Here is a 64,142-nt window from a genome sequence, read left to right on the forward strand (position 1 = left end):
AGATTTTCTTTTTGACAACCAGCTCAAAAGTGCTTATTAATTAATTCAGGATATAGTTGAGAGAGAGGGCACATTAACAGGCCATTAGATGACCTGTTTTTGTGTACAAAATGCTAGGAGGTCGAGGTATCTAGTACGTGTCCCTCGTTATGGTTGTGGCTTATTTTTGTCACCCGGTTACGGGCATCAAAAGGTGGAGTTGCAGAATCACTGCAGGTTAGCCCTACCGCACTTGACTGGCTCGAACTACTGTACGGATCCGTATTCAATATGATTGGTAGTTCATTGCGGAGGACCGGACAACAACTGAGGAGGTCATGTGGAGGACAAGTTTACGGTCTATCAGCACTTCGGAGTTTCTCTTTCATGCCGATCAAACCCTTACCGAAGAACGACAGTAAACGCAGCATGGCAGGTTACACCGTGCAGTATCTTTCTTCCGGATGGGAATTCAAATGCGAAACGGATCAGAAATGGCTCTCGGTCTCTCAGATTCCCAGCCACGTTCACACCGAGCTCATGCATCACGGCCTAATCTCGGACCCCTTTTTAAACAGTAACGAACTGGAAAGTCGATGGGTAGCCGAACGGACGTGGTACTACCGGACGACCTTCAAGACGCCGAGCGAGGTACGAACTCAGGGAATTCAGATCGACCTTGTCTTTGAAGGGTTGGATACTTTTGCCCAGGTGACGCTCAACGGCAAAGACATCTTGAAGTCAGACAACATGTTCGTTGAGCACCGCATCAGCATCACGGACATTCTGGCCGACGACATCACAGAGAACAATTTGGAGATCGAGTTTGAGCCTGCACGCCGCCGTGGGCTGGACCTTGTCAAAGCGCACTCGGAACACGACTTCATTGTGCATCAGACCGAGGTCAGCAGGGGCCCGGTGCGGAAGGCACAGTATCATTGGGGCTGGGACTGGGGTCCAATCCTCTTGACATGCGGGCCGTGGAAGCCTGTGAGATTGGAGACCTACGTTAGCAGGATCGAAGACATCCGCGTGGACTACGAGGTTCATACTGACGATGACGGGTTCGCGACCATGCTGGAAGCTATCGTCCATGCCCGAGTCATAGGACCCGCGGCAGAGATTGAGGTCGAGCTCGCCGTTCCAGGATCACCATACGGAGCAAAACCAGTTGTGCTTCTGAGGGACCGAAAAACGAACCCCGATGGTGTCTCGCCGTGGCGATACTCATCGGACCGGGTGAAATGGGGGAATCCACAGCTGTGGTGGCCGCGCGGGTACGGCACGCAGACGTTCTGTGACTTGCAGCTGCGAAGCATTGCTGGCGATGGATCAACGGTTTTGGTGGAAGAGTATCAGAAGATTGGGTTCCGCAAGGTCGAGCTGATTCAGGAGAACGACCAGTATGGTCAGTCTTTCTACTTCCGCGTCAACGGAGAGGACATCTTTGCCGGCGGTTCCTGCTGGATCCCAGCCGACAGTTTCTTCCCCCGAGTCACCCCTGACCGCTACCGGCAGTGGATCGAGATTCTCGCCGAGGGCAACCAAAACATGATCCGGGTTTGGGGCGGCGGCGTCTACGAAGAAGATGCCTTCTACACAGCCTGCGACGAACTCGGCATCCTCGTCTGGCAGGATTTCATGTTCGCCTGCGCCTCGTATCCCACCTACCCCGAGTTCCTCGCCTCGGTCGAGGTCGAAGCCCGCCAGAACATCCGCCGCCTCCGCCACCATCCCTCGGTCGTCCTCTGGTGCGGTAACAATGAAGACTACCAGCTCATCGAGCGCTACGACCTCGAGTACAACTTCGCCTCGGACAAGAACCCGCAGTCGTGGCTCAATTCCACCTTCCCCGCCCGCTACATCTACGAGCATTTGCTGCCGACGATCCTCCGCGAGGAGTCCCCTTCCACTCATACAATCTACCACCCTGGCAGCCCCTGGGGCAACGGCAGCAGCACGACGCTCAACGTCGACCCCACGGTCGGCGACATCCACCAGTGGGACCTGTGGAACGGCGAGGCCAAGCCCTGGCAGCTTCTCCCGCAGATGGGCGGGCGGTTCGTCAGCGAGTTCGGTATGGTCGCCTATCCGCACGTCGACACCATCCAGCGCTTTGTCACGGACCCGGCCGAGCGGTACGCCGGCAGCAGGACGCTGGACTTCCACAACAAGGCTGTCATGCACGAGCGCCGGCTGCTCGCGTACATCGGGGAGAATTTTCGGGTGGAGTGGGCGCGAAACCTGACCGCGTTTGCGCACCTGACGCAGGTGCTGCAGGCGGACGCCCTCGGCGCGGGCTACAAGTCGTGGCGGAGGCAGTGGGGCCGGCGGAAGGGAGGAGAGAGGAGATGTGGCGGGGTCTTGGTATGGCAGCTGAATGACTGCTGGCCGGCCGTGTCGTGGGCCGTGGTAGACTACTACCTGGTCAAGAAGCCGGCGTACTACGCCATCCAGCGGGCCATGGCGCCGCTCGCGGTCGGCGTGGCACGCACGTTCCACGACTGGACGGCGAGGCCGGCCGACGAGCTCTGGCGGCGGAACACGGGGCATGTTGACCCGAGACGGGCGCTGACTGACGTTCGGTTTGATGTCTGGGTGGTCAGTTCGAGGGCCGAGGCGGTCAGGGGGGATGTGATGGTGAGGTTCGTATCGGTCAAGACGGGGGAGGAGGTCGGCGAGAGGATGCAGGAGGAGGTTCTTGTCCCGCCAAATGGCTGCGTCGAGGTCTTAACGGGGCGCAAGTTTGACTGGGATAAAGTTTCGGTGGCTCAACCTGAGCCGTTTGTTATCCACGCAACTCTGTGGGTGGATGGTGTGCTAGCGAGCAGCGACACGTCATGGCCGGATCCCATCAAATATCTTGACTTGTCGTCAGACAGGGGGCTAGTCGTGAAACATGTTGACCAGGGGCTTGTCGAAGTCTCAGCCGCCAAGCCGGTGAAGGGGTTTGTGTTTGCTGAGCGACAAGGGCTCAATCTGAGTGACAACGGCTTTGATCTCGTCCCTGGAGACAAGCCGAAGCTGGTTTGGGTGGAGGGCGGTCGTGGTGATACCATAGAGCTTACGTGGAGATTTGTTGGTTGTCCTTGACTGCGCTCGAGTGGTGTTGCTAAACCAAAGGATGAAGGGATTATTTTCTTTGAGATGGAAGGCTTGTACAGTCCAGCCTTGGTTTGTCGATAGCGTCGGGTGGCACAAGGCAAGCATGCACCAGACATGAAATAGAGAAATTGGAATCATTGAAAATAAGATAAGACGACAAGCATAGTAACGTTAGATGAAGATTAGAAGTACGAGTCGACGGAAGAGGAAGAAAGAGACAAGAATAGAGAGGAAGAGGAAGTCAAAAAGAAAGGAAATCTAAGAAGGTTGGCCCAAATGAAAGGAGGAGTGAAGATACCTAGGTTCCGTGCTAACAAACAAACAGGGTTGAACTTTAGTTATTAATACCGCAGTTGGACAATAAACAACAAGATTCAACCAGTTCCCCTTCACGCTTCTCTCCACATGCCAGAAGGACAAAGCGGCGAACAAGTCACTAATTGACTCGGACTGATGTTCACTTAAGCTTCCTAGCCATGACTCGGTTCAATAGTCCCGAAGGCGAGTGAAAGGCTTGTTGTGCACGGCTTTGTCCATTTCATCAGAAGCAGGTCAACTTTGAAGGTGGCTTTGTTTCAACACAATGCCCGGGACGCAGAAGTGGCTGTATGCTTGTTTGTTAGCGCGACACTACATACATAATACGGTATTTATATTTCTTCGTTAACTTCCACTGTCTCATCATACGTCTTCCATCTTCGTTTTCACCTTTCTCTTTGTATTGTCTTCTCTGCCCTTTTCTTTTACTTTCAATCAGTCGCTATCTTTCTGGTCTTTCTTCTTATCTTCCTTCTTCCAGGCCGCTTCCTTCAATTCCATTTTTCCATTTAACGTACTTTATAAGTGAGTGTGCAATATGAGTGAGTGCGCAATATAAGTGACTGTGCAATGCTAATAAATTTTGGTAGAACAGCGGCTGTGCAAAACTGTTAGAAAATCGTTAGTGTACTTCAGGTTCTTAACCTAAGCTGCCACCTAATCGCAACTACGTTTCTACGCGATGGTGGGCGACTCCGGCTCACAGTCAGCCGGATCAGTCAACTCGGAGCCCGGAGGCTCAGAAGTCAGCGACGGGCTTAGTGACTTCGAGGTTCTGGGCGTTGCAGAACTGGTAAAACACCACGTCGACCATGAAGCGCTCTGCCCTGTGTGCAGGAAGCGGAATCAAGAAGCTGTTTTTCCAACTGGTGGGCGATTCGGGACACCACTTTTCCACTCGAACGCTGGCCCACGTGAAGGAATGGTCGACCTCGTGCAACTTCTGCCGGCTGACACTGATGGCCTTGAACCTTGAACCTGGCACTCCTGTCTGCCCTGGCGATGTAGAAATGCTGGTACGAAGCGATTATCCGGTGCGTTCTGGCAGCCTGACAACAGTGAAAAGGACCAAAGGTGTCAGATACTTCTGGTGGGATTACAATTGGGACGAACAGCACAACATTCTCTCCGATATTCACGGGAAAACGAGATCTACTTTTACCTCCGCCCGAAGGCCCGCGGCTTCCGACCCGAATACATAGAGCAGCGAGTCAACATGACGCACAACATCCAGCTCTGCTTCGAGTCTACAGAACCCTTCGCCTGGCATTCAGACCGTTCCCCTAAGCTCCAGCTTCTCAACGGTCGCCATATGAGCGAGCAGATCGATGCCGAAATGCTGATCAAGTGGCTGCGCATCCGACTCGGCCATCCTCCCAACAAGTGGAGTTGATGACTACGTCAGAGTTGGGCTAATTGATGTCGAAGAAGGACGGCTGATCACAACTACGGCGTGTGGGTATGCCGCCTTGAGTTATGTTTGGGGAGGGCCCCAGGTCATAACTCTCACGAAGCCGACCGAAGAACAGCTTGAGAAACCAGGCGCCATCGCCCCTGAACACCCACAACTCGGCAGAACCATCACGGACGGTCTGAGGCTATGCAAACTGATCGACTACCGTTATCTCTGGGTGGATGCCCTTTGTATCCGCCAGGACGACGAAGAGGACTTGGCACTGCAAGTTGCTCAGATGAACCGAATATACCAGTTTGCTGCTCTCACCATTGTCCAGGCCCCGGCAGATCCAGAAGCGTCGGTCCGAACCCCGGTCCGAGGACTTCTCCCTGGATTGAGGGAGATCCGTCAAGAGCAAGTGGTTGTTCAGCATGAGAAGTTCTTCTGACACACCGACCGCCATTTGCAGGTACAATCCAGCATTCGAAGTGGAACACGCCCGGTTGGACCTTGCAGGAGCGGCTACGTTCGCGCAGGCTCTAGTACTTTCACCGATCACCAGGTCTTCATGGCAAGCGCGGCGGGACATTTCTTCTTCGAATATACGGTTTCGAGCACGACAAGGACGATATTCATGATTACTCCCGCGTCTCCATACCCACGCAATCATTCGACTGGGACTACGATCCACCAGCGATGGAGTTACTCCCAACTCCAGCCGATGGATTTCTCTACCTTGTCTCGCACTATTCCGAGCGCCTGCTTTCTGGTGCAAACGATGCATTGACTGCCCTCTCGGCCTTGATAACAGCTTTTTCCGACAAACTTGGACTCGCCGAGTACGGCATCCCCAGCCGAATTTTCGATTATGCATTTGGCTGGTACCCCGCAGGCTCCCCCATGTGCCGCCGTACGGGGTTCCCCAGTAGGTCATGGGCCGGCTGGGAAGGCAACATTCGCTTCCACCACGATTTCCACCCAAAGAGGTGCCGTAGAGTCGTGGTCATGGTTGGTCACAGTTCGGAACCGTACTTGATGGAACAAATGACCGCTTCCAGAAGCTCCGGGAAGCTCAGGACATCCAAGTTGGGCCTCTGGTATGTAAAAGCCGTGCTGTCCAAACCCCTTCATGGAAAGTCCTGGGAGCCGCATTGCTCCGAGACTGAGGCGTCACTCCCGACGAGCATTACTCCCGACGAGTCTTACTCCCTGATGTACGTTGACACCGTTGGACAGGCCCTGCCAGAAGCGCAGGTTCAGGACTACTACCACAACCTGTTAGGACACGACCGGCGGGTTCCAAGCAATCCGCCTCATGGGCGCTTTTATCTCCACTTTCTGACAAATTGCCATTCGTTTCGGATTGGAACGTCTGAGCAGGATACCCCCGATCCATCAGGGAGAGAGAAAGCAGGCGATGGAAAGGTCGACGAAAGACATGCCGGCACATTCTTCAAACACACGGGTGCCGAAGGGACCAAAATCCTCCAGTCAATCTCGGCTGTGAATGAGTGGCGGTTTAGGCAGCCTGACGAGCTCAGTGTCGACTCCATTGCTGTTCGTACCACTGTGACCTGGAGAAGGAAACATTCGTTCCCCCCCAACGACGTCGACAACCCTGAACATACCGAGGAAAAAGAGGACCAGCCTGAGAAATCCGATGAATCTGATTTTCGAGATTTTTTGGGGAAGAAGAGTCGCAAGTGCGCGGAGGTGAAGACAAATGCTCTTCTGAACTTTGTTCCGGTTACATGGGGTTATGCTCGAGCCTGCGAGTGCTGCGACACCAAACAAAAGATTGCGCGCCGGCTTGGTCATGTTTCAGTGGTAACGATGCCGTGGGATTGTTGTATCGAGGACTGGATTTCCTTGAAGCCCCTAGAGACTTCCGTTGTGCTTGGCTAGGAACATGAACCTTAGGTACTGTAGCTACACGTTGGTGACTTTGATAACACGCATGTCATGCAGCGCAATATCAAACGCCACACGCGAACCCCGGCCGGCCTGGCCAGTGTACATTTCCTTCCAGGCATACGGTCCCGCACCGCCCAGACCCGGCACGTCCTTGAACTCAACGCTATACCTGCCGCCAGCAGTGCCCGCACAAAGTCCAATCACAACGCCATCGGTCAGCGGGCCAACCCAGTACGGGTAAATCTTGCCGCTCACCGGCGCCGGCGCCCCCGGCGGACGGAACGTCGTCGCCGCCTTGCCCAAAGCGTCCTGGTTGATGCTGATGATGCCCTTGTTCCGGATGATGTCGAGCGTCGCGTTGGAGATGGTGGCGAGGTTGAGGCCCAGCACTAGCGGCGACTTGGCGATGGCCCAAAGACCGAAGTGCAGTCTCTCTTGGTTGGTGTTGAGCTTGGGCGAGCCGAGATACAGCATGTCGAGGTCGTTGAAGCCCCCGGGTCCGCTGTACTGCGAGATGGCGGCCGCGGCGCTGCCGATGCGCTCGACGCTGGCCCAGTCGCCCCAGTTATCGACGCTCATCCTTTAGCGGGGGTTGGGTTGTTAGTTGAAGGCTGTAGTGTATTTAATGTATTTGGCTACCGGTGGTCAAGGTAGTTGGGGCTAAGGGGGTGGATAAGGTATACCTCCATGAATGGCCATACCTGACGCACCAACAATGTCAGCTATGTACTTCCTCTTCCAGGTGTCGGGAGGGTTCCGTTCAGGAGGAAATGCGCGATCTCGGGAGTAGATCAGCTGGCTCCCGAGACAGCCATAAAGGGGTATAAGAAGTCCACAGATAACTCGAAAGAGATTCTTACTGGGCTGCCCAGGTCCAAACTTCATCACGCCCCCAGTTGCAGAGGTTGAAGTGGATCTTTCGCATGTTCTGTACGCCGAGGATGGCATCTCGCATAGGAGCATACCACGTCTTGGTGTTTCCTGCGGGGCTGGTGCAGGTTTGTGGGCGCGGGTTTTGGTTGCAAGGGGTGTAGCAGTTGTCGTATTTCCTGACTGTAGTAAGTAGGAGACAGACTCGGAAGAACGCAGGCACGGTGGACAAAATCCTAACCAGAAGTCGACTCCCCAGCTGACGAGCTGGGCCACGTCTGACACCTCACGTCCCTCGCTCGCAGGGTATCCCGCGCACGTCCACTGGCCGGCGCAGCCATACAGGCCAAACTTCAGTCCCATGCCGTGGATCTTGTCCACTACGGCCTTGATGCCATTGGGCCACTTGGAGGGGTCTGGGACGAGCTTTCCGCTGCTATCTCGGCTCTTGGTCGACCAGCAGTCATCGATGTTGATGTCTGAAACGCAATGTGAGCGGTTGAGACTGGAAAACCCAAGTTAAAACGCAGCTTACACTCATAGCCAAGGTCTCTGAGACCGAGCGAGATGAACTTGGCTGCTGCGTCGAGGGCGTATTTCTCTGATGCAGCTTCGCATTGTGCTACATTCTGCGTGATAGTTAGATTAGCCGTTCACTCATCGAGGTGTCTTCAACTCACCCAACTGCTCCATCCCAAATGTGGCTTCAATCCAATGCCATTGTTTAAGGCCCTGGTAACATGCAGTTGGCCCAGGATCAGGAACAATAGGTTTAGCCTTGATTTCATCTCGAAGGTAGTTCTGTCAGCGAAAGCCTTAAGGAGGCACAAGTTGAGGTTGCGAACACGCCAGGAAAGGCCGTCGATGATGAACTTTATAGCTCTTGAACCCTGGGCCTTCTCGAAAATGGCTTTCCGTTGCTCTGTTTGTGTAGAAGCCCGGCTAGGCGCTCCAATCATGAGCTGTACTGTTATGGTAAAGATCTGGGACGGATTGGTGGACGGTTACAGTCGAGTCTGCCACGGTCGTATTTGATCGCCTAGGACGTGCCGAGGTAGGCAGGCAGATGGTTGCCAAAGCAGAGCTTGACCCGCCCCAATAGGATACAAGCATTTGCGCGTACTTTGCCTTGGGTTTAACGTCGCAACTAACGTCGCTGCATCATTCCGGGAAACACAACCCCAATGCAAGTCCTTATTCATATGTACACCAGGGTTAGATCGTTTGCTGCAAGGAATAGGGGACGGACGGCTTTATTGGGGCATGAGAGGCATGAGGCAGTTTGATAGTTGCGTATACAGTCCAACCCTGGTTTGTTCATCAGCGTGGAACGTAGGACGAAAAGAAAAGAAAATGAGGAATGCAAGGAAGAAGGAATGTAAAGTAGGAACAATGGACTTATACAAAGGACTAGGTTATATAAGGGAACAAGAGGGCAAGATATATATATATAACGTGTTTGATAAGCGAGCGCCGCACTTTTCTACGCGACGCGTTATATCTACACTCAACACCAATTTTCTCATCAACCCAACATGCCTCCTACTTTAAAGGAAGCCAGGGTAATCTTGGCTATTGAAGCTATTCGGAACAACCCAAAACTAAGTATAAGAGCTGCAGCAAAGATATACAACATTGCCGACCGAACCCTCCGTCGTTGACTCGCCGGGAAACCTGCACAACGCGATACTGTGCCCAAATCGAGGAAGCTTACGCAATTGGAAGAGGAGGCTATTGTTCAATATGTCATCGAGCTGGATGTACGAGGATTTCCGCCGAGGTTGCGTGGTGTGGAGGATATGGCCAACCAACTGCTCCGCGAACGCGACGCGCCTCCTGTCGGCAAACGCTGGGCACACAACTTCGTCAAACGCCAGCCAGAGCTCTGTACGCGTCATACGCGTCGGTACGACTACCAGAGGGCTAAATGCGAGGATCCAAAGGTCATTGGCGAGTAGTTTGCGCTTGTACGGAATACCATAGCCAAGTACGGCATTGTAGAGGATGATATCTACAACTTCGATGAGACCGGGTTCATCATGGGCATCATCTTCGCGGGTATGGTGGTCACGACCTCGGACGGCCTGAGTAAGGCGAAACTGGCTCAGCCTGGCAAACGCGAATGGGCAACGGTGATCCAGGGAGTCAATGCTTTCGGCTGGGCCATCCCGCCGTTCATCATCTTGGCCGCTCAGTATCACCTCGCCAACTGGTACACCGAGTGCAGCCTCCCGGCCGACTGGCACATCGCAACCACCGACAATGGCTGGACCACCAATGCAGTAGGCCTCGACTGGATCAAGCACTTCGATCGCCATACGGCGTCCCGGACAAAGGGCATATACCGGTTACTGATCCTCGACGGCCAAGAAAGCCATCACTCGACCGAATTCGAGCTCTACTGCCGGCAGAACAACATCATCACGCTCTGCATGCCTCCGCACTCCTCCCACAAGCTCCAGCCACTCGATGTTGGCTGCTTTGGGCCACTGAAGCAGGCGTACGGTCGCCAGATTGAGGACTTGATGTGCGCGCATATCAACCACGTGAGCAAGCTCGAATTCCTCTGTGCCTTCCGCGAGGCCTTCTTTGCCTCCATAACGGAGAAGAACATACAGGGTGGCTTTGCAGGGGCTGGCCTAGTGCCATATGATCCAGAGAGGGTGCTTTCTAAGCTGGATGTGAGGCTTCGTACGCCAACAACACCCTTGACCTCGCGAGCCAGCACCCCACAACCTTTGGTGTTCCAGACGCCACACAACCCCCGAGAAGCCAACTCGCAGTCAACGCTCATCAAGACTCGCATTGCCAATCATCAAAATAGCTCCCCGACTTCGATGTTGGCTGCTGTGGACCAGCTTACTAAGGGTACAATGGCTGTAATGCACGAGGTGGCTCTCCTTCGGTCAGAGGTCTCTTCGCTCCGCAATGCCAATGAGGCACTAAGCAAGCGCCGGAGAGCTAAAAAAACACGTGTGCAGCTTGGAGGATCACTTCCCGTACAAGATGCACAGGATTTGCTGAACCAGAAGACTGTGGGCGGGGAGGCATTGCAAGAAACACAGCCGGAAGGGAGTGGTGTAGGTGGGGGTCGCACGAAGGTTCGGTGCTGTGGTGTCTGCGGCAAGCCTGGCCATAACGCACGCACTTGCCAGGAGGCTGGAGAACCGTCTGATTCAGCTGTTGTTGATGTCATTATAGTTGGTCCCTAGTGTTGGTGTGTTGCAATTGAGGATAGTTGTTATAGGGTAGGTAAAAGTGCGGCGCTCGCTTATCCGCGGCGCTCGCTTATCAAACACGTTATTGATCTTACACCGCAAGGGCAATCGCCCCGCCCAGTTAGGGCAAGCGGTCCCTCTACGTTATTTTACATGCAAGGCATCCGCTCTTGTGCTACGTCCGCGCGGCTTAGTTGCAGCTCCGGCGCTCCTAGCAGTCCCTCCCATCTAGCAGTCCGGAACCTACCTTTCCGGCTTGGTGACGACGACGCTATGGGCGACCATCCCGCCGTGTTCGTCACTTAGCTGCACAACTCGCGCTACGCGCTTGCGGCTCCAGCGTGGCGTTAGAGCCCGGTGCGTCTCTTCCTCTTTTTCTCCTTCTTGGCCCCATCTGAGCTCCCAGTCCCTTCGCCTTCCTTAGGGTCTTCCACTGCTCCCTTACGCTCCAGCTCTATCGAGATTCTATACTCAGCTAGTCTCCTAAGACTTATAAGCTAGGTGACTATCGCGCTACGTTGGAGTAGTTTCTAAGCGCTCTTATTAGGTCGTACCTATCTCTGAGCTAGAGTCTCTCGTCCTTGAGCTCTTAGTCTTGGCATCTAAGCACCAGTTGGACCACCGTCTCCGGGGCTCTCCCGCAGCGGTAGAGCGGTATAGGCACTCTAGAGACCCGCCTTTTGTCAGGACCAGGAATGGCTTAGACTTGGCGACTTCCATCTCCAGCGCTGCCGTCAAGTGGGCCCGTGGGGTGGGAGCAGGGCAGCAGAGCTAGGGGATGTCTCAACTGTGTCTCAGCGATGTAAGAACAGCGTGCGAGCAATTAGCCTGACATGTTTCAGTGCGCGGGAAGGTTTCAGGAGGAAGGCTGCGATTTCAGGGCGGAAGATAAAGAGGGGGGGAGGAGGGGAATCAGGTGGAAGAGGGGGTCAGAGTTCAGTGTGGTTCTCAATCGACTGGTTGCTCACAAACCGCTACCACGCTTCTCAGTGCTGTCGCCCATTGCTCGCACCTCTTCACTCTGACATCAACTCCCAAAGGGACCTCGGGTCCTGACACCTTTTAAAGAGGAAGTCTTTTAGCTAATTGCTCCTGTGCAAGCTTGTGTTACCAGCGAGCTCTTTACCTTGGTTAGCCCTTTATAAGCTTGTAGTAGTTGTTCTATAGGATTAAGTACAGTAGGACCAATCGGAAGGAGCTATAGAGGTGCTCTAGAGAGCTCTCAGGAGTATTGAGAGAGCACTAATAGAAGGCCTATCAGAGGACTCTCCAAGAGGCTGTCGGGAATACCGTAGAGCACTTGCTCTAGGTGGCTCTAGAGAGTAAAAGAGAGCAACCAAATGTATCCTCAAATGTATATAGTGTATAGTCACTCGTTCTTAAGGACTCTGGGAGTCCTCTAGTAAGCAATTCAAGTGCAAGATTGTCGGTACCTTTGGACATTGCTTGTTGTGAACCTTTTAGCTTTATCGAACCTCACCCCGATGTCAAGTGATAACCTTCTGGAGTCCCTTTCAGAAGTTGAGGCTTCGAGATTCGTCACAATAGTACTATTACTCAATCTGTACAACAGGTACCGAAGCTAAACGCAAGTAGAGCGTGTGGCTGGCACTATGCAGAGTTGGTGATTCAACACAGGATTCCGACAGGCTACGGCTGACGAGTGTGATACGACTACAAACGGTTTGCTAGTCCGTACTCCATTGTCATATGTCTTACCTTGTGACTACCACAATGCCATTGACACCTACCTCTAGACAGACTGTCGTGAGCTCTTACCCACAAACGTGTTGTCGAGGTCCCTGCTTTGGATCCTCCAATGCGCATGTGTCTGTCTGGTCAAACCACCAGCCTCTGAGCCGGCTTCCACCTTCCATTTCCTCCATCCCATACAGACCTGACATTTGTACTGCCGTTTCTCCCTGCATACCACCACGAAAACCCAAGGTGAGCTTGTGCAATAAGCTCAGTTGGCTATCTCAGCATGCGTGACCCCATTCTTCTCTGACCCTGCAGAGTCATGAACGGAAGTTTCGCCCACAGTCGCAGCAGGCGCATCCGCTGGAACGCCAACCTGGAAAAGCTGTCAGCAACAAAAGCCAAAAGAACAGGAAAAGCTCCTAGTAGCAAGTGGGCTCTTTCAAGTTGCTTATAACACACCTTCAAATTCCCCGCCTCAATCTCCCTCTCAAGCTGATCTAGCCTGCTCTTCTTCTCATGCTTTTTCCACGCCGGCCGCCCCGAGTCAAACACGTCGTCCATCTCCTCCAGAGTAAACCCTTTCGTCTCGGGCGCGCACAGCGTCATGTGCACAAAGGCGGCCGCGTTGAAGGCGCCAAAGATGTAGTACATCTTGTACGAGATGTTCCACAGCAGCGGCGGGACGGCGAAGGCCAGCACCATGTTCCAGAACCAGTTGGCCGCCGTCGACAGCGAGACGGCCTTGGCGCGCACCTTGCTCGGGAAGATTTCGGCCGGGTAGGTCCACGACACAGGACCCCAGGTCGTGGCGAAGGTGGCAACGAAGAGGTACGAGCACGATACGATGGCCGACGAGACGGGCCGGTTGTTGTGCACGATCCAGGTGATGTCGCCGTTCTGAGGGGTGCGAGTTTCGGCTGTGTTGGGCTGGCCGTAGTACTGCTGGAGTGCGCCTGGGCGGAAGGGATTAGGGAGGCAATTTGGAAAGGGGTATGGGGATTGGGGGTGGTCGCTGAGTGAGGCTCACCGGAGATGAACAGCCAGGTCATCATGCCAAAGGCACCCAGGATCAGGGAGGGTCGGCGGCCCCATTTGTCAAGGAAGATGATGGCGGGGAGCGTCAAAGCCACGTTAATCACGTATTGAATTGACGCGGTGGCGAGAGGGGAAGCAATCTGGGCGCCTTCCATGATGTAGACGATGTAGTACCTGTCGGCATCAGTCAGTCAGTCAGTCAGTCACGAGATTCAGGTGTTGACAAGTCAGGCCTACATCATGATGTTCATCCCGCTGAGTTGCGACCACCTGAGGGAAAAGAGTTTGAGTCAGCCTTCGCACTTTTAAACCCATGCAGGGAGAAGGAAACTCACATTTGGATACTCATGCCGAGCAAGACACGCTTGAAGATGCGCGGCTGGACCAGGGTCTTGAAGGACGATTTGGCCTGCTCCCGCTCGAAGCGCAGGGCCTCCTCGATCTCGCGGTACTGCGCAAGCACCTTGGGATGGTTCATGTTCCCCTTGCCATGCAGGTTGGCGAGCACCTGGTGGGCCTCCTCCCATCTGTCCTTGGAGGCGAGCCATCTCGGGGTGTATGGGAAGAAGAACAGGCCGACCAGCAGGATGATGGCCGGGACCATCTGGACAGCCCAGGGGATGCGGAAGGCTGCTGTCGGTTGGTAAGGGTCATGGGGTCCGCCGCCGATGCCCGAGGCGGCGCCGAACTGGATGAAATACTGACTACGAAGGGTGTCATCATCCTGCTTTAGGAAAATGAATGGATGTACAATGGGGAAGGGTGAAATACATCAAAATTCCCCAAGTGATAGCCCACTGCTGGAGCGAAACCACGCGTCCTCTGATCTCCTTGGGCGCGATCTCGGACTGATAGACGGGCACAATGGACGAGGCGATGCCAACACACAGGCCGCAAATGACTCTGCCCACGCAGAGCATGGCGACGTTCTGCGCGGCCGCCATCAGGATGGAGCCGGCGATCCACAGGCCGCACGAGAATTGCAGGGCGACCTTGCGCGAGTACTTGTCGGCGATGAAGGACGACATGAGCGAGCCGACCAGACTGCCCGCGGGCATGGCGGCCGTGATGCCGCCCTGCGCGTACGACTTGGGTTCATTAAAGTAGCGCTTGTAGGCCTGCGTGCCGAGGACGCCCGACATGGAGCTGATGTCGAAGCCGAAGAGGCCGCCGCCTGTTGCGGGTGTGTTAGTTGACACGAATAGTGTTCGCGAATTCATGGTGCTTGGGGACTCACCGATGGCGGCGAAGCCACATATGAAATAGACATTGCTGGCCTGATACATGGTGAAGAATGATTAATGATGATCGATATGAGATGTCGGCGTTTTTGTCGAGACGAGAAGACAAAAATCAATGGCCGAGGGCAGCGCTACTGCTCGCGCGAAGCTAAGATGATGTTTGTTGGTGCTTCGGGAACCAAATACTGGGAGAAACCAACATAGGCAGCAAGAGATTGAGGCATGGGATGGAAAACGCAAGCGATGAGGGGGGAGGAAGATTGCCATTGATAAAAGCTTCTCATCAACTTCGCGGGGTCTTTGAACGTCTCCTACAAGCCAGCCCACTGCAACAGGTGATTTCCCCGTCCCAAGCCATCCCCGGAGGTGGATTCCAGAGGACTCGGGAGGACTTGAGACGGGCAAGGGTAGCTTGGCCATTATTTTCCCGACACGGAGGTAGACTATGCGGGGTTGCACGGCCAGCGGTCACACTGCTTCGAGCCTTCGCATGGAGAGGAGTTAATACTGTGTCATGACGGTCAGGGCCATGCCGAGGGACCTTGCTCGATAAACCCCTATGGAGTACATATTGGGCAGACTTTGATCGTTGGGGATCGTGATCACCAAACAGCTTCCGGCGCGACCGTTTGAGCTTAACCACAGGCAGACTTCTCCCAAGAGGAACGTAGCACCAGGAGAAACTCCCGGGACCTAACGAGGAATCTGGAGGTTTTGACGCCGTCATTGCTTAAGATACAGTATGGGTACCGTTCCATCGACACCTCTACTGAAGCAGATCTCCCTCCGCTGATGCAGGCACTCCGTAGCTATCATGAGACAAGGCGCGCCGGTTCCCGCTGCGTGACTTTGTCCGGTCGACACATCGAGGGTCTGACCGTAAAATACCTATTGCATGTGAGCATCCTACTGCATAGAAGGACGGGCCTCCTTCTCAATCTCCACTTATCACAGAGTGTTTGAAAGCCCAGAGAATGTCCTCGAGCAGGTTCTCCGGAGTTTTGCCCGCCGCTTTGGGCTGGTGCGCTCTGAGATTCTTGGCACACGCAATTTCAACGCCATCGGGTTCATGTCGGTGTTAAGCATCTCCAGGAACACCCTGCAAGTGGCGTCTCCTGATCGGGAGGCGGAAGCTAGGACGTATGCCGGCTTTGCTTGCCTGGCCTACCGCCCCCTTCCCCCACCCAAACCCCCCCGGGGCCGAGCACCTGCTTGAATAGCAGATCCAACGGTCAGGTGGTGTGTTGGATGGAATAAGACACCGTCCATTGCGGAAGCTGCTCCTTTTAGGCCTCCCCCGGGCAAGCTGGTTACTCGGACTGTTGTTGGAGGGCTTGACCGCCATGCTCGATTCCACTCTCATGAGTACATCAGCCGTCGTTTTCGAAGAAGCCATGTTGTGGAACAGAAAACCCGGACCGAACCGGAAACTTGCTTGACCTCCGACGCACTGCAGATGCCATGCTGTTTGTCAGCCGCACAGGGGACTGAGACATGGTCCCGATTATAGAACAAACTGGCCCTTCCAGATGTGCGGTGAGAACCTGATATGTTTTCTCGACGGTGGGACGAAATGCGGCTTCAGAGGGCAGGCAACACATGCCCGGCTGTTTCCAGTTCAGCTCCCTTCCCTCAATGTCTAGTCTAGAGCTTCCCCGCAACAAAGAAACCCGAAGGTATCAAGACAAGGCTAATAGCGGCAATATGCTGTGGTGTTCGTATGCTTCTTCGGTCCGAAACCAAAAAATCATCCTGTCATGCACCTCGCTGCCAAGTGCGGCCGAAGGAACGCCGTTCAAGGCCTACCTGCTAGACGCAACAAAACCCAGCCAAGACGGGCACGGGAGATGTTCATGCTCATCCCTCTAATGGCTGTAGCGGGGCGCCAAGCCATCCTCCCCGCCATGGCGATAGACGATTCCGCGCCAAGGAAGCCCCGAGGCGCCTGCTGTTTGTTTCGGGACCTTTTGCGCCGATGGATCGCCAACAAAGCCCAGATCCATGATGGAACTTTTGCTTTCTTGTCTCATCAGACGATGCCAGATCCCCTCCGCAGCCGAACACAAATGCCCAGCATGCAGTGAGAAAATGAGGGGAGAACAGAGGAAAAAGCAAGGTTTGGCTACCATGCTCGACATTGACAGGAATGCATCCCCTGAGTCTGCATCGTCGAGATGCAAACCCAAACATCTCAGCGAAGTAGGACTTAGGTGCCATCCACTCTGGTGCGAACAGTCGAGATCGAGCATGTGTAGCTAGCCCATCGATGCCTGTGAACAGTCAGTAGTCTCCAGCGTCCGGTCTTCCACTCGTAACAGGAAGGCCGAAATGTCGCCTGGCCGGTGAAAATCCATACTGAAGCTCGCCTGCTAATGTCAGTTCACAAGCCTGGAAAAGAAAAAAATGAAACAAGTGCCGTCGATTGAGCAGCCAACTTGGCCTATGTAACGAGGCTCGTCCTCGCGCAGAAGGAAGATGCCTGGTGGGAATAGACGTGGTAGGTTGCGGAAGGCTGACAACGTCAGACATCAAGCGTCGTCGAGCTGACCGCCACCGCTCTAGACTACAAGAACAGAGTAGGTATGCCCAACAAGGAGTAGCGAAAAAGAAGCAGGAAAGGGCCTCTTCGGCAATGCTTTCCAGCTTCTGTCACGTTCCCTGGACCATAAAATAGCCCCTAGAAAACGCGGCAGGTGAAAATGCAGGAGGGAACCGGGCCAGACATGGTAGGGGTATCGCAATGCATCCACGGCCTCAAGAGAAAAAGAAAAAAGAAAAAAAAGCACTCCAGGCCGCCGTTCCGACTCCGTCTATTGATCCGTCCGCCGTGCAAAGACGCCGTCAATATCCCGTTATGCGGTTGTTCATCGAAACTCGTAGACTCGTGGTGATGTAGGGTGAGAGAAGACCAGGCGAGGAGACACGGAGCCTCATCTCCGTTTTCGAGACCCCCCGCCGCCGTTCCTCCCTTGTTGAGAGGGGCGCTGGGGGTGCGCGGCCTGGCTCCTCGCTGGCCTGTTGTGGCTACCGGCTGGCCGATTCTTCTGCTCATGCTCCGCTGGCCGGTTATGTTGGCCCGTCGGTCGATAACCCTCTTTGGCCAGCTTCTCCAGGTAGTTGCGCTGCTTCTCAAAGCTGGAGTAGTTTCCACCCAGAATCACTTCCAGGATGCTCTGGCCCGCCCGATTCGGGTCCTGCGCGAGCTGTGCCATGCGCTGCGTGAGCTGCTGGTGCGCATGCGCAAAGTGAGAAATGATGGTGCGAGCATTGCTGGATCCGCCGGCGATGTCATTAGCAGGGTTGTTCGGATCGATGATGGATAGCCGGTCGTGATTCTTGTATGCAAACTCTGTCACTTGGTGCTACAAGGCCATACGAATGAGAGTTAGCCTACCATGCTCACACAGCGTAATAAGAAGAGCTCAGAGAGGGAGAACTGACCTTAGGAATCCAGCGCGGCGGGTTCAGGCCGATAGCAATGGTCTGGTAGTTGAACCTGTTGCCATACAGATCAAAGAAGTGCAGAAGCAGCTGACCAAGGTGATGTCTGGTATCCAGGTTGCCGCTCTGAACCTCCGGCATCATCTGCAGCATACTCACCACGAGACAGATGACGGAGAAACCTCCGATGCCTCCGTTGACAGGCTCGTTGAGGCCGCGCATCAAGAGAAAGTGCTTGATAAGCGTGACCAACGCGGGCATTCCGGGGTACTGCTCTCGCCATGCCTTGAATGTGTTGATGGCGGTGAGACCCGTGTTGTTCTCAAAGGAGACATCAACCTTGAGGCCAGTCTTGTGCTCAATGAACTTGACTAGCGGCACCTTGGCGCCGACAATGAGCTCAATCTCGTTTTCCCAAGCGATCTTGTGGTTCACTAACTGCCCTCTGAATCGGTACAGGAACGTCTTGGTGTGGTATTTGGCACCGCCGCCGCTCGCGTACCCGTCAGACATGAAGACCAAGTCCATATCGGCTGTGGGTAGGTAGAGGCCCGACGGGAATGACCCAAAAGGGTAAACCTCTCCATCTTTAAAGACCTTGCGGCAGAACTTCTTCAGGTCTTGAACCAGTTCACCGCGCAGGCGCTCCTCAAAATCACGGGGCCGGATGTAGTCATAGAAATCAACGACTTCTTTGTGCAGCCTGGTGGGGGAGTTAGCGGTCAGTCATTGGAGCCGACACGCCGATTCCGACTCACCACACAGCCATGTTGGCAGACCGTGAGTGGTCTGCCCTCATCCAAGGGGTCGGATCCAGCTCAGGATCCCGAAGCCACTCGTCTGTGACACGACCTGAGGCCTTGTGTGTGATAGCTCTCTTGAGCTTGGTGTGCGGCATCTTGATTTCATCGTCATGAGTCCGTTTGCGACTCCCTAAAGCAGCCGGGGTGGGATCCGGGAAGCGTGCAGCGGCCTTTGCCAGCTTTGCAGACACAGGCTTGGGGGGCAACCGAAGGTCTAGTTGCACGCTGTGGGTGCTATTAGTAGTAGCAACCGACGGGGCCGCCGATGCCGCGGGCTCCTTCGGCTCGTAGTCATCGTCATCCTCGGCATCGCTATCGTCGAAGTCGAGAGCGATAAAGTCGGCAGACTCAGAAGGGAGGGAGGTCCTGACTTCTTGGGTCGACACGCGGGCCTTGCGGATCATCTGCACAACATCCTTCTTCTTCCCCTGCGTCGTCATCTCCGGGGGCAGGGCCGTGTAGGGGTCCGGGTTGGACCACTTGGGTGCGCTGTTGTCGGAAGCCGATTGTTCAACAGCTGTCCGAGCACGCTTGCTTGACGGTCCCTCAGCTGGCTCGGCCTCGTCTCCGGATATGTCCATCTCGGCCTCGTCACTATCCGACAGTTCGTCGAGGGGCCGGTAGGTCACACTACCGTCAGTTTTGAAGAAGGCAACCTCTGAGCCGGTGGTATGGTTAGCCTTCAATAACTCGCGCTCGGCGGCGATGAACGGGCGCCAGGGCCGATGGCCATGTCCTCCGCGAGCGGACCTGTTGTCCCGGAATGGCTGGTTGATGTTTCCATCTCTACTGGAGCTGTCATGCGCTGTGCGGTTTCTCTTCGCGGGGCGCGAGTCACGATTCGGGGAGGGCTCGTGGCCGTCATTGCGTCCTTTTCGGTGAGTCTGCGGACGATAGGTATCGGCTTCCTGGACGCCAGCGGGTTTGTCAACACGAAAGGTGAAGTCGCCCTGTGGAACACGGTAACTGTCTCCATTAGCTCCTTCGCGAGGCCATCGTGCATCGTTGTCGCGATCATTCCGGCCGGCATTGTATGAAGGTGGTCGGTACGCGTTCCTTCGAGACGGGCCATTTCGATTTCTCGAATCGCGATCGTTGCGATAATCGCGCGGAGGCGGGCGATAGTCGCCCCTGGAATGGGAATTTCGTGTATTGTACGACATTATGAGCGTCTATACGGAAAGGATGCACCCTCTTGGTGTCGAGGTTGTGTGGTGACTGCGGAATATGAGAGTTTCGCAGGTGGGAAACTTAGTGTGATGATTTTGTGGTTTTGGTTTCGCGGTTGACGTTATCGAAAGATTGGGCGGCCAAGGCTAGCATACTGTGTAGGCAAGCTAGTCTAATCTTGGCTTAGCTCGCATCATCCCACCCAAAAACGGTCCCCAATTCAGTTTCTCGCGCCAAACTTCAGGTTCCGACTTCTGCGAGCAAATTCCATCTCCTGCTACAGCAAGCATCACGCCATGGCAGCCAGTCGAAAATCGCGAATCAATGCCCCGCCGGCACCGTCAACTACCCTCGTCCTCGACAATGGCGCCGACACAATCAAGGCCGGGTTTGTGACCGGCGCCAAGACCGATGAACCCCGTATCATTCCCAACTGCCTCGCCCGAGACCGCCACAGAAAGACGTATGTCGGATCCGAGCTGCAGAAATGCAGGGACTTTGGGGAAATGGCTTTCCGACGGCCGGTTGAGAAGGGGTATATCGTGAGCTGGGAGGCACAGAAGGAGATCTGGGACCGCGAATTCCTCGACGACAAGGCGCCCCAGAAATGCGACCCGTCTGAGAGCCGCCTGGTCCTCACCGAGCAGCCGAACGCCCTCCCCGCCCTGCAGACGCATTGCGATCAGATGGTGTTTGAGGAGTTTGGCTTTGCCAGCTACTGCCGTACCATTGGTCTGTTCCCTCTCCAACCGCTTCAACAAACGGACTGTCCCTGACCGTGATTGGAATCCAGGCCCGGCGTTGAACGCATACCAAGACATTCAAGCCATATTCCACACACCAAGGGCGCCTGACACTTCCATAGACGTGCCAGCGGAGATCCTACTCGTCGTCGATTCCGGCTATTCCCACACTACCGTCACTCCAGTCGTGCAGGGCAGGCCACTACATCCAGCCATCCGGAGACTGGACGTGGGGGGCAAGCTCATGACCAACTACCTAGCCCGCTTGCTCTCCGTCCGGCACTTTGACATGCGCAACGAACCCTTCATTGTGAATGAGATGAAGGAGGCTGTTTGCTACGTCTCGCTAGATTTCAAGGGCGACCTAGAAAAGACGTGGAAGGGGACGCGCGGGGAACGAAGGGAGGATTATCTCGGCGGCGGCGGCATTGCAAAGGACTACGTGCTTCCGGACTCTCATACCACCTTCCACGGGGTTGTTCGAGAATACGAGCCCGGCATTTCCGCCCGCGCCCGCAAGGCGGCCGTGTCCACCGAGGACGTGCTGACGCTGCGGAACGAGCGCTTCGTCGTTCCCGAGACCTTGTTCAATCCCCCCGACATTGGCCTGCGGCAGCCCGGCCTCGCCGACCTGGTGATGCAATCGCTGTCAGTGCTGCCCATCGGCCTGTGGCCCGGTCTGCTGGCCAATATTGTGGTTGTGGGCGGCAACGCCCGGTTCGACAACTTCATCCAGCGGCTGCAGATGGAGTTGCTGGAGCTCGTGCCGGATGAGTGCGTTGTTCGGGTGGCACGCCCCGAAAATGCTGTTACTAGCACTTGGCTGGGGGCGGCCAAGTTTGCGAGACACGAACATGTCGAGAGACTGGCAGTGACGAAGCAAGAATACGAAGAAAACGGGGCCGGGTGGGTTGCCCGGAAGTTTGCCGCCGGCCTAGGGGTTGACACATGACGGGCGCCGGGAGCATACCGCATCGCTTAGTGCTTTTCCCGCCATGGCTCCTCCATGAGATCACCAGGATGCCAAACGGTATGTACAATCCACCCTGGTTTGTTTGTTAGCCCGGAAATTCAGTGTTCTTCCCTTCTATTTAATGATTTATTGATTTGTTTATATAACTAGAAGTTATACAACGTTAACTAGTTGTATAAATTCTTTTTTTCCTTTTATTTTTTATATACTTTTCCTGACTTCTACTTTCGTCTCCCTAATCCCCATTTTTATTACTTGTCATTCTTTCGCTGGTCTTCTTACCTTTTCTCTTCATTTTCTATATCTAATCTCCCTTTCCCCCTTAGATCTTTTACTTCTATTCTTTTCATTCTGGTCTCCCGCCTGCCTGTGTCAAGCTAACAAACAAACCAACCGAGGGCTGGATTGTATCTGGCTTGGTAGGGCTAACTGAGATTGATGGCTCCGGTCTCCGAAGTCAATCCAGTCACCAGTTCCGGGCTCTTAGAAGGGCGAGTATCTCCAAATGGAGATCGTTCTCGGTGTAAGTAACTGAGGGCATCCGGAATCGTGGGATTTCAGCCTCTCGTCTAGGTCACTCATCGAGTTCATGTGGACGTGCTCTTACCCACTCGCATTGGGCATTTATTGCCGGTTCACTGGTTTACTAGCACGGGAGAGATGAGCCTCGATGCCTTGTGGTCACACTCCGCTTTCAAACACACAGTTGCAAACTCAGGTAAAGCAAGGCCCATTCGGCAGAACCCGATGCAGGATCAGCCCAGGTTCTCACGCCGTTCTTGGTGGCGGCAGCGTTTGCTCGGCTCTTTGTCCAGGGCGGGGGTTGCCATAGGTTTTTCCCATGGTGGATTGCATGCAAGCCTCAGAGAGAGGGTTCGAAGGGAGTCATGTCTTGGTGATTTTTCAAAAATGACCTGACGCCATCTTTCGGTCGCAGTCAAAGCACCTAGAATACAGCCTCCCTTACCCTTAGTTCATTTCCCCATCACTGCCCGACGGAGCTGTATTTGTTCGTGATCACTGGCTCACGAGACAATTTGGCGGATTTTTGCTACTCCTAGCCGCTCTGCCTCTGCATTGAGCGCATCAACCTCAGCCTGGACGAAAGGGATCCCCTCCTCCAGTCGCTTTTCCTCTGTCAACTGCTCAATCTCCCCGGGGAAGTAGATCCGGTCGACGCCTTCCATCTTATCCGAACCCACAACTCGCTGATACAGCACATCCATGCGCTGCCTGAACTCGTCAAGGCTCATGAAGAGGTCCGGCTTGATGGCAACGATAAAGTGGCCAACATCACCCGGCTTGGACATGTCATACGGCCCCGCGACGCCTCCCGCAAACGCCGACCCGGACAAGACACCCGAAAAGACGTCCATCATGATAGCCAATGCCGACCCCTTCGGCCCACCTATCGGCAGCATCAACCCCTTGAGAGCCTCCTCGGGGTCATCAATCGGCCTGCCGTGCTTATCCAAGGCCCAGTCCAGGGGGATCTTCTCGCCCCGTCTCAGCGCCTTGTGGATCTTGCCCCGTGCCGCCACCGAGGGCGCCATATCCAGGATAAAGGGGATGGAATTCTCGCCGCCGGGCGCGCCGCACGCGATGGGTGAAACACCCATCAGCCGCGACTTTCCTCCCCAGACGGGAAGAGCTGGGGAGGAATTGGTGAAGACGAGGCTCATCATGCCGGCGTCGATGGCTTGGCGGACGATCCAGGCGGACATGCCGAAGTGGTTGCTGTGCTTGACGGTGACCATGCCGATGCCGAAGGTCTGGGCCATGGATATGGCGGCTTCCATGGCGCAGTGGGCGGCTGGGAAGCCGAAGCCATTGTTGCCGTTGACCTGAAAAAAGATTACTTGATTGTGAGTATCTCGGAGATGTAAGTGGGGATGAGGCGGATGGGGAGAGGTACCTGAGCAACAACCGGTGTGACCGAGGTCAGCTGGGGCTCGGCTTTCGGATCCAGAACGCCATTCTGGATACGCGCAAGATAAGATGGAATGCGGTTGATGCCGTGGCTTTCGACTCCTCGCAGGTCGGCTTGAACCAATGCGCGGGCGACGATGCCGGCGTTCCTTCTTGATACTCCGGTCGCCTCGAGAAGCGCACCGACAAATGCCTCGGCGTCTTGATGCCTTACGAGAATTTTGGGAGCATCTTCAGGCATGTTGTTCGATTAGGTGCTTTGATGTCCGAGGGGCCTGGCCTCTGATCGTCTTCAATTTGGAAGAGAGTGTGGGGTTCTCAATCACACGTAGATTCTGGGTTCTGGAGTTGCTACAGTACTATCCCCGCAGTGTGCAGTGGCTTTCAACTTCCCAGATCTCCGAGAGGCTGCCGGAGCTCAACTTCTCTCGAAGACATTGATTTCACGGCAGCAGCAACATGTCGATGTTCAGAGGACATACCAAATCATAAATCCATCCAATCTCCATGACCTATGATGCATTTGGGTCTATGGCAAGTCCTCTCACTTGCACAGCACCGTTTTGATCGAGAGAAGCGTGCCAAACATGGGATCCATAATATGGTAGGGTACTGAGCACACCTAAAATGGAACGACCAGTCGAAGAACGCAGATCTCCTGGTGGAGGAGCCGGTTACGTCGTGTCGCGTTCATGTATCGAAGGCGGGGTACACACAGTGCCTGGCTATCAAACGCTCCAGACGATTCATTGGATTCTATGTGTACGTCATAGACTAATATGTCTCCCTTGAGTCAGGTATAAAGCTAACTTTCACCGACGGCAACGCCTAGTGTTTACTTTGTTTCATGCTCGAGTAACCACCATTCTCGCGTTTTTTTATTCCTCTCAAGGCTCTTTAGGACAGTTCATCGTATAGCCACACCGTATAGGTTTTGTACATATTACCGGATTCGAGAACACCACCACCATGCAGTCCACTTCCATGCCGAAGGGAGACAAACCGGAGCTGGGTCTGAACAGTAAGCGTGCCGTCTGATGAAAGGGGAAGACCTGGATATTCAGAACCAGTCGCACTGACAAGGGGAGCAGAGGATCCCTCCAGCAGGAAGGAGGCCAAGGCGATGCAGAAACAGGAGGACTATCAGGAGAGAAAAGAGCATTCCAAGAGCGGTGCAAACACGGGGGAGCACCAGGGCATGGAATATGAATCCCGCAAGACGCACACCGCTGATGTGCCGCATAACAATTAGGAAGAATGACTTAATTAGTAGTTACACTGCGTCTTTCATTATCAAAGGACACGTCGGGACATCGTAGCCCATCTTGTATCCTACATTGACACATTCTTCTCGCCCCTGCTGCGCCTGCTACGAGTGTGCTACCTAAGTACTGTATGGTGGGCTCGACTAGGTAGCGTTACTCCTTTCGGTTCGGTTGATCTGTGTTGTGGCTCGATAGGGCAGTTGGATGCGGTAATCCATGCCCTGTCCCAGTGTAGGAACCTGGGACTCGTGTTGGCGAGATGGCTCTCCTGAGCGGACTGCCGTGGAGTTTTGCTGTGAGCACTGACACCAGGCCACCACGGCCATCCGTGATGGCTACCGGTGAGGAGGCAGTTGACATACATGCACACGTAGGTCACCTGGTATCGTTTGGAGAACTGGGCTCAGTACAGGCTCAAGGAGCTGAGGAAGCTCGAGTTTTTCATGTCATGAATATTGCTCGTCAGAATCCGCAAGGCCCCATACTTCAAACCAATCACACCCCGTGTGGGATGTAGGCCAGTGTTACAGTTGGCCTGGAGCATAGGTAATGTCAACATCAGGTTGCTTGATACATGTACTCTTCCTGGATCCCAATCTATCCCAGGCTGCGAGCAAGTGTCACTAGAAAACAGAAAACATCGGACCTGATACTCCCCACCAACACCAGACGGGGACAACCATCTCCACACCCCATACCATACTTAGCCTATACCGCAACGGACCATCATCAAATCAAAATCTGAACCTACCTTACATGTGCCTTTAACCCAGCCTGTTGGAAACATGAAATCAAAGCGCCCAAGAAACCTGCATATCATTCCCCCACTCCTGCGACCCGCACAGACCCGGGATCTGGTACTGTTTCGCCCCCAAGAGGCCCAACCCAGAGCCGGTCGTGCGAGTCGTCCAGGCCTCGTCGAACCACACGTCGGTGAAGGACGGAAAGCCGGCAAGCGAGGCGCCGTAGTAGGGGCGCTCAACCACCCAGTCGGCGTTGACGCGGGCCAGGGTCGGGCCGGATGAGATTTTGATGGTGTAGGTGTGGCCTTGGGAGAGGTTTGAGACGGTTCTGTTGCATATGTGCCCGAGTGAGGGGCGGGTTTGTTAGAATTACGTCCGGGGGTTAGGGTTGTTGATTGGTTGGGCAGTAGGCACTGGAGGGAGGGAGGGACAAAAAGGGGGAAAGGGGGAGGGGGATGGGAAAGAACGCACACTTCGCCTGCTGTGGTGGAAGTTGTGTTGATGGTTATGGCGAACCAGTCGTCTACTGCCACTGGTATTGGGAGGGCTGTCAGCAAGGAAACTGGCCCAGAGAACCCAAGGGGAAGAAGTGAGATGTGGTGTCTTACCTGGCATCGACGAGATAGTGTAAGCACCTGAAGGAACCCATTGCCACCAGGCTTCGTTCCTAGGAGGTGGAGATTTGTCAATTGGTCAGGTCTGCGAGAAAATACCTGGTCGAGGGAACGTCAAGACACACCTAACACTGGCGGTGGAATTGTCAAACTGGACCTACTGGTCAGTCCACGACCATGGGACGGCACCAAGTTACGCTTAGTCGAGTTGGCAGTTGAGAAGACATACCTTGCACACCGTCCCAGCCTGCAACACCGCAGAAGGCCACGAGTCGCCGTCAATGCCCACCCAGTTCGCGGCTGCCTGCGGATAGCTCTGGCCGATCCTCTTGGTGCAGGCCGGGTGAGCAAAGGTGCCATGAATCACCTTGATCTGATTGCTCGACGGCGTCGTGCTGACCGAGCCACACCAGTTGGCGCTGTCGACGGTCGGGTTGGCCCTCCGGGTCTTGCGGTGGACGTTGGGCTTTGGGGATGGTGTACCAGGACCCACACGACTACGGCCGAACTCGAACGGCACGAGCTTGATCTCTGACTTTGGGATCGGGACCCCGTTCCGCGTGGCCTCAACGGTAAAGGCCAGCTCGGGCTCTGCTAGGGTCTGGTGGGCCACAAGGGCCGAGCCGAGCAGTGTTGCAACAGTCCACCGCATGGTAAGAGCCGAGAGGTGGTTCGGGTGGTGGTGTAATTTATTGAAGTGGTATATGTGTAAGTGCCCAGGAAGCTTAACTCGAAGTTATATTGGGGAGGAGTAAATTAACTTCCCTGAGCAACACTGGGCTGCCCGGATGACGGGCCGTTTATCTATTCGTTCACGGATCATGTGCTCCAAGTCGTGTCCTTCGTCTCCGCGCGAGCCGCCGCCTAGGTTACTCAAGATGGGCAGGTCTGACGGGGCCACAACACATTCCGTATAGGACAGGAGACGCTCGATACTCACCGGCCAGTGCCACATCTGAACCCAGAACCGGGCGAGGAGATCAAGGCAGGTGTGCCGTGTCCTAGCCTAACCTTTCCACATTCAGACATGGCATCCTGAGCCACTGCCTAACAAGGTAGCAGGGCTGCTGTGTTCCCCCACATGGCACGAGGAGAGGACCAGTCTGACTGGGTTTCGGGATGTGACTAGGTTTTCAGATGAGATATGGAATGCCGGAGACGTCCGGTTCGACCACTGACCCGGTGCGTGTAATCGCGGAGCGAGTGCTAGTCAGAGTAGTTACTGGTCGGGGAGGAGATGCAGCTAGTGCTGTGCCGTCTGCACTGCCATGATTCTCGGGACATATATCCTACTGAGGAACGTTCAAGTTGGGGGGTGTACTGCTGCGGGGTCCGAATACCACAAGTGCCTGCGTAATCCGGCGGTTTGCTTGCTCCGCTGTTGTCTGTAGTACACTGTGTCTGCTACATGTCGCTGCAGTTAGTGTAGCAGCCTAGAAAGCAAGTACCAAATGAAGCTAAACTTAGAGTCCACGGGCAATTCCACGTTCATGACAGAAGAGGCATGTCTCTCGTTCGGTTCCTGCTCTTACAGTCCGAGTCCCGGTCTGACGCAGGCACCAACAGCGAGGGGGTTGCAGACATGTGCACATGCGCCAAGGTGAGAACCACGAGGCAACGCTCCTGTCAGCCGGCTAGTCTGGTTGCCATATCTTTTGTGGCTATGACATAAGAGAGGTGCCAATGTGGCGCTGACTCCGCAGCTGGCGTTCGTGACTATGCCTACAGTGGTGAAGCCCATCCCGAGGCGAGCATACCGAGCGGCGGGAGTACGTATGTACGAGCATAAGGTGCAATGTGGCCCCGCCCGCAGTGCTGAGGTGACCTTGGGGGGTAGGGTAGCAGTGTAGTGTTGAGAAGAGCGGGACAGGGCTGATGATGGGTGGTGCTGGGGATCATGTTATCCGGCCCCATCCGGGGGCCATCCCACCATTCACACCGAACTATTGGTGGCGTGCGTCGTGACAGACAGGCTCCGACACCGTCGCCAAGGCTTGGGCGGGGTCATTTGGCATCAAGGCTCGGTATCATGGCGATTGGTGCCGTCGGAAACTCCTTGCTTGTCGAGCTTGTATACTGCATTACAGAGTAGAACGTGGGTGAAGCCCACAACCCAGGCTGCACATTTTCAGTTAGCTTGGAAAGGATCTGCCTCGTCAGCCTTGGCGCGGGTACCATTGCAGGCTTGAAAGGTCAGGTTGTGTGCCTCAGCTGCAGGTGGCGAGGGTCCAGAATGTAACACTCCAGGCTCAGCTAGCTACAGGCAACCAATCGTGCCTCCTGTCCCTGAGCAGGTAGTGCTTCCGGAAGTAGGCGGTTCCGGACTGCCCCGAGGTGAGACCAGTCGGTACGATCATGTCGAATGGAGGTGATTCCTCGGGCGGGCGTCTTCGGGTAGAAGGGCAGCTTTGATAGGGTCACTGAGGTAGTATTCTGTGGTCAACATCGTTGCCAATGTCCGGACACTGATGCTTCAGCTACGGCTGGCACCGTACCTTGGTTGAGTCTTGAGTCATGGATTTACGAGTGTGAAAGCTCCTATTCATAAAGTCATCTGGTACGTTAAGCTGCTCGATTCTAGTTTTCTGAACGGTCAGAGGCTCGCAAGAGGAAGGGTAGATACCTAAACACCTGATTGATCAACGAAGATCCAGGGGAGATCTAAAGACACACCCCTTAAGAGAGCAGAAGAACTGAGAGTCAAGTGTAAACCCGTCCAAAGACTGCCGTCAGCATCAAGTCTGAACTGTGCCAATGCCTCTCCCGCTCTCAATAGAGTCCCCGTCATTTACTTTCCCGTTCGCCAACCCGCCCTCTCTCCACCCCATCCTCCCCATCAGCCTCTCTGTTCCCATACCTCCCAATCATGTACCACGGCAGCGTAAACAATCGATCCATACTCTCCAACCCCCTCCCCGCCGTCTCCGGCACCGCAAACCACACCCACACCCCACCCAACACCGTCACGGCAGCAAAGAACCAAAAGGTTCCCTGGGGCGAGAGACCGCCGCCCACGCCGCCGGCAACATGAACAGGCAGCAGCATATTCGGCACGGCTCTCGCATTCCCATATTGATTCGCAAAGTGGAACGTCATGGCCAGGGACGCGGCAAACGCCCGGATCCGCAGGGGAAACAGCTCGGCCACGACGAGGTACTGGAAGCTGTTCCACCCCAGAGCCCAGCCGACGCCCGAGAGGTAGATCATGGCCACAGCAGCCTTGGACGCTGCTGCTAGGCGTGAGTCCTTTAGGGCTTGTCCTGCCGCGTCAGTTGTTTTGTTGTGTTGATGTTGCCCCGCCCGCTGGGGCACGGCCGTCAGGAACCCGGCGACGTAGACCATGGCCACGGCCTGGCAGGCAATGCCCAGGAGGAGGGCGCGTTTGCGGCCGATGACGTCAACAAGGAAGAGGGCGCAGATGACGGCGGCGAGTAGCTTTACAATGCCGAAGACGGCTGTCACGAGGAGGCTTGTGTTGGTATCGGAGATGCCTACGAGGTGGAAGAGGTCGGGGGCGTAGAGGGTGATGGAGCCTGCGCCGGACCATTGGGAGAGCATCTGCGCTGATATGGTCAGGGAGACGCGGTAGAGGTTGCCTGGGTTTGCGAAGGCCTCTTTGAGAGTGCCCAGCCAGCCGAGGGTTTTTGTTGCTTCGGTTTCCTCGTGGTAGGCGGCTGTGATGGCGCTGATCTCGGACACGACGTACTCGTGATGCGGCGGCAGTTTCCGTAGTCGGGACATGGTTTGTACCGCTTTGTCATGCTGTCCCTTCATGATGAGGTATCGTGGGGACTCGGACTGGAAAAACGAGAGGACGAAGATGAGGCTGGCAAACATGATATGGAGACTGGTTGGGACAAGCCACCGGGCTGCGGCGGTGTCTCCCAAGTTGACTTGGCAGCCGTAATTGGTGAAGTAGGCGAGTACGATGCCGAGGTAGACGAAGCCAGTGAATAGACAAGTACAAAGGCCGCGGATACAGGCAGGGGAGATCTCGGCGATGTAGACGGGTCCAACCACGGGGGTCTGGCCGACGCCGAGCCCAGCGATGAACCGTCCTGCGTAGATAGCCGCAAGGTTGCCGTTGGACGACATGAAGACGGCGATTCCGACAATCCACAGGACGCAGAGCTGGCGCGTGGCCCGGATCCGGCCGACTCTGTCGCAGACGAAAAAGGCGCTGTATGCGAGTCAGCCGATGCAGCCCTTATAACTGGAGCGGGACGGGATCCTGACATGAGAGCACCCCCAACGGAGCCGATTTGAACCATGGCCGAGACATTTGCCTTGATGTTTGCCTGCTCAAGTTCGGCGTATGAGCTGAAGTGGATGCTCTGTTGGAAGTGCTTGCTGTTGAAGGCGCCGCTGATGAGACCTTCATCGACACCACGAGCGGCGCCCAGGAGTGAGAAGGAGAGCACGGCAAACCAAAGCCTCCAGTTGAAGACTTCCTTCGGCTCGCCGAGGTTTCTGAGCTTGAAGATGTTAACTGGCCGCTTGACGCCGCCGGCCATTTTGGAGATGTGCGGGTTCAGGGTGGTCTGACCTGGAAGGCAGCGTTCCAGTTCGTTATGGTCACGCAAACCATGGTGGGGGCGTTGCATCATGTGGGCTGCGTGCTCATGTTGTGACCTGTGAGGGTGAAACGATAATTGTGTTGAGTGGAATACTAGCTCGAGCGACCAATGCAACCGAATATTCGAGTCAGTAAGACAGGCTTCCACACGAAGGGTATATAGGAAGGTACATTGACACCACTTCAGGAAGGTAGCCTCGTTGAATAAGTTACCTCAGGCATCGGGAAAACATTGAACGTCCACGGGCTCGGTTTGACATTGATCAATGGCGAACGGTGGCAGGCCGATCTGCTATCGGTTGAAGTGTTCGAGTCTGACATGCCAATGAAGCCCTTGATATGGCGCCATTCAGAGACCCTTGGGTTTCGCAGGCTTCCGCCCTGCCTTGCTCCGTTGAGACAACATGTGGCCGTAAAGAATATAAAAAGCTAGAAAAGTCTCAGTACAGACTGCATCAAGAAGATGGAGAAGGAGTGGTCGAATGCAGTACGAACCCGGAACGTAGATGAGCAGGCCCAACCAGAGGAGATATTGGTAAGTGCTGCTGCGAGCTTTCGAAGGCTGAATGACCTGGTGCACCAGCCACATCTCAGACAGGATGCCAACCGGGTACAAAACGATGAACATGTTGTATCTGGAACAGCGGTCAGATCTCCTCGGCTCCGCATATACTTTGCACCTGAAGGGGAAGCAAGCTCACCTAAGCCACGACAAGAACCGAGGCGCCTGCCCTGATCCTCCGTCGACAACATAGTATGTGTACCGCAGGATATCCGCCGCGTTCCACACAATGAGCATACACGGATATGCCCACTCCCTTGCGGCAACGTCGGGATAGTTTCGCGTGATCGCCCAGACGATGGTGTTGCGGCCAGCCACCTGAAGAGCGGCGGTGGCAGGGGCGGCACGCACCAAGCCCGCCGCAGCGTGAATGACTTCAACGGCCGTAATGGTCTCGGCCCAGCGGGCAAGGACATGGAGCTCGCCCCATACTGCCGGCGTCCCAAGAGCGCCCCAGAGGTGGACCGTCCGAGCGATGATCAAACCGCGCAGGAGCGCAGATAGAGTATTGTAGAGGACGAGGTAGTTCCCCAATGCCGAACCTGATGTGTGAGTAGCCGCCATTTCAGGGGTTCGACGGAGTGGTGGTTTGTTGAAGTTTGTTGACAATCTCCAGCCTTGGCATGAGAGAAGATTTTGGAGGTGAACCGCGGCCGAGTTTCTCGGTCCCCACATTGAAATCCGTTGCTACCAGACGTGGATTCAAACAAGCCGACATGTACGTTATCTTGGCCATGCACTCTGTTAGGAGGCCAATTTACTCTTTGAGTCCAATCAGGCACAACGGATAGAGGACACAACCACAACACGCCATTATTCGCATTTCTCGACTCTAAAACACAATAACTACTGCACCTGATGAAGTCTCGCCATGCCAAGACTGATCGGGGGCGCCTGATGGACGTGCGCGACATAAAAGCAGGAAGGGTAGTCGACGACGCCTCGGTCGACGTGGCCTTCGACAAGAGCACGCTGGACGCCATGATTCACTGGAGTCCCTAGAGTCCGACGCAAGAGGTGCGGGAGAACGCGTCGGCGTACCTACGTGAGGTTCGTTCAATCCTTTTTTTGTTTGTTTTGTTTGTTTTTTTTTTTTTTTTTTTTTTTTTTTTTTTTTTTTTTTTTTTTTTTGTTTGTTTTGTATTTACCCCCATTGCCCAGAGGTACTGACGCCTATATGCGAGTGTGGAGAGGGGCGAGAGACTGTCGAACACCTTGTGATGTGGTGCTTGGCCCCACCGTTGACTCGAAGATGGGAGAGAGCCGAAATCAGGACGCGAAGGGACTTTTATTCTGTCCTACAGGGAATCAGTCCCAAAGCTGCACGGCTAACGGGGAGGATTCTGGACTGGCTGATGGACTCGGGGAAACTGCCGATGTACGGTCTGGCCAGGAGGCTGGAGCTGGAGCTCGCAGTCTGATACCCTTTCCTTCGAAGGCCAAGAGGCCTTCCCACTTTGTATTTGCAGGATCGCACACCGATCGTTTCCTTGATTGTCGATATGGGTTTTTCACCCGGCCCACGAGGGCGCGGTTTTCCTGTATAGTAAGTTGTTGAAGGTCCGGCACGCCCTAGGGCACAGCGGCGTAGGAATAATAATAATATTTACCCCCATTTCCCTTTTGTGACTTGTCTGTTACTCTCTGGCCGCGCCTAACGCTGACTCGGCGTTCGTTGTTGCGCTGTAGGTCCGTAGGTTTCTCAAGGATAGCGGCCGGTTTCTGCTCGTGTCGTTTCGGCAACCGTATTTCATGAAGTCGATGTTGGACCTGGAAGGCTTGTGGGACGCTGAGATGCACGTCCTGGGCGGTGTCGGCTCCTTTGAGTACTACGGCTATGTGATCCGCAAGCCGAGCGTTGGCACTGCACGCTTAGGGGGAACGGCCCAACCAGGAGGGCGACTTAAAGGAAACCGACACTCTGGAACAAGAGTGTCTAGGCGTAAGGTGTACTCGGGAGTTGAAGAAGACAACAATACACCCATGGGCTTGGCACTCCACCAAATCATGCGGTATATTCGATCACAGAGAGGGATATGGTCAGGCAACTAGGCAGGAGGTATCTGACCCAATTATCCATGACGAGCATGGAAAGGGAAAAGAGGTTGGGAAGCAAGAGGAGAAGGAAAAGGTTCCGCATGGACTTGCCGCCGCCGCCTTCTCCGCTGCCTGTGATCAACTCCTTCTCGCGCCTCTGATAGACACCCAGGCTCGAATCGAGATCTGAACCAAAAGGGGAGTGGAGAAGGGAGAAGGGGGCTGGGGTTATCTCGCCCGACACTGCAACAAATTTCAAACGAGATAGTCAAGAAGCACGGCAAGCGGCAGCAACGAACAGAGCACCTGGAACATCTCCTCCCGTTACTTTCCCTCCGGCCATGTGTCGAACCCCTTCCTTAGAAACGGTCTCCCCCTCGCCTCGTCAACACCCACAGTCTGCCACACATTCGCCCCGCCCTCCACAACGAACACCTTCAACACCTGAGCGAACCCTCGCGGACGGCGGTGCACAGCACCGAGGACCCAGCGCCGTCCTGGAAGCTTCGGGAGTAGTTGAACAGGAGCGTACTCAGCGGGGTGTAGCCGCCCTTGTCGGGGCCGTTGACGCCTCCGGGCCAGTACCGGATCAGTGTGCGCAAGACGTCGTCGTCAGGCTTCCACACCGCCTGGCGGAAGACGGTTTTGTCTGCCCCGTTTACATGGCGCCGGTGCGGCTCGAGCCAAGCCTGCTCACACAGGAAGCGCACCACGTCGGCGCGCCCGACGTACGCGGCTTCGCCGATAGACTGGTGCTTGCCGCAATCCAAGATCCGCGTCGGCTCCGAGCATAGTGTGCCGGAACTCTGCGTGCTGCTCGGCCGCGTGAAACAGCCGCTGAATTAGGAGGAGGCAGCCACTCCGTGCGCCCGCCGGAGCACAAGGTTGCCGCAGTCGAAGAGATCCTCGCGGAGATTCCAAATCAAAAAGTAGAAATTATCTCTTCCCAATCCCTTGTCGTCGCTGCCATGTCGCCACTCTGCGGCAGTACCTCTGTCCACTGGCTCGCCCATGGCCATATTGCTTCGTACAAGAGTACTCGGTCGCAGACGGCCGGCAGGAAGGCTTTGATTTTGACGAGGTTCTTGAGCGCGGATATGTCGACTGGCCAGATGAACCACTGCACGGCGGTCCATACTGAGTTGATGGTACGGACAGAAGTGTCCAGGTTGAGCTTCAGCAGGTCGGCGACAGTGGCAGCCGGGCTCAACACGGCGGCGATCACAACAGGGTTGAGGCGGACCATTAGTTCAGGAAAATCGCGCTCGGGAAGACAAAAACCGTTGTGTTGCCGCCATTGCTCAACTCAATTCTCGAGTCGCCGGGACCCTTCACTGCATAGCGTGATCACTTCTTGGGCATCAGGGCGTCGCTCTGGCGATACCTGCGAGAAGTGGCTCGTCCAGTATACGGCAGCGTATGCATAGAAACCCCCGAAGCCAGCACGGGTGGGCCAAGGTCCAGAAATCGGGCCGACTTGGGGGTTGCCGTGCCTGTCGGGGATTTGCTGTCTGCCCCGTTGTCGCCGAGCACGCCGCCAACGCAAATATATCTGCCGCGGCGGCCCCAGTGTCACCGTTACGGCTTGGGAGCAGGCTCTTCTTGCCGCCTTCGTCGAAGAGAAGGTATTCAACACAGCGCTGGAGCAGGTTCGCATCTAGCTCGGCAACGCGGTCGTCTCTCTTCCGCTTGGGGATGGCCTGTCCAGAACACTACTCTGAAGGCGAAGCTGTAAGGACCAGCTCCTTGAGGGACTGATGAATGAGGCGCATACGCTTCTCTCCTTTGCTATGAATGACGGTGATGAAGGGCCGGACGAGCCGACTTATGTCGACGCTTTGAGAGGATTCGTCCAGCTCGGTAAGCGTCGGTGGATCCTCGCCCACGGGGTTGATAGTGAAGACGGCCTGGGCGAACTCGTCTGGGTTGAGAGGGCGTTGAGCAACAGAGAATATTTCGAGCGCAACCTAGAGTAAAATAGTGTTCTCGGGACGCCGTTGCAGATCTTTCGGAAGAGCGTTCCGTATATCTCGATAAGGCCTTCGGCGGAAGGGAGCTTGGTCAGGGCCTTCTCCAGGCCCTTGGGTGTCGCGATGTACATTCGTTCAACGTACCGGACAGCGACCCGCAACCAGATGGCCGAGCCACAAGCCCGTGGCGCAAGGTCATCTACCAACGCCTGACGAAGTAGGCGGGGGATATCCGTCTGCTCGACAAGGTATGTGGCAATGGCCCCGTCTCTGGCGGGAAACAGGCGGGGCTCGGCACGGGCGAATCCTGACGGAAAATCAGCCTCGATGGCATCGCTATATCTCGAAGAGACAAGAAGTTTGAGCGGAGCCTTGTTTTGGAGCAGCTCATGAAACAGAGACAGGAACTGCTTCCGAGCGCGGGTTCCGCATTCGTCGAGGGCGTCCACAACGACGAAGACGGGCAGGTAAGACGAAGAGATTATGTCGAACAGGATATTGCGCAACTTGGTATCGGATTCGGTTGGGTTCCCTCGATTATCGGGCCCGTTTCCTTGTATCACCTGGCGAAGCGGCGTTTGATGACATCACTCTGCCTGACGAACTGGAACAGGATGCTCCGATAGATGTTTCTCAACTTGCTCAACTTTTGCTCGTCCTTGCAGTAATATGCACACAACGGGCGCTCCGTCTTTGCCAGCGAGTCTGCCACGAAAGCTGTCGTCATGGTCTTGCCAGAGCCCATGTCGCCAAACAGGGCCAAGGCATTCGAGTCTCGACTCAACAACCAGGGCGTGAAGGCATCGTCGGATGTGAGCCAGCGGCAGGCGTCATCGGCCCGGTTCTGGATTTCGTTGTGATCTGTCTATTGATGATACTCCGCCTTGCGTCAAGAATATCGCGGACTGCCGATGTGTTTCAGCGGCGACGCATGCAAATAGTTCGATTCCATTCTTCGGAACTCACTCAGGGTCTCCACCTGCCCGTCTTTGTTCTCTTGGATGGACGCGAAGCTCTGCGCTTGGAGCAGGCCGGGAAGAACGTCCATGTGCGTCTTGAAGGACGAGCTGATGTTGGCAACTGTGGGCTTCAGGGTGTCGAGCGCGACCGTCAGGACGAAACGTGACTCTTCAAAAAAAGCGACAATGCATTGAGGTTGAGTTGCAGCAGATCCTTGTACACATCAATCAAGGCCTGGAAGACGGTTAGCTGATCGGCTTTTGTCACGAAGAGCCCTAGAGCCTCGCCTTTTGTATTTGTAACGGGGATACGCTTGAGAAAGCCGGTGACCTCGTTGGTCAGACCGTCGAAGCGTCCACGAACGGCGATAACAATCTGGGGAATCAGTTGGACTGACACAAGTTGTCGAAGACATCGACGATAACTTAGCCATGCGGTGCCCTTGACGAGCCCGAGTGCGGTCCCTGCGGAGGCGCTCCATACTAGCGAATGGGCTGATGAAGTCGATGGTGGCATTGAGTTGTTCGAAATAATCAGGGCTTCGCCTTCTTCAGTCCTCTCCTAAGTAGCGAATGGTCCAGGTGGTTTTGATCTAACTTACTCAGCTGCTTGAGGCTACCTATAGTCTCCTGCCTAGTTAGCCTTTCCCTTCCATCTTGCTCAGCGAGGCAAGGGCCACTTCAAGATTGATACGCCACTTGTGGAGGTCCACAGTCTTGACCTAATATTGGGGCTGACCTCGGTGACGTGGCAGTTGACCTGCGGCGTGTTCTTGAGGGCGACGGATCGGTTTTAGGCGCCTCTGTTTCGATGGCTGACTCTTTGCTCATGGCGGAGCGGGCATCATTCTCGAAGTCCTTACCGTTTGCCCAGGGCTGTCTACTGGGAGCTTTGGCTCTGGGACCTTGGGCGGCGAGTCATGATCTTGTGGCTAGATTGGGGTAGATGCGGTCTCATTGTTGGTTTGCTCTGGACGAGGAGAGCGCGAGGAGGATCTAGACCGCGAGAACAGGCCCAGAATCTGATCTCTTCGGTGTGAGGGTTGGATGGCAGTGCGATCAGAACATACTCATATGACACGCAAGCCAGCAAAGAACAACTGGAGGCTGGACAAAGATGGGCGAGACTGAACTCGCCTTCAACAAACCCTTAGATGGCGAAGCCCCGGAGGCACTCTACGGTGGGGGGAGGGGGGGGGGGGGGGGGGCGCTCATGTTATGTCGAGAGACTTGGCTGACTTGTTCACGTGTTTATCTCATAAAATTCATCTTCTTTGCTGGACAGGTGACATCCAGCCGCAACCGGAGAGGAGGGGGAGACAGAGACAAACGGACAGGCTCGGCGATTGGATGCGTGGGGCATGATGATGTCAGCGGCGCAGCTGAAGGGCCAGGGCGGTGAACTGCCTGATATTGGGAGGATTGCTGAACAGAAAGCAGAGCGGTCATAAGCTTGGCCATAGCCAGGATCTGTAGATACGAAGAAGGACTTAGCAGACTAAGTCAGGAATAGGAAATCTAAGAGGAGGATTCTGCGAAACTGAGTTGCCGGACGGATGTGCACTGACGGGTTGTTACTTCCCCATCTTGTCGAGGGCGCTCCTTCCCATTTCATGTTGCGGTGCTCACAGCTGACCAGCGGGAAGCAATTCTGTATTCTGGTGGCAATCAAGGCGGCAGGTACTTATCCATTTACGAAACTAAAGAGAATCCTGGGACCAGCAAACAACCTTCAAAAGTATCAGGTTATTATGGCCACTAATGTCGGGCTGTAGAAGCTTGATTTCATGAGCGTCAAGATCCAGCAGGCACTGGTATTGAATCGGCCGTCAGGCCTGTCAGATTTAATGCCCAGAATCTCGGTCAAGCAACCTGAACTAAAGTAGGTAGGACCACTCTGATTGATAGTAGTTTGATTGGAAACTTATTATATTCCTCTCGCATCCCACAACGGCACCAGAACCCTTGCTCGTCCTAGCAGCACTGTCTTTCTAACAGACGCGTCCAGACAAAACCTCGCCCGTCTAGATAAGTAACATCCTGTCCATCTTCCGCGGGTTTTGTAAAGAACAAGCAAGCTCTCTAGGTGTAGGCATCACCCTGTCCCCAACCATCCCAAACCGAGCCATAGCAAACAAAATGGGGTCGGGTGTAGTAATGATACAAGTACAAAGATCAAGTCCGTCTTCGACCAGGGCCCCGGCTTGGCCAATCTGTCCCCTTGAACCCTTCCTTCTCCCTTTTATTCTTTTCTCTCCATCTCTCCGTCGTTTGTCTATCACCCCCTTTCCAGCCCGGAAATTCACCCCATACAGCAACCCATCCCTTGTTTTCCAGTACCGAGACATCAAGATGAGTGGAGCGAAAGACCAACAGGAGAGGTATTGAGAAAACAGAGAAGCTCTGAGGCAGGAAATAGCAATGTAAATACCGCCGCCGTCCGACATCAGCCCGCTCCTCTCTTCCAGAACTCCAATTTGCAACCCACATCAGCTAAGTCATAAACGCCGTGGACCTAGCCTCGTCTATGGGATGACCTGGCCATGATGGAACTCCGATGAGAACAAACCCCGCAAAAAGATAAGAAGGAAAACAAGAGAGATCATAGCAAAACGGCACCGCAAGCTGCCGAAACCACCCGCCCAGCTTTGTTCCATTATCGTACAGCATGTTGCCTCATTGGCCTAGACCAGCAAGACAACAATCTCAACAGCCGACTGGGACTCAATAGTCATCCAAGAGGCCATCCAGCTCATCGAGTTCAATGTTCTCCGGACTGCGGTCCCACTCGAGCATGCCCTCAAGCTTAACCCAGCTGTCAACCTCGCCGTCCTTTCTCCCGAAATTGAGGGACATGGTCGTAGACGGCCGGATGGCCGGGCTCGAGACGAACGACAACGATGAGGTGTTCATCGTGACGGCCCCGAACAGCGAGCTCTCGTCTCTATCCAGATCGATGCTCATCACCGTCTGGTCGACATCATTCGACGACGACGCAAGCGCCAGGTCGCCCGTAAGTTTCCGCTTCTGCAACCCGTCGGCCGTCTGCGTAAACTCCTTCTCGTCCTTCTCCAGTGGCGGCGACGCGGCGCGCCCGTGGTGGTGTCGCGCGGACCCGCTGTGTAGCGGGCGCGGCGGCATGTAGAAGCCGCCGCGCAGCGAGAAGGACCCAATCGGGGTGCTGGGCATGGCAAAGTCGTCGTCCATGTCGTCGAGCTCGGGACTCGACAGGTCGACTTCGGGACTCGGGCTGCGCTCGCGCCGTCTTTCCGTGTCGGACTCGTCCGAATCCTCCGCCGTAGACGGCGCGCTCGACGGGCTCGGCGAGATGATGGCGCGACTTTGTACGAGGTGGCTCAGCGCTAAAGCCTGTGCGGGATCCGGCAGCGGCTGATGTGGGCAGGTCGTGAGGTAGAAGTATGTGCGCCGCGGATGGACAGACTCGAGCTCTTTTGCCAGAGGGCACGGGGCGATGGCTGACCAGCCCGGTCGCTTCAGGTAGGTCGCTAGACGTGATGAAATAATGGCGCACGGATTCGCAGACCTGCAGGACAGAAAACGTTAGACGATCAAAGCGTTTGATGGAGCTGGTCTTGGTTGAGGCGAACTCACTGCTGGACGATCTTGAGCTGCTGCATCAAAACGGTGGCGAGCTCCTTGACGAGGTGCGGCCGATTCCTTGTGTTCTGGAGTTGAACAATAACCGCCTCGACAATTTCATCATTGATGCCCTCCATATCAATTGTTTTTGTGATGGGCTCGTCGTCTTCGCTCATGTCCATAGATAGGCGCTTAGCGGGCGGTGAGGGCGGCGGTGTGTGCTCAAGCCGAGCTGCATCGTCGCGTTTCTTGGGCAACCGCTCGATCGGCGTGTCATCCGAGGACTCGCTGTACGCACGCTTCAATCGTTTTGTCGGCAGCTGGGTATTTTTTGAGGGCGATGCGGGAGACGCCATCGAGACGGGAGAGGCGTTGGACGAGGCTCGGTTCGCAGGATTGCGCGCGGCGTTGGACCCGGGGACGTGAATGCCCAGGGAGCTCAACGAGAGCGCCTTGTGGCGAGTATTATAGGGCCGCATGATTGTTCGAAGGAGCAAAAGCAACAAAAGGACAACTCAGGATGCGTCTGATTTTCGGCATGCGACGAGCGCGGTGATGCCTATGCTATGCTTGACAGTGGCCGTTGAAACGGATGATGGATCGCCAGGAGCAGCCGTCTAAGCAGCGACTAACACCAATGCATGCGCAGAAACCACCACAAGCCCAACAGAACAGATACCCTCTACAGAGTACGAATCAAGATCAAATGGTAAAAGATGGGAAGACGCTCACGCAAAGGATACGAGCAGAGGGGAAAGAAAAAACAATAGTGATTTGAGTGACGGAGTGTTCGGAAGATGGGAGGGCCGGGAGGGAGGACCCAAGAAAGACTCGCCGTAACTTTTTTTTGCCTTGCCTGTTTGGGGGGGTGTGTGGGCATTGGCGGGATGATGGAAGGGGCGACGGTTCGACGTTGCAGGACCCAGGCTGCCAAGCATTTGGAGACAGCTTTCGGCGGAAACCAACCACATTCTGCGCTGGCGACAAGGATTGCATTGGCCTCCATCAAAATGGCGGTATGACCCCACATTTTGTAGCGAGCTTTCAATCCGTGTGGCTGCGAGCTCAGACCCCCCATGCAGACTCTGTGAGCAGCAGGAAGCGAGCGAAGTGACATGCAACAAAATGCACGAGAGTGGCTCTCGAGTTGAGCGGAGAAAGGCGCTCGATTCCCACATGCTAGGTTCCACAACCATTTTGTCTTTGACACACGACCAGTCCCGTTTTGACGCCAGCGAGCCAATCGAGGCCGTCGTGAAACGGGTCAGCGCAAGCCTCTCAGCAAGACATTGATGGCCGGGAGGGATGCCTATCCAACATTCCCTCTTGGCATCATCATGACTGACATTTCCTTTGCCGCACTTTGACTGTCGGTGACATCAATTTCCTCCACTACATAATGAATGAGATAGACGCCTCGAGATGGATTGTACGAACAGCAAAATATGTGCCAGCCAACCGCACTGGTCAGCACCAGGAACGGCCGGCAGTCTTTTACCAGAAGGTCAGGCGAAAAAGCAACCAGTGAACTTCGGGGGGTTCGTCTTTAAACCCTCCGTTCGACTCTTGGACGCCTTCCCGAGGCTGCGACCCACCAAGTTCTCACCGCCCAGGATTTGCCGGACTGGTTTCCCTGGCGCCAGCAACACCTTGCTTGTTCCCTTCTGATAATATAATATGTGGGATTTCACCGAGATGCCGGCTGGTTTGAGCACTCCAGTTGAGCTCTGAGAACGATATCATGGTCTACACCGCACCTCCGTAGAACTAGCGCCCATCATTCCAGTGTTCCAGTGTTTAGAAACTCTAAGAACTTCTCATTCGGCGCGCTAAACACTGGTGCCTCCATCCGGCCCACGGCTTGAAGCCCCGCCGAGCTAATGCAAACACGGCTACTCTGTTCCTTCGGCTCTTCCCAATCAGCACTCGCGCACTGCGTTCGATTCGGAATGTTCTGACCCCGCTCAGGCTTTTTTGTGAAACTGGAAACCCGCTCCCTTGCAGGACTGTTTCTTTTTGGCTCAGCCGTCAATTGTTGGCCGTCGCATTTCAGCGCTGGATGTCGTCCGCACGGTCCGTTTGCATTCCATGCTGAAACGAGTCGACACGAACAGCAACTGTCCTGTCGCGGGTAAAGACATGTTTGCGCATTCCCACTGTACCAACGAGGAATAAGGGTATACAGGGCGTATTTTACCTCCACCGGGTGGCTGCGGCAGGTCGGAATCGATATTGAGACTGTGCGACCGTCCCCGTTCTGGTCGCCCACTTACACGCAGCCGTCTCCCCCTTGCCTCACATGCAGCGCGCAGCAGCAGCATCGTGGACTGAACATGAGCACATTCCACAACATACCTACAATCAGGGTGGCTGGAGGTCTAGTCGCTTGTGACAGCGGGAGGCTTTGCGAGTGTGTGTAGTTGGGAGCCTAAATGCAGAGCGACAGATCCAAGTGACACTCGACGTTGTGTAAGTGAGATCTGACTCTCGCACAGCAGCTGCTGGGACTGCAACGACAAGAGGAACTTACAGTACCTTGGTGTTTTGAGAGCGGTTTGGTATCATGAACCCCTTCCAGATTGTCAAGACTTCACTGCTGGTTCTCTGTACAGTCCAATCACTCGGACACACACCAAGCTCTCGTTTGAAGAATCCCACTGCTACGGAGTTACATCAACACCGCAACACTGAGACTGTACTGTTGCAACCTTATGATAGCCGTAGCACACCTGGTATGGGCTCTAGTCTGACGTCCTGTACATGCCTTATAATCTCCACGGAGATGATCAAACGATCGGCATAATGCAAAACACACAATACCTAGTCCTCCACCTACCCTGCGCTCCTCGGTCTTGAGGTAGATTCCCAACCTACTAACTACCAAGTAGCGTAAGATACACCAGCAAAGAGACCACAACTCAAGGTACTAGAGAACCACCTCAGCTCTGCCGTCTCGACACCCGTCAGGAACAGGAAGAAGCAACAACCAAACAGGACTCTTTGATGTCATACTGCCGACTTGGGGTATGAGGTCGCCAATCACCATCCCCACATTTGGGAATATCACTTTCCGCAACTGACTCGTGGTGATCGGCGTTCCGCAGATGGGCTCGATGGGCCGACACCACATGGAAAGAGAGGCAGACGTGGTGGGGAAGACGACAGAAAAGCAAGCCATGTCTTTCCCCGACCACCATAGCTATACTAGGAAGAAGGGAGAATAGCAAAAGCGATAGTTACATGATAAAAGTAAGCGTAGAGGATTGAGGCAAGGCAATTACCGCAATCCTCAAACTTGACCACGTGCAACCCTTGAGCCAATCTTCCACCACACAAACAAAAACCCTTGTCAAAGTCAAAGCATCAATAAATTGCATCGCCTGGCCCATGCCCCAAGTAATAACCATATTTCTCTACCAAGCCAAACGCCATCCCATGATGCTATCATCTGAGCTCAGGCCCCGGCTCACGCCAAGACAAAAAGGATAGGGCGCCTCATACAACAATACAATAGTCCTGCTGAAGCCGGACTTATACCCATAGCCGGCGCCCTAATTCCCTTCCCCACGGGGGCAATGACAAATCGTTACTGAGTAGTTCCTGCCCAACCAATTCTTCCCGTTGCTGGGACCAAAGTGCTCCTTCCGGCGACACGATCTCTCTAGTCCGAGGCATGTAACTCGCTGACCTCGCGTCGAGCATCGTCGTCCAGGCACTCAGCCATGCCCTTAGCAATCTCCCACCTATGCAGCAGGGCGTAGCAGCTCAGCAAACCGTTGGGCGACCTGTTTCGCTCACAGTCAGCGATTTGCCCAGTTACAAACAGAAACAAAGGGGAAAACATACCTCTGGCGTCGCCTTGATAAACGGCAGCTCAAAGAAGTGATACCTCTCATTCTTGATCAGCTCCAGCGTCATGATCATCAGCCCCCACGGCTGCGGCCAGTACCCCACCAGCCTCTCCAACAAGACGCGCACGACCTGCTGGCGAATGTCCATCTCCTCCGGGTCCGACATGTCCCCCTGGCCAAAGATGTCAAGGAGCGCGTGACTGAAGTAGTTGGTCGACGCGTTCGGGAACCGGAGCTGGTTGACCATGCTCCTAACAAGGTAGTACCTCGCCTCGGCCGACACCTCGGCGACGAGCATGTGCAGTGTCTTGATGTCCGAGGCGCCGAGGACAAAAATTGGGGTATCGCTCTTGGAGGCGGCGCGGGCGACGGCGAAACGGGGGAACTGCGCAATCACCGCATCGATGACCCGGCGGTTTACCGCCATGGGAACGTGACCAAAGGTATAATCGTCTCCTTCGACCCTGCTGATGGCATGGCTAATTTGCGCGATCGCGTCCTCCGACGGACCGTGCTGCAATGCGTGCTCCAGAATATCCAGCAGGCCGATCCTCCGCAGTACGCCGGCCGAATCGAACGTCGAGGGCGGCGCGTCTTTCATCTCGGGGATCCTATCCACCTTGAGCCCCGGCTGATACGGATCGGCCAGCTGGTTGAATGCAGGCGGAGTCGCCGCGAGGATGAAGCTGATGAGCTGCGTCACATGGGGCGGCAGGCTCAGACACAGCTCGACGTGATTCGCAGCCAGGTATTCGGGGAAATCGTGATGGAGGACAACCAACAGCCTCAAAACGCCGTGATACAGGCCTTTGGCAAGGGTCGAGACGTCGAAGGGCTTCAGGAGGTCTCCCACGTACGAGAAGAACTGGGTGAGCAATCTGGTGAAGGGTTCCCATCCTGCCTCCTCCGGCAGCCGGAGAATCATGGGCAAGAAGCTGCGGTGTGTCAAAAGGTCGATCCACCCAAAGATGAATCCTGGGTACAAGGTTAATCGCAGATCATAAAGACGGGCCGCGAACTTCAACACAATCCGCTGATGGTCGCTCTCGGTAAGATGCCCCGTCAGATCTGCCACCTCGTGCAGGATGAGCGAGAAGAACCGAAAGAAGACTCGCTGATTGAAGCTCTCCTCCCGCTTGACGTGATGATTGCTCAGAACCAACACGCCAAGAGACAGAATCGAGTCGAAGAAAGCCACACCATCTGATTGATTTTTATTCTCGTCGTCCAGATGCGCTTTGACGAAGATCATGACCATCTTAACCAGCGCCTCAATGGCCTGGTAGGCTTCTGTTAAGCCGCCGCCGGATTGGATGCACTGCTCAAACCGTTCGACAGACCTGTCCAAGGCTTGGCGAGTGAAAAGCAGGAAATCTTCCTTGTTGCTGACGACGCTGCGAGTGTGCATTTGCTGGACAAAGATCATGGATGACCTGTCGGTAGCAGAGCGATTGTTGCAGAGATTTATCCATTCTTCGAAGACATAGTCCATCTGTTCGGAGTGCATGGCAGCCAGTTCCTCGTTGCTCAGATTGGCGGGCCGCTCAGGTGCCGGAGCCAGCACCTTGGACTTGAAGCGCGCTCCGCCCGGCACATCTGGATCCTCCATGATCCACGACCAAGCCTCCTCTAAGCTGCGCACGAAATCGGCATAGAGAGCGAGTGGGCTATCATTGAGGAGCGTCAGGTCCATAAGCTGCTCGAGGAATGTTATTGACCCTTCTTTCCGCTGCTGAAGAAGCTTAGCCGTCGCCGCGTCGATGCTTCTCCAATCGAGGAGGTCCGTAGGCAGCAGCGCAGTAATTAATGGGAGGTTGAGGAACAATTGGCCAGGTTGCTGATGGAAGAGCTGGCGGATCTGCTCGCTTGTCATAGGCCCCGCAATCTTCCTGAGGGTCTCGAGAACGTGGACCAGGCATTCCAGCAGCAGCTCTCCCTCCGGTTGGCGGAAAAGCAATTGGGCGATCTGGTTCGCGGCGTAGGCTGCAAACTCCTCCGATGTTTGCTGAGTCTTGATAACCAGTTGGACCAGGGCGTCAACGAGATCCAGGACCGGGTGAGACCGGGGCAGGTCGCTGAAATGACCCTCGGACGTGTTGGACGCGGCCGATGTCAGCTGCTCCAGCAGCTTGTTGATCCTCTCGGCGACGCTTCGAGAGTCAATCTGATTGATGGCCACCTGCCGGCCATTCGCTAGACCAACGTGAGCTTGAGGGTAATGTTGAAGCTGCACCCCAAGGTGGGACATGGACGGCGTCTCGGTTGGGGTGGGCATGTTGCTGACACCGCTGAACTGATCACCGAGAGCCTCGTTGGCCAGGGATCTGGTAGCCGACGTCGTTGGCACGTGCGAAGGGGCTGCCGCCGCAGAGTTTGCCCTCGACTGGTGGGCAAAGTCATCGTAGATAGCCATCTGCTCAGCATTGAGACCACCGAGGTTAGGCTGGAGCTTGTACGGGTGAGGAATGGTCATCGCCCAGCGACTCAGTCCATGGTCGATATAGGGGTCCGAAGGCCGTTGGAGTCTATGGCGACGGCGCGCCTCCAACTCTGGCTCCATCATCTCTTCAATCTCGGGTACCGCGCGCTCCTCGGCACACTTCTCAATTACGCTAGAGGCCAGATCAAGGTTGGAGTTAACACACAGCATGATGATGCCCTCGGGCAACCCTTGAGGCAAGTCGGCCGAGAGGTTGCGCAGGTAATTGGCGAGGTTTGCGCGCAGCGGCTCTTTGGACGTGACGAGTGCCAGGCTGCCGGCCGTTCTCTTGACCATGTTGATAGCCGCTGTCCGCACCCGATTCTCGTCGGGTTCGGTGGCAAAGTCCTTGCGGACCATTTGGTGCGTCGATATGGCAGCGATGGTCACAGAACGATCCACCACGGGTTGGATAATGTCCTGCAACGCTCGAGTCAAGGCTTGGCGGACAATCTCGTGCAACTTGGCAGCGCTGACGACCTCTGTCTGAGGGATCGACAGGTTCGGACCAAGATCTGGAATGGCGAAGGCTGGGTGAGAGGAGAGCGTGCTGTTGACGCCGGTCATGCCATTGAGAGAGAGGCTTTCGAAATTATCCAGAAGCTCGGGCCCGAGCATGTCGCCCATCTCCTCAACCGGGGCTCGATTGAGGATTTCTCCAGAGGGCTCAATGGCTTTGTGGTCCAGGTTGAGGCCCTTGCACAGCACCTCAATCTCGAACTTGAGGTTTAGCTTCAACTCTGCATTGTGATAGAGCTCAATCAGGAGATGGATAATATCCATCAGCCAAGGATTGGGCGGTCTGAAGACATTCGAGTTGGCTCCTTGGATCAGAACCTTGCAGACAAAGGGGATGACAACAATGAGCCGCTTGGTATCGTGAGCCTCGATGAGAAGCTGCTTGAAAGCGATATTCTTGTGCTTGATCGGTTTGTCACGCGCGAGAGTCAGGAGACCGAGCCAGCCCCCGAGGTTCTTGAGGTGTGTGCGTTCGGTCGAGTTTTGCATCGTCAGCTCTGAGTTGAGCATGCGCGATACGCTGATGTACGTCTCTCGCTGGACCTCCGCCAACAGCAATTTATTCTCGAATTGCTTGACCAGCTCGAGGTACACGTGGTGGTAGTTCGGCTGCATTTTCGCACGCTCTTCAACCAGATGGCTGGCGAACCACTGCTGGTGCTTCGCCTCCAGCATGTCCCGGAGTTCTTTGAACATGGACTGCAGCGTCGTATCCGTGAGGTTGTTGAGCACGAATTGAATTTTGCCTTGAGCTTCTTCGCTCGGGTCCTCATACACGGCGCCCGGTGGAGGCGGATCCACGTTCACAGAGGCGAAGGGTGGCGGGTGCTGCTCCGAGACCAGGCCGTCTTCGACACTGCCGTTGGTCAGCTTGTCGTGGCCAAGCATGCCCGGAGTGGCGATGCCGGCGCCGTTACGCGAGCGGGCAAGCTCTTCGTCGTGTTCCCGAACCACCTCTTCAGCCTTCTTCCAGGCCTCGGTTCCTTGCAAGCCGGGAATTTGAAGGAGCTGAGCGCAGAAACCTGGCCACTCACGGAGGCGACCAAAGAGCTGCATAAGAGCCTGCAATCCAAATTTGTACATCGACTCGTCGGGGCGATGGTCTCGGACGGCTTCGAGGACCATGCCTAGCCCAACCTGGAGCGGGAGATCGGAGACCAGCTTGTGGGAAATTATTCCACCAAACAAGACTGCTGTCGTCGCCAGTGCTTCAAGAGGGTAATCGACGTAGTGTGCGTACTCGTCGAACAGGCCGTGTATCATGCACGCAAAAATGTCTTGATCCAAGGGGTCGCGAGAGCGCTTGTACCGCTCCAGAATGTCGACCACATGGCGGACTTGTATTTCGTCGCCATACATCTTCTTGTAATGCTCCTCCATCTTGGCATTAGCGGCCAATGGCAGCGCATTGCCGTCACGGCCGTTGGCGTCGATGATGTCGTCGAAGCCTTCCCCATAGTTGATGAGCCTTGGATACACGGTGATGCAGGTTCGCTGAACCAAGATCAAGTCTTGCATGGGCGACTTGGGGAGGAACTCTTCCAATATCTGGAGCAGCGCGTGAACGGTCCTGACCTGCAGGGTCGTGCTCGCCTTGACGGGTGGTTGGCCATCTGGAGGGCGCTGGTATTGGAGCTCGAAGTTTGCCTTTATTAACAAGAACTGCAGAAGCGCCCTGGCCATCTCGGGACTCCTGTCGGCGTTTCTCCGAGCCCACTGCTGTAGATCCAGGTATCCTTCGGCATGCGCCAGGGCGGTCAGGTCGAGCCCAAATCCGTTGGGGAGGTAGACAAGCTCGTCGAGCCAATTCTGGCGCACCGCGTGGTCAAAGATGAGCGGCAGACTAATGGGCTTCAGGGCGTGTGCATCTATGAGCCGCTGCTTCACCCACTCCTTGTCCCTCCTCCAAAGGCTGTCCATGACGAAGTCGGCCTCGGGCGATCTTGGGAGAAAGTTATCAAACAGAGACACGAGCGTATCTTCGGCCATGCTGGGCCAGGGCTTTGGCACTCCGAATGCCGAGACGACAAAGATGGCCAGGTTATGAATGACCACGTTTTGGAAGAGGCGCTTGGCTTCGATGCTTTGCGAGGCGTGCATTGAGTGGAGCGCAACGTTGAAGACGGCAGAAAGCGCGGCTTCTGAGACGAGGGGGTGCTTTACAGCATATGCTGCCGTTTCTCGAACTGGCGGAGGAGACTGCGCGTACTCCTGTACCGTGAAAGTGGGCTTGAGCCCCGGAATCGTCGTGGCATCCAGCTGTTCCGGCTTGAGGGATGCGAAGGCGCAGATGAAGGAGAGCTGGGTTTCCGGATTCTCCCACTCCCCGCCCCATAAGCGCTGGATGTCGAACCTGTCGCTGTCCTCCCGTGCTATCGGCAACAGCGCGTTGTACAGGCGCAGAAACTGGGCCGACGTGACCCGAGCCCCGCTGTGGTCAAAGTACGACACCACGTCCTGCCACCTGAAGCCGTCGGGCAGGATACGCCTGAGCGAAGCAACTAGAACCGAAGGGTTATAACACGGGGTTTGGCTGATGGTCGTGTACATCAAGGCTACCGACACTTGCTCTTCGCTGAGGTGGATGTTGGCGGGCCGATTTTGGAGGTAACCGGTGCAGATCTCCTCGTCCTGTGTCAACACAGATCCGGTCCGGTGGATGAACAGCGCAAGGGCATTGGGCGGTTTGTCGGCAAGCATTCGCACTAGATCCAGGGCGGCCAGGACCTGGGACGGGGCCGGCTTGGCATCCTGAGACTGAGCGTATCGGAGTTGCACCTTGTGCTCCAATTCTCGCTTCGCGGCGGCATTGAAGTTTGGCGGGTGGACTTGAATGAAGCGGTCGAGAAGCTCGGCGACGAAATCAGGCTCGAGATCAGCATGCTCTCCATTTGGCTGGCTCAAGATGTTGACAAATGTCGGGAAGTTCGTGGAGAGGATGGCATCAGCTGTAAGCGAGGGACGTGTCAGCAACAGCGCCGGGCGAGCACTGTATGGAAGGTGTATGCCAGCTCACCTCTGGTTTTCAAGTCGGTCCGAGAGCCAAGCTTAAAGGCGAGGGCCAAAAGGGTCTTTTCAAGAGCATCCAATTGAAAATGTTCCATGAAGGTGGACAGGTCGAAGTCGCGGAAGATATCTTCGGTGCCGGTTTCGATAGACTCGGCGATCTTCCTGGCCTGGGCAAAATCGTGGGACAGCTTCCGCATCTCGGCGACGAGGAGATGGTGGTTCCCTGGGTTTACTACAGGCCTGTTGGGGCCCGGAAATATCTGGGACGCATTTGCGACCACGAGGCGCGCAAAGTATCTCGTAAACACCTCCATGCCGTGTTCATCGAGCAGCTGGGACGACGCAAGGCCGAAGAGTCAGCTGGGGCTGCGACGTAACAGGTAGGACTGAGGAGCACATTACCTTGCGCAAGGACTCGATTTGTGATTCCCACTTGCGGGGATCGTCCTTGTCCTCCTTGATGGTGCTCAGAAGGAGGTAGACCTGGGCGACTGCAATCTTGGTCAGGGAATTTGACCCGGTTGGGCTGCTGGTACTGGGGCTAGCACCCGCACTCAGCGCGCCGGCGTGAGAGGGATGGGGAGAGTGGGCGATGCCAGTGATGATGGGCTGGGCTGGGCTCGGCGAGAAGGTTCCCGGTCGGGGTTGAGGCACCATGGATTACCAAGAATGCGGAGGGGGGAAGAAGGGCGACACTGCTTCCCCTTGCCGGACAGAGCAACTTCCTCTCTCGTTCCTTTGTTGCGGGGCTGGTTAAGGTAGGCGGGAATGTGCACACACAAGGCGCGGGACGGGAGACGGGGAAGGAAGAGACGACGGTGGCCGATCGATGCAGCGGTCGGTTCGGCAGGCAGCGCGCAGCGGGAAGTGCAGGACGTAGAGATGCAGGACGGACTGGCAGAGCTGCGGGCGATCCGTACACGACGCAGCAGTCGGGAGGTCGCGAGTCTTTGATGGATTGGCTGTTTGAGTGGCAGTCCGGAATGTGCGTTTTTCGGCGTCTGAGGTCGGCGGAAAGAAATGGGTCGCTGGAGCTGCAGAGCGCCAGGGCGCCGTGGGCTGGGAGGCTCGTGCTGTGGCGTGTGGTGGGGATGATGGCTTGGGCTTGACGTTATCGATAACCATGAATACAGAGGTTTCGCTGCGCTTTCAGAATGGTGCATCAATGTCGGGCACACGGGCAAGTGAACAGCTTCACCCTCTCAGGTTTGGTTCTTTGCTCGGGCAGACACTCGAATGCAGTTGCATGTTGAAAACATCCTCTGCTCCGTTTTCTAGACTTTGGACAGAACCAGGGTTCCTAAAGCTGCCCGGGACTATGGACCTCTAAAGGAATAATATCAATATTTCATTGCACGTCTACCCAGACTTCCTCATGACCTACGGATTGTTACACTCGAACGCTATCTCAACACGATTGCTCCTGCCCTTCGCCTTTAGATGATCAACTTGTTCCATTTATTTGTTCAGTTGTTGTCAAGTATCTTCTCATTCTGATGTCCAACGTGGCTCATGCTTTAACAAACAGTGTCTTCCACGACTCTACCCCAATCTTAGTTCAGATACCGTCACCTAACCATGCGTCAACCATCATGGCATCGTTTATCAACGGCTGTTCCGGCAGGCGGAAGAGAGCAGTCATTGACGGATCACTGTGCAGACAGCCAATTCGCTGCTTTTACTTTTCGCGCACCCAGCCCCCAGCTCCAAGCAGGGTCGGCACCACAACCAATCGAGAGCTCGCACCCAAGCCCAAGCCCCGAGGACCCATGATCAATCCGCCGAATCTGGGGGTCAAGCATGGCTTGGTCTTGCGGCACGGGGACGGCCGCGTGCAACCCGACACGCCCGGCTCTTGGAACTGGTCTCCGCGGGACGAAGCCTGATAGGAATATGGGCTGCAAGTTGACCGGTCCTGCTTCTCTCGTTACTCGTTACCTTCTTCGTTTGTTCTAGGCCAACTGGGACCACACAGGTTCTGCCTTGGCGGCCACTGCGATGGAGAGCGACGCGAATCAAAACAGTCCCAGTCCTGTCTCTGCGGACGACGCTGAGCCAATAGACGCCGTTGCCGCCGCTTCGCAGATCCATGTCAAAGACTTCTCTCAGGCGAAGACCTCCCCAGATGATGCTGAGCAAGGGGAAACGGAGGGTCCGGCTCATGAAAGCCAGGCTCTTCAGTCTTCTTCCTCGGCCTCTTTGACCGCCGCTGGCCCATGGCCGGGGTTTGTGCATGTCAACGGCGACGTGGGTGGCCCAGGTCATAACGAGACGTTTGTGGATGTCATCGCTGTGCCGTGCCCCGGTGCCGAACCCATACGAACCTGGACCTTTGGCCATGAGCTTTGCGGCGATGCCAATCCCGCAGATTGCCCCAAACATAGCCCATGGATTGTTAGAGACTTGCGGATGTCGGCCAACATGGCGCGAGTCTTTCTTTACAAGCATCGTGCCTTAGAGGAGGGCATGACGCTGCAGGACTTGTCCGAAGACCTGTTGCATCTGGTGGAGAAGATGCGCGCTGGGGCCGTAGGTGTACCTTCTCGTTACTGCCACACATGCTATGCTGACAGCTTAGCAGCAGACTCGTCCCCTATTCTTCATTGCCCATAGCATCGGGGGGTTGGTGGTCAAAAGCGCGCTGGTAACGGCTAGTCGTTCAGCCAGGTACCAGGGAATTGTAGACAACTGCCATGGAGTGACGTTTCTTGGTGAGACACTTCCCTGCGCCTCTCGAAGACCGAATTACTGACAGGCCAAGGCACTCCTCATCGGGGATCCAGCTACATGTCCATGCCGAACCTGAGAGACAGCATTCAAGCGCTCCTCCACCTGCAGGTGGCACTCCCTCGGTCCTTAGCCAAGCAGATCCGTGTCAACAACACCGAATTGCTTAACCTGCAGGAGCAGTTTATAGACATGGCTAGCGAGCTTCGCCTTTGGTCTTTCTATGAGACCCAAGAGTCGATGCTGTCGGGCTCCGTCGCTGACTTTCCCACCGAGATTCAGTTCGGTGTCCCACTGGTGTCAGTCAAGTCGGCACTCCTGGACGTTTGGGATGAAGATGTCTACGCAGTCGACAGCGACCACGCTCATCTCGCCTCCTTTATGCCAAACAGCGCAGGCATTCTTGACTCATACCTCTCAGATTTGGCCACCGCCATATCCAAGGCGGCGCTTACACTCTCTTACCCTCACACTCCGCTGAACCTGGGATCCCACGTGAAGGTTGAGGTCACTGGCTTTTACGAGGACCCGGAGGCCTTGGTGGGATCACCTCGACAGCAACCCGGGGCAGAGGCTGGCTCCATCATTCGACTCTATTCTACAAAATATGCTTACAGGGATTTCCTCAAAAAGGGACCCGAGCGTTGCCTAGCGGAACGGCTCCATAGAGGCCCCAAGCCACGGTCCAACCAGCGCGCCGTTGGTGACGTTCCTGAAGAAGACCCTTCCGCCGGAGAAACACGAGGGCAAGACGCTGGTCTCGACCTTCCCAGTTCCACGAACGTTGCGTCGCAAACAAGTACATCGGCTGTCTCGCCGGAGATCGTCATCACCAGCCCACTGGAGCGGCCACCACTGCTGAGGGTGCCAGCTCAATCGGAGCCAAGCTTTCGCCCCCCAAGCCCCGAAAGCAATGCCAGTGTCAGCACAACTGCATCAGAGTCCGCCGTGCCGTTGAGCAGCGACTTCGCCGCGGACGAAGCTCACACGATCGCCTTGTTGACTCATCACCATAAGATGATGATGAAGGAACACGACCTCGCGGGCACCGCAGGCTTCTCGAGACCCAAACCCTCACAGAGAAAGTTCGTGTGGGTCCACGTGCCCTTCAATAATCCCGTCTGGGTCAAGGTGCGGGATGTTTCCCCCTCTCCCTTTTCCTCTATCTCTTTGCTCTTTCTTTCCTTTTCTTGTTTTCTTAAAGATGCTGACTTTTCTGCCAGGAGATCTTTGCAACTTTCGCCAGGACCCAGGGCCGGGATTTCTCGCGTCTATTTGACTATGATAACTGGGTGTCCAAACAGATCCAGAACCGCAATTCCGAATCCCAGCCGGCATACCTCAAGGCAATGTGCAAATACCTCTCGGCTGCCGATAACCTGGGTTCTCCGCGGACCATGTCGCCTTTGTTGGTCCCCACCACGTTGGGCATCATGCCCAACTGTCTCTTGCTTTACATCCCCTACCTTCACTTCGACACGTACCGCAGCATGATTCAACGCCGCAAACTGATCTCGAGCCGCCGTTATCATGGGCGAGCTAAACCTGTGCCGGAGTGGGTGGCCCTGCAAGAGTCCCTCGAGCTGAAGGTGATTTGGGAGTACATCGGCTTTGACCCGCCGCTGAATTGCCGAAGGACGCTCGACCAGTTTGGCCATCACTCTCTGAGGGATACCAATTCACGGGACGACGACCAGATGCTGTACAAACTGACCAAGAAGGATCCGGCCATGCCCTGGAGCAAGAGCTCGAGGAATAGCTTTGACAGGAGTCAGCGTTCCTTGTCGTCGGCGGCCATGGGCTCCGTCACTAGCATCGATAGCGGTCCCGACGTCATATCGGAGCTGAAGGACGGCTATGTCTTGATGGTTGATCAGTTATGGCTATGGTCGATAGACATGAGTAAGTGGCCTAAGTTTTTTCTTGTGACCATTCTCTCGACAGAGGCGCTGACTCTGGTAACTATCTTAGCCACTCTGGCGACGTTCTTCCCCAAGCGGGAGTCGTCACCTACGGAGGGAACACTCTTTCAGCAGGCGGACCTCCGAAACAGCGTCTACAACGAGCTCAACGGCGACTTGACGGGTAGGACGGAGAACACTTTGGACTTAGCCGCTTTGATCGTGTGGCATGCTGTTACTGTTCTTCTTGACCGATCCTCGCACCCGGACCTCGAAATATTCCGTATCTTTGATGAGGCCATTGGGATGCTGGTGGGTGTTGGTTCCCGTTCCGCGCGTTATGTTCGAGACAAGACCTAACCCGAGTGGCAGGCTGAAAGGATGACCTTGAACATGAAACATTTCCGTATCAATGCCCTCGACTTGGAAGCTGACGATGACGAGGACGATTCCGACGACGAGGACATTGAGGGAGAAAGCCCCGCCGCAATCAAGAAGCGTCACCGACGCGAGCTGGAGCGGTCGGAACGCGAGAATAGGGAAAACACGTCGGCGCTGCTCGAGTTGCGCGACCTGGAGGACGAGCTGAACACCTTGCTCAAACTCTTCGACATGCAATACTCAACCATAAGCGATTTGAAGAAGATCTATACGAGCAAGGATTTCAAAGATATCACCAAAAATGGTCAGGAGTATCTAGACGAGGCGCTCGAGTACCTAGACGAGTACAAACAAACCACCGCCGAGATGCTAAAGAGGGTAGACACGACCAGGAACGATGTAGGTTGCCTAGTCCTTTCTTCTATCCGCGTAGCACGTCGACTGACTTGAACCTTCTTTACAGTACGAGAAGATGCTGGAAATGGTGCAGCGGCAGGCCCAAGTCGACGAGGTCCGCTGGTCGCGGCTGCAGGCAGAGCTGGCGTCGAGCCAGAACCTCTCTGTCATCATCTTCACGACCTTCACCGTCATCTTTCTCCCATTGACCTTCTTCACGGGCCTGTTTGGCATGAATACGATTGAGTGGCAGGAGGAGAACGTGCCGAGCCTCAAAGAGATTGGCGCCATCTCGCTCCCTGCCTCAGTCCTTCTAATTGCGGCCTCACTGATGGCCGCCTTCAGCTGGCGCGTGCAAAAAGCCTTCAAAGGGACGTACCGAGGCATCAGGACGTCGTGGAGGGCGGTCAAGCGTCTATATGCCGACCGGATGGAGCCCGAGTCGCGGAAGGAGGCGAAGCGCAGGCGGAGAGAGGAAAAGAAGAGACGGGCGATGGAGGCCAAGATGGCGCATGATGACAAGGCGTATGATTTTTGGGCCATGGTCAAATGGCAGCAGCGAGAGCTGCCGTATGGGTACAAGATCCCGGTACAGAACGTCACCGTTCCTCCGTCGGCGGATATCATGTCGAGGCGGAAGCGGGCCTGAGGTAGGGCGGGCCATGACAGCAAGTATGTCAACGGCGATATAGGAATTCCTCCATGGATACAGCCCAGTTTCGCTCCCTTACCCTCTTGAGCTTTTGTAGCAGTACGCCTTGAACTGTACTGAAGATCCGAACAGAACCTCTCGCCCCAAGTTGGGCTTTGGGTAACTTTTCAAAACGCTTCCTCGTTGATGTCCCCTTCAATCATAGCCAGCCTGGCATTTCACATTAAGACTGCTCTGGGCAGTGCCATCTCCGCATGGCTGGCTGAAATTGGACCCAGCTTTCATCTGGAGGCGTAAAACTGCGGAGGCCGACAAGAAGAACGGTTATCAGGTCGGCTTGCCTCGGCTAAATCTCAAGCCCCTACGCTCCGCTTCGGAGGGCGCACAGACGCCTTTCAACTGCGAGAGAGTCAATTGGCGGGGGGGACCTTCGGCAAAACGTCACTGCATTCTACAACTCAAAGAAACCTGTGACACATGCAAAGATCGAGGTAGGGAGTCATCACCGTCCAATTCATTTCCTGCGAAGAGGGCATTGTGCTTTGTATGTCCCATGGACTGCGAGGGAAACAGCCAGAGGGTCTGCGTATAGGTTCTGCTACTCTCTGCCTTCTCTCGCCAGGGTGCATCAATTCTTTTCTTTCCGGTCACTCTCCGCCTTCGGCGTGCAGCAAAGATGCCGCCGGCCTCTGCACGCCTCACAACCGGCCTCTGCCGGAGGGCAGCGGCAGCCCCCGCGCCAACTCCAACAATAGTACGATTCCAACACGCACGCGGCATAAGATGTCTGTCTTCGGCGCCCGTCGGCCGGTTACGGCGTCCTGAATCAGTCCGACCGACGTGCGCCAATTCCTGCCCTCCTGTGCGAACACCCCAGAGGTGCCTGTCCACCACGCCCGCCCAGCGCTATGCCGACGCCGATGACTCCTTCGACCCGGCGACCATCGAGCGCGAGAGCGACCAAGTCGACGTGTGCATCATCGGCGGCGGGCCCGCGGGCCTGTCAGCCGCCATCCGGTTCAAACAGCTGGCCAACGAGGCGGGCAATGACGACTTCAGGGTGCTGCTGCTTGAGAAGGCCGGTGAGCTTGGCGCGCATATCCTCTCGGGCGCGGTGATCGAGCCCACGGCCATCGACGAGCTCATCCCCGACTGGCTCGCCGAGGACAACGACAGTCGCTTCACCGGCGCGACGCCCGCGGGCAGCGACAAGATGCGCTTCCTGACCAAGACTATGTCGATTCCCGTGCCGGCACCCCCGCAGATGAACAACCACGGAAACTACATCATCAGTCTAAACGAGTTTACAAAATGGCTCGGCGAGCGCGCCGAGGAGGTCGGCGTTGAGGTGTACCCCGGGTTCGCCGCCAGCGAGGTGCTCTTCGCGCCCGACGGCAGCGTCAAGGGTGTGGCGACCAACGACTTGGGCATTGGACGGAACGGAAAGCCCAAGAATACATTTGAGCGGGGCATGGAGTTCCACGCGCGCGTTACGCTCTTTGGCGAGGGCTGCCACGGCAGCTTGAGCAAGCAGGTCATCAAGAAGTTTGACCTGCGCCGAGACAGCCAGCCGCAGACGTACGCGCTAGGCATCAAGGAGGTGTGGGAGGTGCAGCCTGAGAAGTTCAAGAAGGGCGAGATTACGCACTCGATGGGCTGGCCGCTGCCCTACGACACGTATGGCGGCGCCTGGATGTATCATTTTGGTGACAACCTAGTGAGCATCGGCCAGGTCGTCGCGTTGGACTACTCTAACCCGTGGTTATCCCCCTACGGCGAGTTCCAAAAGCTCAAGCAACACCCGCTATACCGCGAAGTGCTCGAAGGCGGCAAATGTATTTCGTACGGCGCGCGCGCCCTCGTCGAGGGCGGGTTTCAGTCCATTCCCAAGGTCGCCTTCCCCGGCGGTGCGTTGATCGGCGACTCGGCCGGTCTGGTCAACGTGCCCAAGATCAAGGGTACGCACAACGCCATGAAATCGGGCATGCTGGCGGCTGAGGCGGCCTGGAACGCGCTCAAGGAGAGCAGCAACGAGGGCTCCGTCTTCCTATATGAGTACGAGGACTCGCTGCGCAAGTCGTTCATCTGGAAGGAGCTCAAGGAAGTGCGCAACATGCGGCCCTCGTTCCACACTCCCCTAGGCCTCTACGGCGGCATGCTATATTCCGGGCTCGAGGCCTTCGTGCTCAAGGGACGGGCGCCCTGGACGCTGCGGCACGGGCCGCCCGACCACGTGGCCACCAAGCCCGCCGACCAGTGCACCAAGCTCGAGTACCCCAAGCCCGACGGCAAGCTCACGTTCGACATCCTCACGAGCGTCTCGCGCACGGGGACCAACCACGAAGAGGACCAGCCGGTGCATTTGCAGGTCAAGGACTGGGACAAGCACACGGCCGAAACGTACCCGGCCTTCCAAGGGCTCGAGAACCGTTTCTGCCCGGCGGGCGTGTACGAGTACGTTGAAGATGCGTCAAAGCCGGAGGGCGTGCGGTTCCAAATCAATGCGCAAAAGTAAGTTTACCCAGTTATGTCTTCTTTTCTCTTAGCCGGGACGGGAGGCCGGATGTGCTGACCCGTTGTCGTTCCTAGTTGCATCCACTGCAAGACGTGCGACATCAAGGCGCCCCATCAGGACATCAACTGGCAGGTGCCCCAGGGCGGCGAGGGTCCCAAGTATTACATGACATGATCCTGGATAGAGGCGGATGGTGCTGCAGCATCAATGCAGAGGGTGGCATGATTCTGCTTTGAGGGATACGGTGACTGGACACAAGCTCTAGGGGTTTATGGATGTGCCGTTTTCCCTTAACCTCGTTTTTTGACGATAGCGGGAAGTGTTCGATCTTTCGAAACCCTTTCTCGTCGAAGGAAAACGTGTCAGAAGTTTATGGGGGCGAGAACACAACGTCAAGTGTTAGCGGTGTTTGTCTAAAAACATGAGAAGGGGCATGGCAAAGAAATGTATTGAGCTCCCAAATTAGTATGCTGTATATAGCGACAAATCAATGTCTATAGGCATGAAACTGCTGAGCCAAGAGAGCACTGCATACCTTAGCCTACTATGGTCGTATGGTGAATCGCTACAGTCGAACGGCAGCTTGTGGCTCTCGAGGCAGACATTATTGGAACGCTCTTGGCAGGGACACGAAATGTACCCGCCGCAACCGCGTCATTCCACGCGCTTGTGGATTCAAGTTTGACAAGAAATGGCGGAGAGACCAATCAGCTTACACTATGCTCGAAAAACACGGCAGTTGGCGTCTTGAAAACGGACAGCAATGGTTGGTGACCGATACTCCCCGTAAGGTTGCAGGCTTGCAGCCGATGGGACCAGAAGACGAGACAAACAGCCAATGTTCCCAACCCTCAAGATCCAGGAGATCTTTGCGCAAGGCTACACTGGTATAGAGAGCTCCTGCTATATCAGGCAGACGTAACGTTAGTTGTTAATCTTAAAGCGCCGGGATTCCTACGCTCAATGTGCGTCGCGGCAATCGGCGATTTATGCGACCCGCCGGCTTTTGTTTGGCCTGTTGCAGGCTGTTGGTTCCCGTGTTTCCATGTGAGCGGTTGGGAGTTGGGACAGACGCAACCGGACTCAATAACCGGTCGAGCAAAAGACAGCCGAAAATGGCGTGATACCCGTTTTCCTGTACGGTATTTCCTTGCAACGGCGGGCAGCGACACATGTCCAAGCAGACTCAGAGAACTCAACCATCACTGCCAGCGACTAGTGGCGGTGGTGGTTTGTTTTTCTCTCCCTTCGCACTTGAAAAGAAGGGCAAAGAATGACTCACAGGCGAGGCTGGAGCGGAGGGCGGGAAGAAGTGCGTTGCCGCGGTTGGAAAAAGCTGAAGCCACACGGGCCATAGCGCTGCACAGGGCATCTTCGCATTCTCCGCCCCGGCCGCCCCCCCCCCCCCCCCCCATGTACCAGTACTTCCCGGAGGTGACGCTCGATGCCGCTTCTGCCCCCCTGACACGCAGGGCACGGTTGCCATGCGCCCGGCCAAGGAGGCAAAGCAATATGCTAGAGCCAGATCTGAAATGGCCTGTTGATGTTCAGCTTCCGCGCCAGGTGAGCGGGAATGAACGGACTTTGTATCCGTATGCCAATGCAAATGCTGCTCCATGGTGAGATTTGGTAATTGAAAAACGAGACCATCAAGGGACCGTTGCCGATGGAGAGGTTGAGGAAAAGCGGGTTTTAGTTGCCTGAAAATGCTTTGCGATTTCCAACGCTTTCTGCGCCGCTTGCCGCATCGCTCGCGAGCAAGGCCTCGGCTGCCGACGTCGCAGTGTGCTGTTCACTCAAACTGACAGCCGAATCGCGCTGAAAATCAGTGTGGTTCAAGCAAGAATTCCGGAAAGTGTGAAATATGGATCAATGATTCATCTTCGCTTTCTCTCGTCATGAGGCGTCGGAATGCGGTGTGGCTGAAGGGTGCCTGAGCCCGCCAACAACCTCGAGCCACGCGTCTTTCCGGCGGAAACGGGATCGCCATCAAAGTATTCGTCGCCGAATCGTCCTTGGAAGCATTTGCTGTGAGGTTGCGTCCTGAGGTTTTGGCGCTCGAGAGCCGAAAACCGCGCCTAGATTCGCCGGCAGCATGGGGACAACCGGTCTCGTAGTTGCTTACCGTTGCTTAAGCAAGGCTTCTGCAGTGGTCAGTTGTGTCTTGAGATAGTCGGTCCAGGTCAAGCTGATGGCGTTTGGCGGGTGGCGATCATCATCCGGCGAGACTGCGTACAGGTGGAGTGAAAAACCTAAAACGCGTCAACGCATAAACCAACTCGAAACTTATCTGTCGACGTCGCAGGAATGAAGCTGCAGTCTTCTATTGAGCAGAGACGCAGCCTCAAAAAAAAAAAAAAAAAAACAAGAAGAGAACGAAAACGAAAGAGAAGGGGAGAGGGAGAGAGGGAGGGAGGTATTCGAAAATACGGAGTACATACATAGCAAAGCCAAGAAAAGAGGGAAGGGGGGAGCAACCGTTTCAGGGGGTGGTATGGTGTGTGTGACGGGTTTCTGGTTGCGATGCGAATGGTCGGGAATGGTTGGGTGATGCTGGAGCTCACAAGCTGGAAGCGAAGGCGGCCGAGATGGCTGTTTGCATTTCAAGGCCAAGCCTGGGTACCGGTACCTTGAGACTGTGTGCAGGAGCGTTTCCAGGAGGCGAGCAAGGACAGCCGATTTTATTGGCTGCAGAAGAGATAAAAATTTCATGTGCTGCGCTTTGATTCGCCGCATTAGGTTCCCAAAACATGAAAAGAAGCAGGAGCCCCGCCGCCACAAGATAGCGTTGCTGCCTGAGGCGCCACCGAGGGTTCCAGGAAAAATTATAAGTAGGTGCAGCTCCCCCCAAATTTTTTGCGCCCGCACGCGGATGTCTCCAACCGGCCGTTGCTACCTGCCTCCGGCCACAGAAATTGACCCCACACCTCCTACCGTCTCCGAAACTCCACTTTCCACTACGACATTGACGTCGGCCGTTGCCTTGTCTTTTCGACATCAACGGTTCTTCTTCCGATACATTTGCGTTGTGTGGGCGCAATTTCTCATTCATTTAGAGCTGAAGATTAATCTGTCGAGACTCTAAACAGGCGATCGTCCTCTCGTTTCTGGACTAGGGCCCGCCATTCAGTCGTCACTCTTGGCGCCCTTTGACCTCCAAGGAACCCGACGCCTGTTCACGGTCGACCCTTTAATCGTCGAGGGTAATAGAAGATACGTTTGCACAAATCACAGTGCGCCTTGCATATTCTCTTCCCGCGGAAGACCATCTCGCCGTGAGTTGCAGTGTGGGGAATCCAGCTCTCCGCTCCTTGTGCCGCAACCCGCCCCGGTTTCTCTCCATCGAGGCGTCTTCTGGCTCGGAGCACCCGTCAGTCGCACTTAAGCGCACGACAGTATCACCGGCAACAATTGTTTGAGGTCTTCGGCCGGGTCGTTGATTGAAAAATCTCGACCAATCCTCGAAAGGTGTTTGCAGGCGGACAACAGGCTCGGGGGACACATTAATTTGTTCATCTCCCACCTCTGGTATGATTTCCCAATGAACCCTTTCGTCCCATCTTTAACTCTATCACCGCTCTCGCTCCCAGCCACCCATGCGTGTTTATACCTTCACCGCGTTGGGCAATCCAGTGATTGTCGGAAACGCGCACTCTTTACACCCGGCCTCAATAAAATTAAAATCGCTTTTGCCAATTTATCTTCCCTTCATACATATAACCTTACGGTCGGCGACGCGATTTTGCATCACCTTCTCTCAATTATCAGAGTCCGCGTTTCTGCGCATCATTCTGATACCTTTTCTAACCGTCCTCCACCTGTAGATTTGTTCGCGCCAGCAAAAAGATCCTCGATCAATTTGCTTGGTTTACATCGCCAAGCGAAATGGAGGGTATTCAGACTCATCCTTCGAACGCTGCGCAGGCCAAGGCCTTCACTGCGCCTGGCTCGCTGTCGTTTCCTGGCGGCGCCAACGAGCTCGCGACTCCTGCGGTGCAGAGCAACATCGCGGTCACCAACGGCGTTCAGCAGCAGGGCGTTCAAGCCGCCAACGGTACTGGGGTGACTCCCGCGACCCCCGCTGCGACGCCGGGAGCTGGTCCTGCGGGCCCGAGTGGCATCACGCCCACGCTCCAGTAGGGAATCCTCTGTAGCACTGCGCTGACGAGGCTGTGGGCTAACCCGCTCAGGAACATTGTGGCAACGGTCAACTTGGATTGCCGTCTGGACCTGAAGACGATCGCGCTGCATGCTCGCAATGCGGAGGTACGTGTTGAGCCAGAAACCTGGCGCGCTTTGCTCGAGTGAGAAAAAGCGTTTGCACATGGTTTCTGTCGTCAACCGTTCTTTGCCGCGCAGTTCTGACCAGAAGCAGTACAACCCCAAGCGTTTCGCTGCTGTCATCATGCGTATTCGCGAGCCGAAGACGACTGCGCTCATCTTCGCCAGCGGCAAGATGGTAGTGACCGGCGCTAAGTCAGAGGATGATTCGAAGCTCGCCTCGCGCAAGTACGCTCGTATCATTCAAAAGCTTGGCTTCAACGCCAAGTTCACCGACTTCAAGATCCAGAACATCGTTGGCTCGTGTGACATTAAGTTTCCCATCCGTCTGGAGGGTCTTGCGTCGAAGCATCACAACTTTAGCTCGTACGAGCCCGAGCTCTTCCCGGGTCTCATCTACCGCATGATCAAGCCAAAGATCGTTTTACTCATTTTCGTCAGCGGCAAGATAGTCCTCACCGGTGCCAAGGTGCGCGAGGAAATTTACCAGGCGTTCGAGATGATTTACCCCGTGCTGCAAGGTTAGTTTGTGTCAATCCTTAACATCTCTGCATCGATACTAATCGTTATTGGCAGATTTCCGCAAGGTTTAATTTTCTCGACTTGTCAACGTGGAAGTTGTGGCTATCAGGTACTCGCTGCCACAAGAAAACCACATCATCACAATTTGCCAACGACTTGTACACTACACCCGCCAGTCCACGGTCATGATTTCACGACAAGATCATAACCACCCGAAAAAAGAAATCCGGCTGGCTGGCAAAAGAAGCCAGGACCTCGGGACACTTGTATCATTGCGATTGTCGTTTCCTTCTTCCTCTTTTCCCACAGCACAGCATTGCACAGGCGTTTCGGACGGGGCGGACGGAATATTACAGTAGGGATTTCTCGCTCTTTTCCGCAACTTTTCTCGCGGAATCCTCGAGTTTGCGGAAGCGCTCCCGCTCGGGGGTATAGTTTACCCATAGAATGATTGCGCACATGACAGGGCACTGGTTGCGGCACCAAGAAAAGCAGGCACCGGTTCCTGCCCCGTCCCTTAATGAGCTTGCGGCGAATACCCGTTTATTGGGTAGCCCCAAAAAGAGAGAGGTTTGGGGGGATGATGGGATGGCGAACGAAGAATGGGAGGCAGAGCATGACTCTGGGGTGGTTGTGGATTTGTGATATGCGACGGCTTGCCTGCTCGTTTCGCTCGCTCCTCTTGGAGGGGTTGTTGGGATGGATTGGGATGATGTAACATTTCAGTCTGGTTTGAAACATCATTCG

General features: G+C 55.3%; 19 protein-coding genes across 19 annotated transcripts; 9 read left to right on the forward strand and 10 right to left on the reverse strand.

Moving 5' to 3' along the window:
- Positions 1-408: 408 nt before the first annotated feature.
- On the forward strand, positions 409-3,072 carry N657DRAFT_637180 (glycoside hydrolase family 2 protein; the record flags this gene model as incomplete). Its single annotated transcript, XM_062791489.1, has 2 exons — positions 409-630; positions 691-3,072. 2 exons carry the CDS (start codon positions 409-411, stop codon positions 3,070-3,072), a joined length of 2,604 nt encoding a protein of 867 aa, XP_062643288.1.
- A 1,063-nt stretch (positions 3,073-4,135) lies between these two features.
- On the forward strand, positions 4,136-5,246 carry N657DRAFT_674791 (HET-domain-containing protein; the record flags this gene model as incomplete). The annotated part of the gene is made up of 4 exons (XM_062795776.1): positions 4,136-4,418; positions 4,553-4,785; positions 4,831-4,861; positions 4,899-5,246. The coding sequence occupies exons 1-4, from the start codon at positions 4,215-4,217 to the stop codon at positions 5,244-5,246; spliced, it is 816 nt and encodes a 271-aa protein (XP_062643289.1). The 5' UTR covers positions 4,136-4,214.
- Positions 5,247-6,624: 1,378 nt separating this feature from the next.
- On the reverse strand, positions 6,625-8,490 carry N657DRAFT_650009 (glycoside hydrolase family 27 protein). Its single transcript, XM_062793846.1, has 6 exons — positions 8,263-8,490; positions 8,118-8,211; positions 7,824-8,061; positions 7,573-7,761; positions 7,396-7,413; positions 6,625-7,292 (listed from the first exon to the last, which is right to left on the reverse strand). The coding sequence occupies exons 1-6, from the start codon at positions 8,368-8,370 to the stop codon at positions 6,728-6,730; spliced, it is 1,212 nt and encodes a 403-aa protein (XP_062643290.1). The 5' UTR covers positions 8,371-8,490; the 3' UTR covers positions 6,625-6,727.
- A 3,925-nt stretch (positions 8,491-12,415) lies between these two features.
- Positions 12,416-15,154, reverse strand: N657DRAFT_626549 (general substrate transporter). The gene is made up of 7 exons (XM_062790795.1): positions 14,774-15,154; positions 14,308-14,710; positions 13,872-14,240; positions 13,774-13,806; positions 13,529-13,710; positions 12,961-13,454; positions 12,416-12,874 (listed from the first exon to the last, which is right to left on the reverse strand). Exons 1-7 carry the CDS (start codon positions 14,820-14,822, stop codon positions 12,767-12,769), a joined length of 1,638 nt encoding a protein of 545 aa, XP_062643291.1. The 5' UTR covers positions 14,823-15,154; the 3' UTR covers positions 12,416-12,766.
- A 2,553-nt stretch (positions 15,155-17,707) lies between these two features.
- On the reverse strand, positions 17,708-20,184 carry N657DRAFT_658928 (uncharacterized protein; the record flags this gene model as incomplete). The annotated part of the gene is made up of 3 exons (XM_062794939.1): positions 17,708-18,139; positions 18,219-18,921; positions 18,977-20,184. 3 exons carry the CDS (start codon positions 20,182-20,184, stop codon positions 17,708-17,710), a joined length of 2,343 nt encoding a protein of 780 aa, XP_062643292.1.
- A 303-nt stretch (positions 20,185-20,487) lies between these two features.
- N657DRAFT_684319 (Actin/actin-like protein) lies at positions 20,488-21,886 on the forward strand (the record flags this gene model as incomplete). The annotated part of the gene is made up of 2 exons (XM_062796666.1): positions 20,488-20,923; positions 20,985-21,886. 2 exons carry the CDS (start codon positions 20,488-20,490, stop codon positions 21,884-21,886), a joined length of 1,338 nt encoding a protein of 445 aa, XP_062643293.1.
- A 1,046-nt stretch (positions 21,887-22,932) lies between these two features.
- N657DRAFT_581548 (Malate/L-lactate dehydrogenase) lies at positions 22,933-24,077 on the reverse strand (the record flags this gene model as incomplete). The annotated part of the gene is made up of 2 exons (XM_062789541.1): positions 22,933-23,751; positions 23,823-24,077. The coding sequence occupies 2 exons, from the start codon at positions 24,075-24,077 to the stop codon at positions 22,933-22,935; spliced, it is 1,074 nt and encodes a 357-aa protein (XP_062643294.1).
- A 536-nt stretch (positions 24,078-24,613) lies between these two features.
- N657DRAFT_650017 (uncharacterized protein) lies at positions 24,614-25,146 on the forward strand. Its single transcript, XM_062793847.1, has 2 exons — positions 24,614-24,857; positions 24,928-25,146. The coding sequence occupies exons 1-2, from the start codon at positions 24,806-24,808 to the stop codon at positions 25,086-25,088; spliced, it is 213 nt and encodes a 70-aa protein (XP_062643295.1). The 5' UTR covers positions 24,614-24,805; the 3' UTR covers positions 25,089-25,146.
- On the forward strand, positions 25,146-25,754 carry N657DRAFT_650018 (uncharacterized protein). Its single transcript, XM_062793848.1, has one exon. The coding sequence runs from the start codon at positions 25,361-25,363 to the stop codon at positions 25,616-25,618; it is 258 nt and encodes an 85-aa protein (XP_062643296.1). The 5' UTR covers positions 25,146-25,360; the 3' UTR covers positions 25,619-25,754.
- A 138-nt stretch (positions 25,755-25,892) lies between these two features.
- Positions 25,893-27,110, reverse strand: N657DRAFT_684322 (concanavalin A-like lectin/glucanase; the record flags this gene model as incomplete). The annotated part of the gene is made up of 5 exons (XM_062796667.1): positions 25,893-26,172; positions 26,316-26,376; positions 26,453-26,511; positions 26,584-26,609; positions 26,688-27,110. 5 exons carry the CDS (start codon positions 27,108-27,110, stop codon positions 25,893-25,895), a joined length of 849 nt encoding a protein of 282 aa, XP_062643297.1.
- Positions 27,111-29,242: 2,132 nt separating this feature from the next.
- On the reverse strand, positions 29,243-30,972 carry N657DRAFT_581392 (general substrate transporter; the record flags this gene model as incomplete). The annotated part of the gene is made up of 2 exons (XM_062789525.1): positions 29,243-30,638; positions 30,695-30,972. 2 exons carry the CDS (start codon positions 30,970-30,972, stop codon positions 29,243-29,245), a joined length of 1,674 nt encoding a protein of 557 aa, XP_062643298.1.
- Positions 30,973-31,383: 411 nt separating this feature from the next.
- On the reverse strand, positions 31,384-32,160 carry N657DRAFT_581534 (PTPLA-domain-containing protein; the record flags this gene model as incomplete). Its single annotated transcript, XM_062789540.1, has 3 exons — positions 31,384-31,463; positions 31,530-31,669; positions 31,736-32,160. 3 exons carry the CDS (start codon positions 32,158-32,160, stop codon positions 31,384-31,386), a joined length of 645 nt encoding a protein of 214 aa, XP_062643299.1.
- Positions 32,161-33,222: 1,062 nt separating this feature from the next.
- Positions 33,223-33,811, forward strand: N657DRAFT_252860 (uncharacterized protein). The gene has a single exon (XM_062786448.1). It carries the CDS (start codon positions 33,349-33,351, stop codon positions 33,646-33,648), a length of 300 nt encoding a protein of 99 aa, XP_062643300.1. The 5' UTR covers positions 33,223-33,348; the 3' UTR covers positions 33,649-33,811.
- Positions 33,812-34,070: 259 nt separating this feature from the next.
- N657DRAFT_637190 (uncharacterized protein) lies at positions 34,071-37,393 on the reverse strand (the record flags this gene model as incomplete). The annotated part of the gene is made up of 10 exons (XM_062791490.1): positions 34,071-34,470; positions 34,665-34,933; positions 35,065-35,185; positions 35,350-35,600; positions 35,807-36,166; positions 36,205-36,464; positions 36,570-36,729; positions 36,786-36,955; positions 37,165-37,178; positions 37,302-37,393. The coding sequence occupies 10 exons, from the start codon at positions 37,391-37,393 to the stop codon at positions 34,071-34,073; spliced, it is 2,097 nt and encodes a 698-aa protein (XP_062643301.1).
- Positions 37,394-39,286: 1,893 nt separating this feature from the next.
- N657DRAFT_581433 (uncharacterized protein) lies at positions 39,287-40,641 on the reverse strand (the record flags this gene model as incomplete). Its single annotated transcript, XM_062789527.1, has 2 exons — positions 39,287-40,106; positions 40,175-40,641. The coding sequence occupies 2 exons, from the start codon at positions 40,639-40,641 to the stop codon at positions 39,287-39,289; spliced, it is 1,287 nt and encodes a 428-aa protein (XP_062643302.1).
- A 3,264-nt stretch (positions 40,642-43,905) lies between these two features.
- Positions 43,906-50,677, reverse strand: N657DRAFT_684328 (Not1-domain-containing protein; the record flags this gene model as incomplete). Its single annotated transcript, XM_062796668.1, has 4 exons — positions 43,906-43,947; positions 44,009-49,959; positions 50,028-50,352; positions 50,423-50,677. 4 exons carry the CDS (start codon positions 50,675-50,677, stop codon positions 43,906-43,908), a joined length of 6,573 nt encoding a protein of 2,190 aa, XP_062643303.1.
- A 1,229-nt stretch (positions 50,678-51,906) lies between these two features.
- On the forward strand, positions 51,907-56,169 carry N657DRAFT_253674 (uncharacterized protein). Its single transcript, XM_062786450.1, has 7 exons — positions 51,907-52,549; positions 52,605-52,731; positions 52,782-53,878; positions 53,971-54,649; positions 54,719-54,960; positions 55,021-55,428; positions 55,493-56,169. The coding sequence occupies exons 1-7, from the start codon at positions 52,019-52,021 to the stop codon at positions 56,072-56,074; spliced, it is 3,666 nt and encodes a 1,221-aa protein (XP_062643304.1). The 5' UTR covers positions 51,907-52,018; the 3' UTR covers positions 56,075-56,169.
- A 362-nt stretch (positions 56,170-56,531) lies between these two features.
- On the forward strand, positions 56,532-59,108 carry N657DRAFT_626576 (uncharacterized protein). The gene is made up of 2 exons (XM_062790796.1): positions 56,532-58,588; positions 58,667-59,108. Exons 1-2 carry the CDS (start codon positions 56,754-56,756, stop codon positions 58,764-58,766), a joined length of 1,935 nt encoding a protein of 644 aa, XP_062643305.1. The 5' UTR covers positions 56,532-56,753; the 3' UTR covers positions 58,767-59,108.
- A 3,369-nt stretch (positions 59,109-62,477) lies between these two features.
- Positions 62,478-63,466, forward strand: N657DRAFT_684331 (TBP-domain-containing protein; the record flags this gene model as incomplete). Its single annotated transcript, XM_062796669.1, has 4 exons — positions 62,478-62,728; positions 62,783-62,858; positions 62,968-63,394; positions 63,450-63,466. 4 exons carry the CDS (start codon positions 62,478-62,480, stop codon positions 63,464-63,466), a joined length of 771 nt encoding a protein of 256 aa, XP_062643306.1.
- Positions 63,467-64,142: the final 676 nt, after the last annotated feature.

Source organism: Parathielavia appendiculata (assembly GCF_033297405.1).
Source record: "Parathielavia appendiculata strain CBS 731.68 unplaced genomic scaffold N657scaffold_25, whole genome shotgun sequence".
NCBI classification, from domain to species: domain Eukaryota; kingdom Fungi; phylum Ascomycota; class Sordariomycetes; order Sordariales; family Chaetomiaceae; genus Parathielavia; species Parathielavia appendiculata.

Coding starts and splice junctions, on each gene's coding strand:
- N657DRAFT_252860 (XM_062786448.1), top strand. CDS start 33,349: ATGAAGTCGATGTTGGACCTGGAAGGCTTGTGGGACGCTGAGATGCAC.
- N657DRAFT_626549 (XM_062790795.1), bottom strand. CDS start 14,822: ATGTATCAGGCCAGCAATGTCTATTTCATATGTGGCTTCGCCGCCATC. Junction 13,455..13,528: donor GACCTGGCTGTTCATCTCCG/GTGAGCCTCACT, acceptor CCTTCCGCCCAG/GCGCACTCCAGCAGTACTAC. Junction 12,875..12,960: donor TTGAGGCGGGGAATTTGAAG/GTGTGTTATAAG, acceptor CAGCTTTTCCAG/GTTGGCGTTCCAGCGGATGC.
- N657DRAFT_650018 (XM_062793848.1), top strand. CDS start 25,361: ATGGCTCTCCTGAGCGGACTGCCGTGGAGTTTTGCTGTGAGCACTGAC.
- N657DRAFT_626576 (XM_062790796.1), top strand. CDS start 56,754: ATGCCGCCGGCCTCTGCACGCCTCACAACCGGCCTCTGCCGGAGGGCA. Junction 58,589..58,666: donor TTCCAAATCAATGCGCAAAA/GTAAGTTTACCC, acceptor TGTCGTTCCTAG/TTGCATCCACTGCAAGACGT.
- N657DRAFT_650009 (XM_062793846.1), bottom strand. CDS start 8,370: ATGAAATCAAGGCTAAACCTATTGTTCCTGATCCTGGGCCAACTGCAT. Junction 8,212..8,262: donor ATTTGGGATGGAGCAGTTGG/GTGAGTTGAAGA, acceptor ACTATCACGCAG/AATGTAGCACAATGCGAAGC. Junction 7,762..7,823: donor AGCTGGGGAGTCGACTTCTG/GTTAGGATTTTG, acceptor TACTACAGTCAG/GAAATACGACAACTGCTACA.
- N657DRAFT_650017 (XM_062793847.1), top strand. CDS start 24,806: ATGCAGTCCACTTCCATGCCGAAGGGAGACAAACCGGAGCTGGGTCTG. Junction 24,858..24,927: donor ACCGGAGCTGGGTCTGAACA/GTAAGCGTGCCG, acceptor CAAGGGGAGCAG/AGGATCCCTCCAGCAGGAAG.
- N657DRAFT_253674 (XM_062786450.1), top strand. CDS start 52,019: ATGGAGAGCGACGCGAATCAAAACAGTCCCAGTCCTGTCTCTGCGGAC. Junction 52,732..52,781: donor CCATGGAGTGACGTTTCTTG/GTGAGACACTTC, acceptor TGACAGGCCAAG/GCACTCCTCATCGGGGATCC. Junction 55,429..55,492: donor TAGACACGACCAGGAACGAT/GTAGGTTGCCTA, acceptor CCTTCTTTACAG/TACGAGAAGATGCTGGAAAT.